Here is a 72089-nt window from a genome sequence, read left to right as displayed (position 1 = left end):
AGATTTTTATTTATATCTGCCCGATTCGTTTTTAAGTGTGTTCTCCCCCTCCTCTCCAACATGAGTTTTCCTTTAACCACAGACTCACTCTCCCATGTTAGTTTACACTCCCTTATGTTAGTTAATGTTATCTTATGTTCAGTCATGTAATGATATACCATGCCATGCTCTGATACGTAAGCTAACTTACGCTATGTTATTCGGGTTGCTTGTAAATTGTTGTTTGAGCATATTATGCAGTTATATCAAAGCTTAGTATAATATGCTAAATTCATGGTATTCCTGTGTTAGAATAAGTAATCATAATGATATGTTACATTTTATTTAATCGTATATGGTACATTATATCACATAATTTCAGACAATGCTGTACTTGCTATCTTTTTTTTTTTTTTTTTTTTTTGAAACCGTTTATTACAATCTCAAATAGTTACAGGTATGGGCCTACAACCGTCTGGCCGGCCGCTAGAGTGGCAGAAGCATATGACATATATACAGAAAAATCTCTTGGCGGTGCAAAAAGGTAAATCAGGAGATATCAATAGTGCAGGCCACATAACTCCAAACCCACAATACGGTTTCCTTTTGTCAAAACACAACAACACAAAAAAAAACAAAAAAAACCACACCCGCAAGGCAACCCGCAATCCCAAGTGACAGCACGCGCTCCTTAAGTGGGGGACCCCAACCAATCGCCAAACTCTGAAGAGGGGAATGAGAACAGATCAGGGACTGGGGAACCACGTGCCCGTGGCTGGGGGAGGGGGTCGGCTAGGGGGACGGAGCTGGTGAGGCAGCCGGCAGCAGTGGCGGCTCGCAAATACCCCCGCGATAGACGTTCCAGGGGCCCCAGATTTTCACCCACGCCCCAGGCTTACCCCTCGCAACATACACCACCTTTTCACGAAACATACACCAATCCATGTGTTCTTTCCAGGCCGACACCGCCGGGGGCCTCTGGGATCCCCACAATTGAGCAATGTCACGCTTAGCTATCATGTATCCCAGAGTCACCCACCGCGTCTGCGGAACCGAGTAGTCAGTTGGCTCCCACACATTCAGCAAACATCTCCTCGCTTCAGGCAACAGCGCGACACGCGTAACCACTCGCAGGACCTCGCGCACACCACGCCAGAATCGCTCCACCTTTGGGCATTCCCACAGAATATGCAAGAAAGTTGCCAAAGCACCACAGCCACGCTTACACAGTCCATCCTCAGCAAAGCCCATACGTAGAAGCCTTGGCCCCGTCACGTAAACCCGGTGGAGGATCTTAAGCTGGACGAAGCGAAGGCGAGCCGGGATGCCACCTCCTTCGGAGAGGCCACCGCGGAAATCCAGTCCTCGTCGTCCAATTCCAGCCCATCGGCAACCCAGGCCTCGCGGAGGCCAGTCAGCAGGCCCGATCGGTCGTTGATCAGTTTTTTATATATAAGGGAGATCGTGCTGTCTGGGACATGGCCATCCAGCACTCTGTCCTCCAGGGGGGAAGACTCCGGAATGGACGCGACATCCGGGAAGACGGAGCCCAGCGCGTGGCGGACTTGTAAGTACCGAAAGTACTCACTGCCTTGCAACTGAAACTCCGTCTGCAGCGTCTCGAAAGTTTTGAATCCCCCCCTCGTCCAGAGATCTCCCACTGTGCTGATGCCGATCGTGTCCCACTTCTCGAAGCCCTTCGAGGTCCACAGGGAGCCCAGCCTCGCAGACGCATATAGCGGTGACGCCCGGGTCAAACGGTCCTTCCACCCCATAGCTGCGTTAGCCGCGTGCCATACACGCACCATGACACGCGTCGGTCCCGTCAGGCGAGGGTCCGGCGCGCCAGAGTAGAGCGCTCGATTGTAGTCGCCACCGGGCAGGAGCATCTTGTCCATTTCAAATGCCGGGTTCAGGGCGGGCCCGTAAAGGCCATGATTAATCGCAGCTAGCTGGGAGGCCCAGTAATACCGTTTAATATCCGGGAGGGCGACCCCCCCATCGTACCACGGGAGCGTCAATTTAGCCAAGGCAATACGTGGCCTCCCGTCCCAGAACAGGCGACGCTGCAAACTCTCCACCTCACGGAAGTAGCGCGCCGGGACCAAGTCCATAGTGTTCTGGAGAGCGTACAGAAAGCGCGGCAACGACATCATCTTAAACAAGGCCGCTCGGCCGAGCGGCGAAAGCGGCAGACGCCGCCAACGCACCACGTCCTCCTTCAAGCGCTGGAGGGGGGGCAGCAAATTCCGCTCGTAGCGGGCCTCCGGGTCCAGAGTAATATATATACCCAGGTACCGAAACCCCTGGGAGGCAATCTGGATCGGACAGTCCCGTGGTAGGACCGGAGCCTCCCCGTCAAGCACATATACACAGGATTTCGCCCAGTTGATGACGAGGCCTGAGTTGCAACCGAATGAGCGCAAAACATCAACTAGGACGATCAGTGATTTACGCGGGGAGGCGAGATATAGAAGGATATCATCAGCGTAGAGGGACACACGGTCCTCATGCTCGGGGGTCCAGCGGAGACCACGGATGGAAGGGTGCCACCGCAGCCACTCCGCCAGGGGCTCCAGGGCCAGTGCAAACAGGAGAGGCGACAGGGGGCAACCCTGTCGCGTGCCCCGTCCCAGTGCGAATGGGGCCGAAACTCGTCCATTCACCACCACCTGCGCCAATGGGCCGGAATACAACAACTTGACCCAGCTGATGAAGCCCGGTCCGAAGCCAAACTTCGCCAGCATCGCCCAAATGTATGGCCACTCGAGCGTATCAAACGCCATGGTGGCGTCCAAGGACGCCAAGATGGCCGGTTCCCGCACGAACGGGACACGCGCGAGCACCCCGTGCAAGCGTCGCAGATTAAGGGCCGTGTTGCGATGGGGTATGAAGCCGGACTGGTCTTGGTGGACCAAATCGCCCACCACGCCGACCAGCCGGTTGGCCAGCACCTTGGCGAGGATTTTGGGCTCCGCGTTCAAGAGCGAGATAGGCCTATAGGATGTGACCCGCTCACGGGGTCTCCCCTCCTTGTGGATCACCACGATCGTGGCCAGACGCTGGTCCGGCGGAAGGGAACCCCGCGAGCGGGCCGCCAGGAACATCGCGCGCAGGTGGGGCGCCAGTACATCCGGTCGCAGCTTATACAGCTCGATAGGGATGCCATTGGGGCCCATGGCCTTGCCAGATGCGACCGAGCGGATAGCAAGGGCAATTTCGTCCGAAGTGGGAGGAGCGTCCAGCGAATCCCTGTCCTCCACCGAAAGGGAGGGCAGCGCGATGTCCCGAAGCAGGGCATGGGAATCCTCCTCCGAGCAGGGAGAAACCGGGGAATACACCTCGCGGAAATAATCCGCGAAGCAGGAGACAATGGCGTCCGGCTCGGTGACACACACACCATCCATCCTCTCGATCAACGGAACCACACGACTCGCTCTCTCCTTTTTGTCCAACCACGCAATCAATTTACCAGCCTTATCACCCACATCATACAGTCGCCCCTGTTGCTCTCTACTGAGGCCCCTGGCCGCCTCCGTGACGAGGGCCCTATAGGCCGCCTGCTTGAGGTGTAGAACATGCAATGTGGCATCCGTCACCCCGCTCCCCAGGTCACCCTCTAGTTCAGTAATTTCGGCCTCCACCCGGGTTACCTCCTCCCGCTCGCGCCTCCGGGCATGGGAGATAAAGGAGAGGGCCTCCCCTCTGAGAACTACCTTAAAAGCCTCCCACAGGGAGATAGCCGAAGGGACAGACCCCACATTCTCCTCAAAGTACCGCTGCAAGGATTTGATCAATTCGGCTCGAATAGTAGGGTCGCGCAGGTACCAGGCATTGATTGGGGCTACCCTGCCCTCCCCCCTCGGGAAGACATCAAAGTGCAACAATAGTGGGGAGTGATCTGAAATACCCCGCGCCAAATGGCGCACCTCTCCCACTCTCCCAGCATAGGCCGCAGGGACCAGGACATAATCAAGCCGCGAGAGGCTACCATGGGCACCCGAGTGGAAGGTGTATTGCAGCTGCGCGGGATGCTTTAGTCGCCAGCAATCCACCAATCCTAGTGTATCTAAAAGGCCGGACAGCCACGCCTGTGCCCGGGGGAGGTCCCTGGGGGGATGACGATCCATAGACCCAGAAGCCACCGCATTGAAGTCCCCCCCAACTACCAGAAGCCCACCCGGGAGGTCAAGGAGGAGGCGCCCCAGGTCCGCAAACGTGGTAGATTGCAACCCCGGCGGAACGTACACTGATACAAAAACGACCACTCTGCCCTCCATTCTACCCACCAAGACAGTGTAACGTCCCCTCTCATCATGGCGCACCTCATCAATCTCCAATGGGAGCGAGTTCTTAATCATGATGCCCACCCCCCGCGAGCCCGAAGTGAAGCCCGAATGGGCCACCAAGCGATAGCCTCGCCGATTCATGGCATGAAAGGAGTTACCTATAAGGTGTGTCTCCTGCAGGAAGACCACATCTGGTGAAATTCGTTTCAGATACTGCAGGACCACACCACGCTTAATCCTATCCCCCAGTCCGTTAACGTTCCATGATAACACAGTCAAATCCCTACCCCCCATCATACATGAAAGCCATCAGTCGTCCCCCAAAGAGCATCTCAAAAACAACAATACAGTGAAGGGTTCGCCTTGCGGTGCAAACAAACAACACTCCACCCCCACCCACCCATCCCAACAGAACTCCCCCCTCCCTGCACCCCTGCATGAGCCCAGACAGCCCCCCCAAAGTGCAGTGTGCCTGTCGCCCCATAGACAAAAAAACTAACTAGTCCCCCAGAGGAGGAGGGAAAACCCCCAATGGACCCCGTACGACCTTCATAGGAGGGGAACATACACGATCAGTGAATGGTAGCCGGAATGTTGTCCAGAGCAAGGCCTACTATTCACCCCTCAGTTCTGATCCGGCAAGCCCTCCCCGCCAACCGCACCCCCCCCACCCCCCCGGCCCCGATCCCCAGGCAGAGTATCCAACCAGTCCCCAGCCGCCTCGGGACGGTCAAAAAAGTGCGTGCGACCATCCACCTCCACCCTCAGCTTAGCTGGAAAAAGCATTGAGTACTTAAGGTACAGGTCCCGTAAGCGACGTTTAACTCCGAGAAAACTCAGTCTCTGCTTTTGGACCGTCGGAGTGAAGTCAGGGTAGAAATTCACGTCCATATTATCGAGCTTAACCGGTCCCTGTAGCCTGGAAGTCTGCAGGATAGCGTCTCTGTCCCGAAAGTTAAAAATCCGGGCAATGAGAGGCCGCGGCGGGGCTCCGGCCTTAGGTCTTCCTCCGGGGACCCTGTGAGCACGTTCCACCGCAAAAAGTTTACTCAGCCCCCGGGGCTGGAGACGGGTGAGGATCAGGTCTTCCACAAACAAATCTGCCGCCTCCTCCTCCCGTCCCTCCGGCACCCCGACAATGCGAACGTTGTTCCTCCGGGCCCGACCCTCGGAGTCCTCCAATCGACGGTCCATCAGGGCGCTCGCCTGGCCAAGCCGGTGCACCTCCTTTTGAAGGGCCGCCACGTCTGTAGTGAGACTCGAGGTAGTGTGGGCCAGGGAATCGACCCGGTCATTTGTTTTAGACAAGTCGGCTCTCACCAGGCCCACATCCACCAGGGCCGAGTCTATCTTCTGCGCCAGAGTATCAAAGCGCTGGTCCACCGAGGCCTTCATCTCGGCAATGGCGCCCATGACGTCCCGGAGGGTCAGATCCGTGGGCTGAGCAGACGCCTCAGCCGGGCCCGCGGGGGATGTGCGCGGTGACTCTGGAGATCCCTTCTGTAGGGTGTAGCGGTCCATGCTGTTAGACTGATGTGCCGGGCCACGGCGGGTCGATTTCACCTTTGCCCGGTCGCCATCTTGCTTTGTGGACATGTCGCACTCCCAAAGTCGTGCCAATCTCCTCGAAAGGGCCGATAAACCAGTTCACGGGCTCCGGGGGGGGGGGTGACCACTGGACCGCAGGACAACTCCCAGCCGGCGGGTCAGCCGGGCACCGGGACAAGGCCACACCACTGCACCCTGCTCCGCAACCCTACCTCGCTTGAGGGCAAGGAGGGCGCAAAAGCGAAAGTGAAAGCGCGGGGTACGCGAGTCGCCCAGCCCTGCCCGCCGCTGTTGTTCGCTTTGTCCCCGGATCGCCCCACAACTCCAATCCGGGGGGCCGGCGCGAAGAAGGCCGCAATCTTCGATCGGTGCTCCCACCGGTGTCCGGGGTCCGATTCGAAAACGGAAAACGGGTGCCGCCTCAGCTCGGGTACACAGACACAGTCCCCTCATCAAAGACAGGATATAATCAGGATTAATTCAGGAGGTCGCGGAGGTCCTCGGGAGCTTCGCACCTACGCGGCCATCTTGGTTGCGCGCTAGGCTCCTCTGTACTTGCTATCTTAAGGTTAGATGAGACTCATGTCAGTTTCAGTTTGAACACTTTATTCGGAGGAATTTCCATCCAAAAAAAGTAACATACATATAACAAATAAACATTTCATCCAGTTAAAAACATATTCAGGAATGTTAATAAAAGAGAGATTACAAATAGCAGCAGATTGTTAGAATGGTAAAGTGCCACGTGCCCTCACAGCATATTTACACAAGCATTTGCAATGCAATAAGTCTCGCATTTGCGAGAGTTTGAGCTATTGGCATTGTAAATGACAAAGCTTTATATTTATGTGTTTTGAACGCCTGCAATGAGTGCATAAACACACATTTTGTACTTTTAGTAGTATTTGCTTGGGAGAAGCAAGGCTGTTAGTAACTGTGCCTGTTTTACTGTCAGCCGTGCATTTCGCAAGCAAGGACTATAAGTACAAAGTACATATTTACACACGCTTGCTGGCTTTTAAAATGCATAAATAAAAGGCCTTGGCATTTACAATGCCAATAGGTCAAACTCTCACAAATGCGAGACCTATTGTATTGAAAATGCTTGCTCTGCTTTGGAGTGACTGGTATTGCGTCTAAACTTTCTGTTTTCATTTACTTCTTACCTACTTTGGCAATTTGTCTTTGATGGCAGTGTTGTGTGAAATGCATAGCATTATTATGATTTCAGAAACCCCCATAACGAACATCAATTAGTTCACAACAAGATAAAGAGGCACCTAACCTATGATTTCAACAGCATCCATTAATTCCTGGTCAATTATAATTCTTGTCAGAATCTGTGCATGATTGTACTTTGATTCAGTCATAGTTTTAGGTAAGAGGAAGGGTATCATAGGGCAATATTTCAATGGGCACCAAGTATTACTCATGTTGGTGAGGCAGAACATGAAAAGGTGTACAATGGGACAGACATATGGAGTTGCAATTAGGTGTGGCCAATAAATTCCAGTCCGTCCGCCCGCAGAGCTCACGGGTTTTGCCCACGCAGCATTAGCATAACGTGAAGTTGTTTCAAAACTCCACCAACCATCATGTAGCAGAGTTTTTTCTCACACGTGGCTCTCCACCATTAAGTTGTCGAGTGCGAGTGAGAATTGGTGCCCCTTAAATCGATTTTCTGGGTCTCTAGGATGGCACCTAATGAGATTTTCTCAACACGGGCAGTCGGGGCAGTTGCATTTGTGGTGAGAAATCTGCCACACAAGTAGAAGATCTACTTGAGTGGCAGCATAGAAGCAGCGTCCTCTTGCATGCCATGTGGTGCAGTTTGCACTGAATTTGCAGCGTGGGACAAGCTTCTGGTGCTAAAAATCAGCAAGACTTGCCGATTTTAACCCTCACAGAATTCTGTGGAATCTCGCAGAGTTTTTATGAATCTCTGAGTATTTCCGCGGAGTAAAACTCTGTGAGTTCCACCCACCCCTAGTTGCAATATTTAAGCCCATCATTAAAGCCCACAAAGAGCTTGTATATAGGGAATACACACTAATGCCTCAATAGAACATCACAATTACCCAGCAACCACGTTCTTTTTCAATGAATTTGAAGAATTATTTGGGGGAAGAAATGTGCTATGAGTTACAACTGTTTTTGTTCTGGTTCAAGTGGACCTCCATGTCTTTAAATAGCACAAGTGATTTGTGAAATTGTATATTCCACAATGCGATATTGTGTGTGTCTAAACATGTTTGGGGTTGAAAGTGTGTAAGGAATGGATGGGAGTTAAGCTCTGGTACAAAGGTGGGTTATGTCAACTAAATTTAAAGTCAGTTTAACTTTTTTATGGTTTTGTGCAAACAGTATTAGACCCCAGTCATATCTTTCTACCCTTGTATTTTAGCTTTCCAGTAAATGTCAGTGTTTTGTTTTCATTAAATGAATGACTCTTTCTGTTTTTTTTGTTTGGGTTCTCCACTTTGGCCAATGTTAAGGGGTATTTACTAGCCTCACTCTGAGGGATTTTCCCTAGGGAGGTATCCCCTACCTTATTCAAGGGTGGGGGTTATATTCCTCAACTCTACACATTGTCTTAGGGCTGTAGTTGTGGGTAAACCACACAACGTTCCCCAAAGGCTTATGGGAGGCAGCTTTTACAATGCATTCAAATATGTAATTCAATGTAAAATTGTAATAACTTCAATTTAGATTATTGTACATTTTTTAAAAACACTGCTAAAAACACTGTTGAAATCATAATCCTTAAATGTGTATGGGCGCTAGGAAAGCACTATTGATAAATGAGTAAGAAGATTTTTTGTGGTCGCAAATGGTCCGATTTACAGGATCAAACCATTTGCGATTGCAAAAATGCTTTTTCGAATCTACAAACACCAAAGTGAAAATTGGTAACAAGTTACTGATTCACAATTCAGGTTTGTTACCCAATTACATTTAAGTATTTGGAAGGGTTGTATTTAGGGCGTTTCTTCCAAAAACTGAATCTGAGTGGTGTGGACTCATGTTTTACAACTGGTATCGGGTACAGAAGTGTAGAGGTAGTGCTTTTGCAAATGGGAAGGGGGTCCCATGGGGAGCCAATCCCCTTTGCGAGTTAAAAAAAAATGTTTAAGAGAAAGCAGTGGTCCACAAGACTACTGCCTTTTCTTAAAAAAATGAAAAAACAATGAAACTTTTCTTTTAAATGGTGTCCAGTTTCTTTTAAGAAAAACGTGTTGCACTTAAAATAATATATATATATATTGTTTTAGTAAAAAGCATTATGGGTCGTATATTGCGAACTACGTCATTAATTTTCATGAGGTAGGCAATTTGCGACTAGGATTCATTCATTTGAAAATACAACATTCATACATAAAAGCTAGGGATTACCCAAACTAGATGTTCCTACATCTGGCCCCAAGTTCATTTTTGGTTGGGCATACATGTAGTAACATTTCTCAATTCAGCATTGAAACTCTGATTGAGAAATGAGTATGCAGTTTTGTGAACCAAGACTGTTCAATGTTGCCTAAGTGAATGCAGGATCTGTGATTCAGAAACCTATGTATGTGTTTGAGAATTGCATCGCATTTTCGATGAACCAAATACACAATATTGATTAATGCTTTAGGACATGCATTAGTATTTGAGATATTAGGGTGTTAGAAGTACCATTGGAGTTGAAATCCACGATCTCTGAAATGTTTAGAGCAGAGTGACTGACTGGGCAAAAGGCCCATAACAGAGAGGAATGTCTAATTACATTGGAGTAAGCATCACTCGCCTCTGATCCTGCAAGCTCACCCACTAGGATAGCATCTGCAACCCCGACAAGGACGCTATGCTGGAAAAACCCTCAGCGTGGACCAAGACCTTGAAGGCATGTGCTCCCACCCCACATATGCACCACTGCAAGAGAACAGAAATGGTGCTAGAGAGCTATCAATTAAGCTCAGAGTCTACAGCCCTGCCACTTAAGCTGCCTAATGTGCAGAGAGACACCAATTACAGTTACACAAGGATTGATTCCACCATGATGGAGGACATGGGAATGCCCTAGCACTCACTTATTGATGCCACAAAGCTGCTTGATGGGAAACAGCAGTGTCCATGAACACAGACACCAAAATCAATGCAGTTTGAGGTGTGATGGGGACGTGGAATACAGCCACTTGGGACCTACATTGGATGCTTTTAGAGACCTGTAGTGACATCCAGAGAACCTGCACTGCAATGGGGAGATGCAAAGCATACTGGGGCCCCCAACTATGAACAATCACTGCAATCATGGGTAATGGATCAGCTCTGTGAAAATGGGAACCACAATGGGTAGTATGAGCAGGGAACCTGAAGCCGCCTGTGACAGTGCTTTTATCCGGCAGCACCCTTCTAGTCTGTGCATCCCCCATTGAACTTAGATCCTGTTGCCTTATATGAGACGCTGGCAATTGGAAATGGAAAGTCCCGTAGTCTAATATCACCTTTGTGCCTCTAAGAGTAGAGAAGCAGACATGCACAGATAATAATTGCCTCACATTGGCTCACTGGAAAGAGAGTCTAGCAGTACAAGACTTACACTATAAGAAATTGGGTTATTGCTTGAGTGAGTGGAAATCTTACTCACGCAACAACCACAATCCTTGTCAGGGAGAGCCACCAAAGCCACTAAATTAACCCGTGGTTAACTTCCAGGTTACTGGTCACAGTATTTATGCAGAACATAAACAGTAATAAAATGGAAACAAAAAAAAGAAAAATCCAACACCATTTTAGAAAAATAGAATAAATTGTAATAAATAGGATGACACCAAAACAAATTAAATCAAATCAGTAAAACCGGAGTTATGAATTATTAAAATTTTAAGTGAAAAGTAGCACCTAAAAGATCAAAGTTTCAACCGTCGGTATCTGGCCATGCAAGATTATTGCAAAGTAAAAAAGTTAAGGCTGAACACAATGGAGAGTGGTTCGGATACACAAGTTGGATTGGGTCCAGTACTGGCTTACCTTATGACTTGGAAGAAATTTTAAGCAAACATTCCTGAGAAGGTAAAGTTAAGCAGGGTCAGGTAGCCAGCGGTGTCAGAGGAGGAGGCTTCATCATCGGGGGCCGCTGGATGGAGCTGTGGGTAAGATTTGTACCTTCAGACTCCATGAGGATGCATACCTTCAATGAGAGGTCCCACTGAACAGGATTTGGTGCTGTGGAGAACATAGATGGAGCTACAGTGGAGTCAGATCCACCAGCAATGCACCATGGGTTGATCGGCGAGCAGGTAGATCACGTTCTTCGGTCAGTTCTCAGGACACTTTTTGTGCTAGAAGTTGGGTTTCTGGTTGGCAGAGGCAAGATTCCTTGAGCTGGACCAAAGGGTCCAGCTAAAAATCCTTCTTTGCAGGTACAGATGCTGCTTCCACAGACACGATTTTAGAAAAGAAAAAAAAATGCCAGTCAGGAAGAATTGAAATGAGTTCGAATTGGTCTAGATATGGAGTAGGAGTGTACACTAAGTCACTGTATGGCACTGCACAAACACAAGTCATATCTTCACCGCAGATCCCCAAAGTTAGTAATCGGGTTTCTGTTTGGCAGAGATAAGCACCCTGTCCAAGCAGGAACCACAATCCTAGTCAGGATAAGTCAGCTACGCATCATAAATTAACCTGTGCTCACCCTCTGGTAACTTGGTGCAGAGCAGGCAGGCATAACTTAAGAGTCCATGCGTAAAATATTTGTACAACACTTCAAACAGTAACACAGTGAAGACACCACAAAAACTCCAAATCATTTGAGAAAAATAGTTTATGAGTTCATAAATAAAACAAGATGAAAACTAACAGAATACAATGAGTAGAAGTTGAGATATGACTTTTAATAAATGTAAAAATAGCACCTAGAAGCAATAAGCGCCTATGGGGTTTATCTGGTTGCACTGGACCAGCGCAAAGTAAAGAGCTTAGGCTGATGGTGATTGAGTGGTGGCAGTGGAGCAGTGACAATGCAGCAGCTCCAATGATGTTGTTCTTTAGGTGCCTATTTGCCTCCCGCAACAGTGTTGATGCATCAGTTCTGCTTTCCATCGAAATGAAATTCTTCAGTTTGACTGCAGCAAGCACCTGGGCCAACTTTTAATGGACCAGGCAAAGTAGCAGGTGGTGAGACTTTGAAATCCCTGAGTCTCAGAAACAGGAGGCATGCCGACAAGCCCTTTGAGATCACTCTGGGTTCAAACAGAGTCCAGTTCTTCCTCAGCCGGGGCAGAGTGTAGCAGGCAGCAGGGCAGCACAGCGGAAAAGCAGTTCTTCCAGAGAAGCAGAGTGACAATCTTTGTAGCAGCACAGCTGTCCTTCTTCCTGACAGGGTTTCTTTACAGGTCCAGAAGTGTCTGATTTGGAGGAGTCAGAGACCCAGTACTTGTACCCAGTTGTATCTTTGAAGTGGAGGTGACTTCAAAGACGGACTTTGAAGTGCACAGAGATTCTGCCTTCCCAGTCCTGGCTCCAGACTCACTACAAGGGGTTATGCAACCCTCTGTGTGAGGTCAGGACTCGGCCCATTTAGGTGTGCCAGCTCTTCCCTCCCATCTTGCCCAGGATGGCCCATCAGAATGCAGATGGCTGCTCAGTCACACCTATCCTTCTTTTGTGTATGGCTGTCTAGAGGTAATGCACAAAGTCCAACTGTCACCCACCCCAGACGTGTATTGGAAACAGGCTGCAGGCACACGGGGTTTTAAGAGAAGAAAAATGCCATCATTCTAAAAGTTATTTTGTGCTACAATGGTCACTAGGGAGGTAGGGATAGGAAGTAACAAATGAATACATACCCAATCAGTGCTGTATTGGTTAACTTATCCAGCCGGACAGAGGTAAACTGGTAAAAACTGGTCTTAAGATGGCAAATGAGGAGAAATGCATTTTTTTCTCCTCGCTTTTGCTTTTTCCATGTGTACTGCCTCGTGCAGCATACATGGAAAAAGCAAAATATCATTGTTTGTTTATGTGCAGGAAGGTGTTCCTTCCTGTACATAAACAAACTTTTTTTAAAATGCCATTTGGTCACTTTCATGTGTTCTGCCTGAAGCAGCACGCATGAAAGTGACAGAATGGCATTTCTAGGATTGATTATGTGCAGGAAGGGACACCTTCCTACACATAAACAATCCTCCCCTGCACGCAGACACCCTTGAACTCTGGTGCAAGGGTGCCTGCATTTAGCAACTTAGCGCATCGCAGGGGGAAACTCAAGGCTGCACTACATTTTTGTAAATATGGTGCAGCCTTGTGTTTTAGAAGTGGAGGAGAGAGGCATTAAGCCAGGAAGGCTAACGCCTCTCTCCTCCACTTCCTTGTACATATCCCCCTTTGTGTGTGCTGCAGGCAAGCCCCTTTGAAGTGCAAGTCGGAAGGGGAATAGCTCTGCCCCACCCACCCTACCACAATGGCCCATCCTGCCAACACCTAAGCCCTTCATCTGGGAGGAATACACACAGCCTAACAGCAGAGGGATGTATGACGTTACAACGCATGCTTTTACAACGCATGCTATTACAACGAAAGTTTTACAACGCGAGTGCATTGACAACGCAGGACAATACAACGCAAGTCTTTACATCGACTTGCACTAGATGGCGTGCTAACATTAAAAAAGTGTAATTTACTATTCCAACTCCAGTCCACGTAGCAGTAGGGAAGGTGTTGGGATAGTAAACTACACTATTTTTAATGTTAGCAAGCCATCTAGTGCAAGTCGATGTAAAGACTTGCCTTGTAATGTCCTGCGTTGTCAATGCACTCGCGTTGTAAAACTTTCGTTGTAACAGCATGCGTTGTTAAAGTTGCGTTGTAAAGGTTGTTCCCCACAGCAGAGTTATGTGACTCAGGACATTGGCAGGATGCACCAAATGGTTAGGACAAGAAAATTCTTACCTTCTATACATGGCTTTTTCAGAATTTTGATTTAAAATCCAACTTTACCATTAAAGAGGATTTGATATTGCAACTCGTTTCAGATCAAACGTGACATTTTTACCTGTTCCCAATCAAATGTTAGCACCTATTAAATGTAATAAGGCAACTCACTGTTTTCCTATGGGTCTGGTAGGCATTACAGTAATGAAAGAACACATTTAGGAGTTTTTTACTACCAGGACATTTAAAACTTAAAAACACATGTCCTACTTTTTAAATACAATTCACAGTACTCTCCGGATTGTTTATTAAGGCCTACTTTAGAAGTGACTTTAAAAAGGAAGGTTTAGGCCTGGCAAAATGTGTATTCAGCCAGGTCGAATATGCAGCGCAGTGGTTTACCCCAGGCTGCAAAAGCAGGTTGAGACTGGTGCTTCAGGCCCACTAACAGTATTTAATTTATAGGCCCAGAGTACACATAGTTCCATATGTGATGCACTTATAAGTAAATTAAATGTGCCAATCAGGTGAGAGAGCACAAGCACTTTAGCACTGATCAGGAGTGCTAAAGGGCACAGATTCTAGTGCTGGGAAGACTTCTGGTAGACATGCGCTCAATAAATGCTATTTTCATTTCATTTCATTCTGAGTGCCAACAAAAAACACATTTCAGAAAACAGGAGTAAAGGCAGAAAATGTTAGCGGGAAGACCGAATCAAGAATGTCAGGTCTAATAACCGCCCTGCCTAAAAATGAACTTCGGCTTTTGGAAATAACCAACTGGTAGAGCCACAGGCCAGGAAGTAAGCCCACCCACCAAACTGTGTAAAGATATTTAATCGATACAATATTACCAGGATTAAGGCTGGTGCGCCCCCTGAACTTTAAAGAAACTGTCCAAGCTGGTATTACTCTGAGACACTCATGTGACTTGAGTGAAAAATTCTACACATGCCACACAGAAATGATGGTGCCATTTAAAACCACTGGTTGCATAGGGCTTGCTGCCTGGACAACTGACCAGAAGACTTCTGTTTGTTGAGTCCCTAATAGACATTATACGGACAGCCAAAACTTCAAAACAGGAGGAATGTCAAAAGTGACAGTGGAATCTCTCATGAGAGCACTGTCTCCCGTAGGTCCGCTGTTAGACCTGGATTTTCCAGCGCGTTTATCCCCAGACTTTTTGCCTTTTGGCCTCCTATTTTTGACTCTGTTTTGGTTGTTTTTTAACTCTGGGCACTTTACCACTGCTGATCCGTGCTAAAGTGCATATGCTCTCCATGTAAATTGTTGTCATGGATAAGTGTTTCCATAATTGGCTTATTTGATTTAGTACTAAGTCCCTAGTACACTGCACTGTGTGTGCCCATGGCCTGTAAATCAAATGCTGCTAGTAGGCTTGCAACACTGTTTGTGCTACCCACAAAAGCAGCCTTGCAAAAGGGTCTCAGGCCTGCCATTGCAGTGTCTGTGTGCAGTCTAGTACTGCCATGTTGACCTGACAAGTGCGACCATTTGCCAGTCCCTAACCTTCCCTTTTCTTACATGTGAGTCACCCCTAAGGTATGCCCAAGGTACCCCTGTGGGCAGGGTGCAGTGCATGGGAAGGGTAGGACATGTCCTGATGTGTGAGGCATGTCCTGATAGTGAAATACTGCCAAGTTTGTTTTTTACCATTGAAAGGCTATCTGTCTCCTATGATAGAATCGGGAGTTTACTTATAACATCTTATAAGTATAACTGCCATTGGGAACAAGATAGGAAAATGGAGTTTAGGATGCCTGAACTCAGAATCTAAAGATGCATCTTTTAGTAAGGATTATTTTTACATTTTGGGTTTGAAAATACCACTTCTAGAAAGTATGTATTTTCTTGCTTAGTCATCCAGTGTGCCTCTGTCAGGGTTGTGTATTGACAGGGGCTGTGAATGTGCATTCTGTTCTGACAGCCACTTGGGGGGTGGGTGAGGTGTGTCCTGCCTTTACAGGGTGAGTCAGGGCTGGGCTGAATAGACCCGGGCTGCATTTAGAGAAGGGAGAGGAGATTTCTTTCACACCTGAATGGGTCTGGTCTGTCTCCACCTCCTGCCAGGAAGCTGGGCCAGAGAGGACAGAACTGGTTTTAGCTGAGCATAGTCACTCTCTGCTTTTGTACTATAAAAAGTGGGGCACAGACCCCTGAACTTTATGTCACTTTTGGAATTCAAGAAGAACCTCTGCCTAGGAGAAGAGCTGGGATCTGAAGGAGAAGTACTGCCCCTTTGCTGTGTGCTGTCTGGGGTCATCCTGCAGTAGCTGTTTCTGCCAAGGAGAGGAACTGTGTGTATCCTCCTTGATAAAGTGGCTTGAGGTCGAGCTTGCCCCCTGTTCAAGAAGTCTCAGGAACAGCAAAGACGTCACCATCTTCACCATCTGTGTCCTGAAGGCACCGCAGAAGGCACCACCCTACTTTGCACTGCATCCTTGGTCTCACTGATGCTGCTGGGCGTCAGTGAGACCAAGGAGCCATTACTTTCACCACGTACTGTGGGCACTGCACTCCGCACAAATCACTTTATTCTGCCCAGACATCACCGACACCGGCCCAAACATTGACTAGCTCTGTCACCTGCACCGTGACCTGCAAGCACCCCATTGATCACCGCCTCACTCCGCATCTTAAGCCTTGGCCTCACCAAAGCTGTTGGGCGACTGTCATCAAGCCGCTGCCTGAATGCGCCGTGAGGGCAGTGCAAGCTGCACCGCTTTCCTTTCACCTCGCAACTGCGATGGTTGCCCGACCAGCTTGTATCAACATTTCGGCTGCAACGAGAAAGGTAGTGTCTACAAGTCTGTTGACGCTTTAGCTGGCCCGTACGAATGCAGTCAGCTGGGACTGTTAGCCTGTGTCATTTTCAGCATTGTGGTAGCCCCGGACAGAGCTACTGACTCGGAAGAACTGTGTTTTTTCAGCTTTTCTTGCAAATTGAAGGTTATCTTGCAAAGTAACCACTTTTGCAGTATTGTACATTGGATTTTTATCGTATATAGTCTTGTTAGTTTAGATAAAATGTTGCTTATTTTTCTAAACTGGTGTGGTGTCTATTTGAAGTGTTTTCACTGTGTTGCTTTATGCATGCACAAATGCTTTACACAATGCCTCTGAGATAAGCCTGGCTGCTAGTCCCAAGCTACCAAGGGGGTGAGCAGGGGTAATTTTAGAAGTGTATTCCCCTTACCCTAACTAGGAAGAAGGATCCTTACTTGGAGAAAGGTGAAAGCCATTGCCAAATAGAGACCCCCATTTCTAACATCTGCCAATGTCTCAGCTGGAATCCAAGGTAACTGGTATATTTGCAGAAATGTACTCTGTGTGCACCAACCTCTTTTGGTTCAATAACTGGCTGAAATCCACTAAGAAAATACTGAACATGCTGGAAGAAAGTTTAGGTGCAAATCCAGACTGTGGTGAAGTATAGGGGTAACTTGAGTAATCCGAAGTAGCATAATCAGGAGCAATTGCCTCAAATTTCAGGAGGATACCTCATCTCATGCAAGAAGATTCTGCATTTGGCCTTATTTTTACAAAAATGCTGCCTCATGTGCAAAAGGAACTCAAGGATAGACTTTGTACTGAGAAATTGTGATAAATGAAATAGAACATGAATACAAGCAGCTGCTCACATTTGCTAATTGGAGTAGAATTTCCCCCCAACCTACTCCAGGCATTTAGTGCTAGTTTTGTAGGACAAAATGCCACCTCACATCCAAATCAGATGCAAGGATGTACTTTGCGCTAAGAAAATTGCACTAAATGCAGAATTATTCTTTTTGCATGATTGCTCATGATTACACTCAGTAAATATGCTTTGAGGGTAGGATTCTTTCCTCCAAATTACTCCTAATTATGCATGGGGGCATCATCATGTTATTATCAATAGTTCCTTGTCAAAGAGTAACTCAGAATTACTAAAATTAGTCCAGTTACTCTGGCAAAAGGGAAATGACTAAACAGTAGGTAAATGTTGTGACAGTCACACTCCTGGTAATTATAACGGCAGGTAATGTAGATAGTTTATTGGGTGCCGATGGGTATCGCCTTCTGATCGGTGGGCATGGAATGATAAACTGAAATGAAGTGTTTTCCAGCAATGGATGAAATGTCCCCTTCAGCACACTCTCTGTGTAATTCTTTAAACTTTCAGCATTGCAAACAATGTTTCAGCCAATGATGAGAGAATTCAAAAGTAGATAATTAGGTATAATTGTATTTGATTCATTCTTTTGAATGGTACTGTTGAGCAGTCACACTACAAAGTCAGTATTGTTTTCCCATTAGTTCATGAAGAACACCCAATGCATTTCGGGACTCGCCCTTTATCATGGGATAATTCCTGAATGTAATGTATTACTATTATCTATTATTCTGAGGAACACAGAATTTCACTCAACAAAAATAAGAACATGTAAGAAAAAATATAAGAGAAAATATGTGCTTTTACTAAACAAATTTGTTGCAAATAAATGGCTTATGACAAGTTTTGGTGAAAGGAATAGACAACAGATTCTCACAAAAGCTATAGTGCCAGTCGTGGGTAGAGCAGTGGTACCGAATGGCTCACTGATGCAGAATTCAATCACAATGGTGGTACATCTAGAATCGTGCTCTATCTAAAATAGCTCATGTGTTATAAGCGTAACATTGGAAAGTTCACATGCCACTTCATGCCCTTTAAGAAATGGTGGCTCCGGACAGCAGTGCACAAAAAATGTCCCGTACGTTAGATGAATTTCCGGTGATGCCCATGGTTTAAAACCAATGGAATCGCATTAATTTGATTTGCGGTCTGAGAGACACACAAAATAATGAAGTCTGAACAAACGATTGTGATCACAAGTGATCAGATGTGAGATGACTCCCAGGCCAAGTGTCCTAGAAAAATCAGAAAAAGAAAATATCAAGGGAGTCCTAGATGACCTTATCGCATGTGTCCTTGGAATATAATTCTCTGCTGGAATTCTGAAAATCTATTTGTGTATGCCCCCGTCACTCCCAGCTAGATAGCAGATCCTGACTATAATTGAATGCTTCTTACATCATCAGCAAACCAGAAAGATACTACATGAAGCCAAACTAAAGAAAAAACCCTTTGAGTTTGATGAGCATTCAATCAGCATTTCTGCTGACTACTCAAATGAGAAAGGAATTCCTAACCCTTCAACCATGTTGTCACTGAGGCAAAATAATATTTGGTGCAATGGATTCAGCCTCTATGATTATTAACCAAAGACAACAAGATAGGGTAAACCAGATGACCTGGAAAATGTCAACACTCTGTAGACACATCAGAAATGGGTGTAACTTTGTCAGAACAGTCTACCTCTCCATAAAGTGTAGACAATCGCCAGGGTATCATTATACCACCAGGAGGGATGGATAGAAGGATTCATGACAGACACAGCCTGAATCAAGTTATTGAGAAACTGAGCTCTGCAAGAGACAAATTGAGATACCCACTGAAATTCGCAATGGAAAAACAAGCAGGAGAGGACTTAGGGCCTCATTAGGATGTCAGTGGAACCACCAGCAACAGGCCATCGATGGAGGTTTCACCAACATCCAGGGCTTCATTCTGACTGCCACATTAATTTGCAGATGGTTGGACTGTCGAGGTCGGGAGGAAGACCGACGCATCCGACAGGATGAAGAATCCTGTCGGGGCAGTGTTCAGAATTCAGTCCCTGCATTGGATGCACCGTCATAGGGATTAGGATGTCCCTTTCTGATTGCCTTTTCACTGCGGTCCGCAATGAAAAGGCAGATGGAAATAGACTTTGAGGATCCCAAGCAGGGCCCCGTCCCCTGTGGGCCATTGCTAAGTAGCCTGGGAGGCCCATGTGGTACATACCCACACATCCAAACACCATGAGTCAGGCATGGATGTGAACAAAGGGGTTTATTGTACTGCTTCTTGTGCAGAGGACCTTTTCCTGGGCTGCAGTGCAAGCTGCAGTACAAAAAGCACTTTGCGACCGCCATGCTGGAAGTCATATTGAAATTGGGCATGTGGGGCCACCGACTCATTGTCGGACGGTCTCCTGCCAACTACAATGGCAGCAGCAGTCTGACCAAATGCCATCGTAATGAGGGCCTTAATGTTCAACCGTCCCTGATTTCTTTACACACACAAAGCCACGCAACCAAGTCTGCCGGCATATATTCATTTATTTTGCAGACACCATATACTGAGTTGTTTTCTTTTACCTGTGTCACGGGAGGAGGCAATGTCATGAGGTATATAGCAATATAATAGGTTTTGTGTGTCTGTTATCTTTTTTTAAGCCTCTGCTGTACCCATTACACCATATCAATACCACCTTAGGGCAGACACACGCTCTACCAATGCCTCAGCGATATCCACCTTGCAATGCTGAAGTATATCTCGCAACTACAGGTAGTTGATATTGAAGTGGGATCTAAGGAGTTTATTACCCTTCCACAAATAATTCTATCCCTAGCTACCTGTTACCCTTTTCCTTCCTTGTCCCAATCTCTCTCTTCTCTTCTTCCCTAGTACAAGACTTGATCAAACATCTAATAGCTTTTGCATCTTATTATGACATTTTACTGCCCCTCCAATGGCATGCCCGCCCCTTTATAGACTGGATGACCCCAATCGTCCAATTTGTTGCACAACAGGCTTGAGAGTGACCTAAAAATGACACAGCCCTGTGCTATTGACCTCTATTCTTTGACATAATAGAAGAAATTATTATCATCTGGCAACAAATATCATTCATCCATTCCGAAATGGCCCCATTTGCTACCTCTATGAAACCACTGAATATCACCTTGTAAATTAATTATCTTGCTACATTAAATGCAAAATGGTCCTCCATTCCTTACACACAAAGTTCACTGATGTGTCTCTCCTGCAGGAGAGACACAGCACCATTGCAGCCATTAGGAATAGTTTGGGTAATTGTAATTGTATTTATATAGTGTTTATTACTCCTGACAAAACATTGAAGAGCTTTTCAGTGACTAGCATGCTACTATTGACACACCAGGAAGACATAACCAAAATGTTAGCTTCTTATTACGAAATCTTATATGCCTAAGGCCACTCAATAACACCATAACTAGAAGAGAAATGTATACAGAATCTGCATTTGCCATAAGACAAAGATACAAAGATACAGTCTGGCTAGAGGGCGAATTTACTCCTGAGGAAATAGCACAGGCCCTATTAGAACTTCCATCAATTATTAATCCTTCTAATCGAAGCTGACTTCAAAGAGGCTGCAATGACAGGCTCATTAGAATGCATGTCAACAGGGCTACTCTCTCCCATAATTCCAATAGCTGGATGGGATGTTGCTGTTGCTCGAGAGGCAGCTTTCTCAGCATCACAACCTGTTGCGACAGCCTGCATAGAGAAAGCTCGCCAGGAGGCATTCTAGCACCTGAAAATCAAGCTAAGGGACTCAAATTCTCGCTTGTGCTGGCCAAGGTAATGCTGGCGAACCACACATGAGAAACAAACTCCACCACGCAGCAGTTGGCAGAGTTTTGCCAGTGCGCGGTTTGGGCATATCTTAGCGAACTCCACTGGCAGAGTGGAATTTTCAACCACCCCTAGATAACACTACTCATGTCCTTGATTTAAAATGACTTCCTCCAGAGGATGAATCTCAACCTCTTGAAATAGGTCAGAATCCAGATCATGAAAGTTTAAGTAGTGCCTTGGAAAAATTATGTCCTGGGAACGCTGCAAGTAATGATCAATAAACATACAAGGAGACACTTTGACTCAGACATTAAACAATGCATTTGGGGAGACACAAAATCCAGATAAACCCACATCTTTATGGACTCATGCAACATCTGGTGGGATACACTTACCACACATCACAATAATAATATTCCCAATTTTCTCCCACAAGCAATTCAGAAGCCCTTGTGGGTTGAATTGGAATGCTGGGCCTTATGGTGCTTTGCTCACTCATCTTGGGAAAATACCACCCTTGAGAATCCAGTAATAAACTGTATGATGTTCAACTAGGAGCTAAGCAATACATTGCTTAAAGTTGATTCAGATGCATACATTTCCACCTTAATATGGAGAAATGCTGGCCTTTACATCAGCGATAAGACCCTGTCATGGCATGTCTGGACTGAAAGGATATTCTAACCTTAGATCAAATACCCTTCAATGGACAATTTAAGTATTTCCAAACTTCATGACAGGATGCGGACTTGTTAGAAAAGCATCACTAGCACTATAGACAGTTACACAGTTGCATGCAGAGGAGTCCAGGACCATCACCTCTCGAATTATGTGTACTCCATCTGTCAATATCTCAATATATCAGGCCAGTCCATATGACTTGTCTCAGGCATATACAGAGCTCTAACCTGTTGGCTATAAGTGAATCTGGTAGACGTCTGTTTTGAACTGATATGACATTGTTGCCAGGGAATTCAGACTGAAATTCTTACATTTCAAAATACTACACCTCTTATACTGGCCCACACAGAGGCTACACAAGGCATAGCTATTATAAGTGATACCCTCAAATATGTAGAAGACAGTGATGTGACCTACTCTATACTGTGTGCCTTTGAAGCAGTTTGAAACTTTATGGATAGACTTTATGGACAGAATTATTAAAGCAGATACCATTAACTTACTATCATCGGTGCCCTTAGCACCGCTACATGATGTTGAGGATTTAATAGAACTGCCACTCTACCAACAAAAGGCTGGCGACCTCCCTAGCAGCTGGTAAGACATGCATTCTCCAATACTGGTGTCAGTCAGAAGACCCCGTGGTAGATTAATGGATTACACAATTGATAAAGATTGCTCACTATGAACACATTGTATATCACATTAACACATTTGTATACAGATTTGGGGTTACCTCATCCACAGAGCAGAAGAATTACACAGAGTCCCTGAAGCATTATCTGACAAGAGCGAAAATGATACATCACAAACTGATATTGAGCTATAACTGAACCCTATAAATAGTAATATGTGTGACCAACTGAACTGGCCTCTAAACTCCACCCATAAATACCAACCACAATCTGTTTTTAATAATAACCAAATCCTGCATACAGGGAGACAGATGTGATATCAGAAATTGCTTAAATCTACTCTTCCCACATAACTGGTGTTAGACCCTGCATCCCTGGCGTGGTTTTCCCCTTACCTTTTGCCTTGAGACCTCCTGTTTTTGCTGACTTTGTTTTTGCTGACATTAGGACTTTGTGCCCTTTACCACTGCTAACTAGTGCAGAAGTGCTTGGGCCATTTCCCTAAAACATGGTAACACTGGCTTACAGCCAATTGGCATACTTAATTTACTTGCAAGTCCCTAGTAAAGTGGCACTACCTGTGCCAGGACCTGTAAATTAAATACTACTTGTGGGTCTGCAGCACTGATTGTGCCACCCACTCAGGTAGCCCTTTTAGCATGTCTCAGGCCTTCAATTGTGTGTAGTTGTAAACTGCCATGTAAACCTGGCATATTACACCTTTTACCAGGCCCTAACCTTCCCTATTAATACGTATAAGTCATCCCTACGGTGACCACTAGACAGCCCAGAGGGCAGGGTTCAATGTACTCTAAAAGTAGTACATGTACTTTTGAGTTTTACCTGTCCTGGTAGTGAAAAAACTCTCATTTGTGTCACTCCTGCAAGGCCTACCTCTCTCATAGGAATTTCCTTATTATATTTTATACGTGTAATTCCCAAATGGGAACAGGCACCCTTTATGTTTGGTGTCTCTGGAATCCCAATTTAAAATCCTAACTTATGGTGAACTTGGATTTCAAATTGCTATTTTGAAAATGACACTTTAGAAAATTGGCATTTTATTGCCTAAACCATTTGATGCCTTTAACTGGTCTCTGGATCACATGACAGGGTGTGGGTTACAGCTGGGCTTTGTTTATTTCTCCTAGACAGTCACAATGGAGAGTTTAGGTGTGACTGGATGGGCCATCGCTGGCAGGATAGGAGCAAGGAGCTGGGCTCAACCCCACTTACATTTAAATTGTTTGTCCTGTCTCCACACAAAGGGCTGCATACCCCCTGTAGTTAGACTGGAGCAAGGGCCAGGAAGGCAGGACGTCTGTGTACTTCAAAGGCTCTGTGTATAAATGAACAATCTCAGACACCAATTCTTCAGTATATTTCATGTGCATACTTTGCCAGGAAGAAGGACTGCTGTGCTGAATGATACAACGACTGCCACTCTGCTAGACTGCTGCTCTGAAGGAACTGCTGCCCTGCTGTGCTGACCTGTTACCCTCTTGCCTGGGTGACAAGGATTGGACCTGAATCTCTTGAACACAGGAACCCAGAGAGACTCCAAGGGTTAGTTGGCTGGCCTTCTGACCTGAAGCCTCGGGACAAAACAGGATTCCAACAGCCATGCACCTGCACTTGGACTCTGCCATCTCAGAGTCTACTATGCCAAGTGGTTCCATCCTAGACCCGGACCCTTGGAAGCATGCTTACGGTGTTCTGCCAGCTTCTATGGATCTAGCGGGACCGACCCATCTCCTCTGCTGTGTAGTGCAAACCTGAGCAGAACTGATGCATCTCTGCTGCTTTGTGGATTGGACCAGTTGCAAAGGCCTGGATCACATTACAGCTCTTTGGAACTGCTGCATCGCCCCTTTCTACTGATTGGATTTTTGTAGTTCTGGCATCCAGGCATGATAGCTAAAACTATCACATGAGGGCATTGCTGGGATGAGAGACATGCATTAAGATGGCTCAGTGACTTAACTGTTACTTCTGACATCTACGGGTCATGAGTTTGAATCCTTGCTAGTTGCAGGCTTTAGAACTTTTGTTATTATTTTCAATATTAAAGGCCTGCAGCACATTGGCAAGAGGGAAAAGCAGACTTGTGAAAAACTAGGAGAGTAAAAGCAGCACAGATGGTCCCTGAAACAATACAGGTGCAGGGACTAAACTATATAATTCCCCAGTATTGAAGTTGTGAAAGCTGTCTCTTTTGCCTCCCTCCCAAGGTTTTTTTAACATTCACTGTGAGTAGGAGCCAGGCCACAATGGGATAGGAGGAGCCACAAGAAGTATTGATTCTAAGTGGTCAAGAGCATGGATAGTATTTTTTAGGTGAAATAGAAAAGTTGAAACCTATTTGGTTCATAGCTTTCCTAACTTGTTGCAAAATGTTGCTATTGTGTGCCTTTGTGTTGGAGGTCCAACGTGCAGATGATGGTCTCTTCTTCAGATGTCACTGGAGGGCGTCAACATGTGCATGACGTTACTTCCCACTATTTTGGTGACTTAGGGGTCGAGTCCGATCCTGTATTTTTTTTTACCGTACGAATTGTATCCGTAATTTTTACTGTACGAATCATACAAGTCACGCCCGACCTGTGAAGTACGATTCGTACGGGAAAAATACATACGGATCGGCCCGATCCGTACGAATCGTATAGGGAAAAGTTGTACGAGACGGACCCGGACACTTTCCGTACGAAGCCTAAAAATACAGTCCGACCGTACAAGTACGATCTGGACCGGCTTTCCGATATACGATTTGTACGGAAAACGTCCCGTACACGGGGAATGACTTGTGCATATGCAATGTCGGTGTACGCACCGTACATACGCAATGTTGTTGTACGCACCAATGTTGTAGTACGCACCGTACATACGCAATGTCGTTGAATGCACCGTACATACGCAATGTCGGTGTACGCACCGTACATACTCAATGGTGGTGTACGCACCGTACATACGCAATGTCGGTGTACGCACCGTACATATGCAATGGCGGTGTACGCACCGTACATACGCAATGGCGGTGTACGCACCGTACATAGCAATGTCTGTATACGCACCATACATACGCAATGGCGGTGTACGCACCGTACATACACAACGCATGGGGGTGTGTGTCTGTACGACTCGTACCCCTGTACCGTACTGAACCACGGACACTGTAAAACAGCACAAGGAGGGTGTATTCAACTCGCACAACACCACAAAACACGTCTACAGTGCACAAAAAATGGAAATGACTGACCTGGACACATCCAAACAGGCAAACAGAGGGGCAAATTCACAACCACCCCTTATAACACACCCACCAAAAATTCAAACTGAGGCACACGCACAAATGGACCAATAAAAAGGACCCACACACACAAACCATAAGCCTTTGAAACAGACTCACTGCAGCTAGAAAGTACACACAAACAACGGCACCCATCCACCTTAACATATTCACCTTCACACAACCTCCTTCACACATATCCCCTCTTCAGATTCAGACCCACACCGTCACATTCAGGCCCACACACCCACAACCATCCACACCCTCACCCCACACCATGCCCACAGACAAGAATCCAAAGTTCACAAGGGAGAAGCTGGAGATCCTTGTCAATGAAGTCATCAGAGTCGAGCCACATCTGTTTGGAACATTGGTCAGACAGACCAGCATAGCCAAAAAATCACGCCTGTGGCAGAGGATCGTCGATAGGGTGAATGCTGTTGCACCCATCAGAAGGACCAGGACTGAGTGCCAAGCCAGGTGGTACGATCTGCGGAGGGCGGTCAAGCGCAAAATGAATGATGACTACGCCCACAGCAACATCACTGGAGGTGGTGGGCCCCGCAGACCAGTACATTTCCATCCCTGGGAGGAGAAGGTGATGGCCCTGCTTCCGCCGGCGGGAGTACATGGACTGCACGGAGTTCCAGAGCCTGGTGAGTACACAAACAACTTAGGTAACATGGGGTAATGGCATCCACACCCCAACTACACCAAATGCACGCAACTACCCCCAAGCCCTCACCGGCCAGAACCACAGTAAAAAATAACGCTAATGCCACTAACATGTGTATGCCCCATTGAGAAAGCAAGGCTATGCTATGTCCCATGCTACACAAAGCACCAACCCAAGAATGGATGTCCGGTATGCTGGGAGGGTGGGTGGCACAAAACACATTGTTGAACTCCAAATCAGACACAATTGCCCTCATCCCATATGGCCCAGGTACATACCCATGCACCATGCGCAATGCACAGGGATTGGGAAAGTACCGACAAGATACCTCACACTCGGCCCGGGTGTAGGCAGCACAAGGCCCTCCTGTGACCAGTGCAAATACAAACACCAAGCCAACAAGGTCAGATATCTAGGACAGAAACTCACACTCACTGTCATGGCAGCATGCTCCATGGGGGGACAGCTACATCAACTGGGAGCCCCAGGGCAAAACCACACTACACACACAAGCAGGCCCTGTCACACACACCCCTCACACAAGCAGACACCTCCGGGACAGGCAATGGATTTACCCACTGTCACAATGGACATGTAACACAACAAGACCAATACATAGCCGAAGAAGCATCCAAGCCAAAATTCGACATGTCAAAGACTCAGGAGATCATATCAATCTGTCGCCCGCAACATACCCATCCACAAGTAAACATTGAGGAGAATGCTAGGCACATACAACTACCTAGAGGAACAGTGCCAACTTTAATGTGTATGAAACATGCATGTTGCATGAAACAGCTTTAACATTGTCTGTCTCTCACACAGAGGGCAACGTGATGAATCTACCCCCAACAATGGGGGTGAAGATTTACAGTCCCTGGCTCGGGAGGAACCTGATCCCACTGGCAGCGACACCTCTCAACACTCCGCAGATGACCCCGACTGACCTGGACCCTCTGGTGTCCAAGTCCCGATGTGCCCACAATGGCAGGCCAGGCTCGTATGGGCAGGGGTGGTGGGAGTGGACGCAGGCGGAGGCGTGAACCTGACCAGTCAGCTGAAGGGACCGGTATGTCACACATACACAACATCATGGATGCATACTGGCGTGACATCAGGGAGTTCAGCCAGGTAGTGGTGACCCTCACAGAGATCAAGAACCAGCAGGCCGAGCAACACGCCAGTCAACAAGAACACCAAGGACGGATGGAGGCAAGACTGGTTGAGCTCCTGGCGGTGCAAAGGGACATAAGCCATACACTCCATCGGATTGCCGACAACATGGGCAACCCTCCCTGTGCCACCAGGCGAAGACCACCATCAGCCACAGGGAGGGAGGAGGAGGAGGATTTGTCGGGCGAAGCGTCCCAAGCATCATCAAGGCCTGCATCTGAGGGTCCCCCGAGGAAGGTGGGTCGTCCACGGAAAAGACCGTGAGAGGCAGCGGACCATCCACATCTCCCAGGTCACCTGGCCTGGCACCTGGCCTTCATGTGTGACAGCATCACCTCATTGACTGACATCATCTGCCACATGGACCTGCTGGTCACAGTCTGACCAATGATGCCAAACACTGTGGTCTGGACTCTGCTGACTTCAAATGCCAAGGATCCCATCTCCCCCTTTGAACTTTGGATTCTATGGTCCCTGCATTGCACCTTTTTCTGTGCACAAATCACGCCCCAGAGCTATAATTAAATAAATAAATACTTGAAAGTTTATGTTGCAGTCACTTAGCATGAGTCTACAACATACGTGTGGTTGAGACAGTGAGCCATTGTAGCTATCTCAGGTGGACGGTGATGTGGCTGGGGCGGGGGATGTTGAAGATGAGGTGTGCGGATGTGCCCTGGATGTGGACAAGTCCTCCTGCAGTTTTGCTGTTGTTCTCCGTAGAGGCCGGTGCTGTATTTGAGCCGGCTGGTGTCATGGACCTGGGCGACGGTCTGCCTTGCCTTGGAGTGGATCTATCTGTGGATCATTTGCAGCATGCGGAGGGTGTTGCAGCATGAGGTACAGATGGTGGTGAGTTGCATGGTAATTGTGAGCGATGGGTCCATGATGAACACCAGATTGCGTGCGTGGCCACTGGGTGCTGGTGCCGTGCACAGACCAGTGGGACACAAGGAGTTGACCCGGCCGTAAGGGAACAATCCTCAGATGATGACCTCAGTCCTGTCCAAGTCAAGCCTCAGGTGGCTGATGTACAGCCATTCATCAACGGATCTCATGCCTTCTTGAATTTTGGATCTGGCAATGGCTGGGTGTCAATGGCATATGAGATGATGATTAGGTCGTGTGCGCATGTCATGGTGGAGAGGGGGGTCATGGAGACATTGAAGATCGTCATGCTGAGAGGAGAGCCCTGGGGCATGGGCCAGATGACCCCAGTGTACTGCATGCTGCAGGGTGGAGGCCGACTATCTGGGCCTTGCTGGTGAGCTACTTGTTGATTTAATCCTGGGCCCTCCTCTGGATACCAGGGTTGGAGAAGTGTGAGCTGACAGTGTGGTAGCACATGTGTAGAATGCCATTGAGAGGTAAAGGGGGGTGGGCTCACCTTTCAACTAGTGCGTGCATGTATGTTTGAAACGCACCTTTCAACTAGTGCGTACATGTACGTTTGAGAAGCACCTTTCAACTAGTGCGTACATGTACGTGTGAAACGCACTGTACACACGCAATCATTGCGTGTGTACACTTCGTTTCACCATTGTACTGGTGCCGTAGGGGTACGTGTGAAACGCACCGTACCTGTGTGTTGATTTCAAAATTACATAGGGGACACATAAGGGACAAGTCTTAGGCCCTAAATGCATTCTGGTTGTCATGGAGACAGAGTTTTCAGTTGATGTATGTTGGTGTATGTTTAAAGGGACTGGAGTAAACGTACGATGTAATTAGTCTGACCAATCACTATGTACTCCTCAAAATGACAGATATAAGGCAGCCAGAACCCATGAGAGGGCACTTGCCTGCACAACTTTCCAGTCGACCACAATGCTGCTGTCTCTGCTTCCTCTGGACCATGTCACGTACTGTGGAGAGGGCCCAGTCATTCAGCCAGGAGGAGAATGAGGCCTTGCTGGACTGCCTCCTTGTTAAAAAGTACATACATGAGCAAACACAGTGAGTAACATTATAACACTCCTCCCACAGTAGACCAAGCTGTATGGGAGACCAGGGGAGCAGGTGAGTGCAGAGTCCACTACCTTTGCCTATGCACCTGTTGAGTGACTGTCAATATTTTGTCCAGGTGGGACAGACATGCAATGATGTTTAGAGTGGGTCCTGGGGGAGGACATGCTGATGTCTCTCATGCAGTGCATGATGTAGTTCCTGTGTGCACTCCTCACTTGCATTGTGCTTACTGTGACTTTCACTGCATAGTGCATGACACATTCAGCCTGGCAAATCCTTGGTGGCTTTTTTTCCTATTGTCCTGAGGTGATTCAGTGGTTCCCCCGGTGTGACAGGTGACTGTACCCACAGATGTGTATGAGTTGAGTGGACCTGTGGTGAGAGTGTCCAAATGATGTGTACGGCCTCATAAACATTGATGTGTGTGAATGTTCCTTTACATGTGGGTGAGTGTCTATGTGAAGTGTTGCACCACAGCTGCATGGAGGAGGTAACAGATCAACCCATCTGATGTGACAAGTAAGCCGGCTGTGTGTCTGACTTGCAGAGCTAGCATGACACCTGTGACACCCCACTGGCAAGTGGCACAAGTGCAGAGTGAGGGTTGTATCCGCTGTTGTCAATGACAGGTGAGTGATCTGTGCTTGGGTGTGTCTGTCTATTCTGCTGAGGGTGCGTCAGTGGAGTGGGACATGTGACTGTTTGGCACGTGCTGGCCATCAGCCTGCTGTTGCATGTGCTGCACAGTGTGTGGCATGATCAGTAAGTGTGTCGCACCCCTCATGCCACATGTTGACTTTCAATGCCACGTAGTGCATTGGGGATAGCACACAGGCCAATTTCTTATTGTGAATGAAGCAATTCCTGTCAGCATCCTATGCCCTGTTCAACATTTCAAAGATGTTCAAATGTGTGTCTCTGGCACATGGAGCAGGTGTATTGATGTTGTGTCACTTTGTCATCCTGACAGGTAACTGCCTACGAGAAGGGGGTGATCTGGAACGACATCGTCAGGGCCGTGAGATCTGAGGGGGAGCGTCGTCGTCAGCTGCCACAGGTCCGCAAGAGGTGGCAGGATGTCCAGCTGGGGCTCGACCTTCCACGCCCCCATGGCGGACGCCGACACCTGACCCCCCACATGAGACATGTCCTGGCGGTGGTCTTCCCTGACCTCGATAGGCAGTTACAGGAGAGACTGCAGCAAGGAGGGGGTAGGTACATGGCTGTATGTTGTGTTATGTCTCACCAGCATCATGTGGGAGGGTGGTCTGTGACTTGAGTTGGTACCTTGCCTGTGCCATGACCTGTTCACTATGTTGGGGGTCCATATTTGTTGGCAATGATGATGATTCTCAACATAGGAGTGTGAGGTTTCAAATGAACACCCTTGCACCATGCATAACCAATGTTGTGGCCTCAGACATGATGTGCATGAGTGGGAGATATGCATAGTGCCATGACGGTTGATCATGGTACAGTCAGCTCATTCCAGGAACACGGAGCAGTGTGCCCACTACAGACCCTGAGACACCCTGCCCTCCTAATCATGTGTGTCATCCAACACTGTGCACATTCTCTGTGGGTTCAGCAGGGGTCTGCCTCTGTGGCATTGTTCTCAGGCATAGTTTGTATATTTAAAATGTGTGCTACATGTGTCCACTGGACAGGCATACACCATTTTGCTTGTGCATACTCACACTGGGCAGTGCCTGTGTGGCTATTCACAACAATCTGTTGATGGTTGTTTATCACAAATATGTGTTGCCAGCCCCACGAGGTGATGGTGTGTAAATGTTGCAATTTTTGCTGCACAGTTTTTGTAACCCTGAATAAGAGGTGTCACTTCTTGATCTGTATCAATCACATTCACTCAGATATGGGGGGGGTGTGCAGGAGAGGCCTACATGGCCAACCCTGATTTTTCCTTGCCAGGTCTGACCTGTGTATGAAAATTGGCTGTGCATAGATTCACTGTGCAGTGCCCCTGTGATGCTGGCCAGTGCTTAATGTTCGTGCTTTGCAGCCTGTGTCAGTTTTTTAAAAACAGGAATCCTGCTCATATATTTTTGGCACCTGTGTGTGGTTCAGATGCAACACAGTTTGGACTTTGGGTGCTGACATCTGTGTGTACATTTTGGCTTACCTTTAGGGTGTCCCCACAGTACAGCTAGGCTTTTTTACAACCCAATTGCAGGCCAATTAGCTTATGCATTGTCCTGGGTGTGGACATGTGTGCCACTCCAGATGACAGGCAGTAGGTCATATGTGTAGCCAACTGCATAATCAGGTGACGGATGGCCATGTGACAACTGACATAATTCAAGTTGTTACTCTAAAAAAATTGTACCTTGGCACTCACAGCACTTGTCAACAGTTCTTCATGTTTTAAATGTGGTCATTTTTTGATTTCTGTTAAGAACACTGATGTGCCTGCATGAAAAAAGTCTCCCAAGGAAGTGCACACCAAACGACATTTCCACTTTCATGGAACACGCTGGCACCTTTTCAAAGAAGCCACTGTTAAAATTAAATGGTGTTGCAGATTCTCCATATACATGTTCCCACAGTGGTCTTTATTGTGTGAGACTCCTTTGTTGTTGGTGGTACAAACTAACCAGTCTCAAGACATCAAGACCTCCGTGGGCCCATGTATATGTACTTTCTGAAACACCATTTATTTTTAACAGTGGCTTCTTAGAAAAGGTGCCAGCTTCTTCAATGACAGTACAAATGTCCTTTTGTGTGCACTGCCTTGTGCAACATATTTCATGCAGGCACATGAGTGTTCTTTTCACGAAATGGCGAATTGCCACATTCAAAACATGTCAATTGTGTAAAGTATTGTGAGTCCCAAGGTAACAAAATTTTTTCGTTTAGTGTTCCAAAGTACTTACAGGTCTCTGAGTGTAGTGACACCTTGAGTATTGAGGTGTGTTAGTTTACCTTGGGTGCACCACTACTGTTTCTTTCAGGGTAAACAAGAGGTGGCATGACTTCATTGTATTGCTGTGCTCACCGGTTCACAGACACTAGCTTCTCAGTTTATTTCTCATTCAAGTTGTGGCCTGGTGTGTTCTTTTTTTCCTGGTGTCTAAGTGGCATAGTGGGTCTACCAACTGGGCAGTACAGGGCTTACATATGTGTGGAGTAATCTAGATGTTACTCATGATGCATTGCCTGATATGCACTGTGACCAATTGTTTTGTGCTCATGTGTCAGATGTATACAGGTGACTGATGCATTGCGGTTTCTTCTCCTTGCCCACAGCATCATCATCCGCAACCGAGGGAGACACCTGCATGGACCTGGCAGAGGGACCCAGCGACAGTGCCACCAGTGCTGTGGAGTCAGTAGGAGCCAGTGGCACGGAGGGCGAGGGGAGTCAGTCGGAGGACCTGTCTGGAGGCGAGAGCAGCTACGACGCCGAAGGGTCCGAGGCTGACATCCTTGAGGAGGCGGAGGCTGCAACACCAACTGGCAGCATCCCCACATCTGTCCCCACCTCCTCCGTTACCATCTCTGCCCTCCCAGTTGCTCCCGTTCCTTCTGTCCGTGCAGAGTCCCACCATATCTCCTTCGGCCCAGGCACCGCACCCCCTGCCCCTGTCACCCCTGCTGCCCTCAGTGAAGAGTCTGTGGACATACTGCCGTAGTTGCAGGTTGGGCAGGCATCGGCACTGTATGTCCTCCATGAACACACTAAACTGCTCACACAGATGGTGTTGTTCGTGGAGGGCATGTCAGCAACGATGTCTGACCAACGCAGGATTCTGCGGTCCATGCACTCTTCGCTGATGGCAGCAGTTACTCTCCTGCAGCGCTCCATCCCTCCCTACCCTGGACCCATCCACACTGCCCTCTCCCATGCCTGCCCAACGCACACCCAGACACTCACAGGCACGCACCCCACCAGACACAGGCAGCACACCCCCAAGTAAGGCAAAGCACACACCTCCTGGCATGCACACGCAGGGGGATGTAGGCACACCCGCAGGGTCTGGGGGCAGACGACATACACGCAGCCACAGTCGCAGTCCGCAGTCCTCACAACCCTGTTCCTCCAAAACCACTCCCCTTAGCTCCCCTGCCAAACTCTCACCCAAGGACATCTTTATGGGTGAGCTGGACATCGCACCCACTGAGCCACCAACCCACAAGCGGGCGAGGAAGTCCCCAGGCAGGCGAGTTGAGTCCCCCACCATGTCCACCCCCTCACCCAAGAGCGCTGCACCCCATCCCTCGGCCACCACACCCTCCGTTGGCCCTGGGGGATCTTCAGGTGCAGGGGTTAAGATGGATGCCCTGGCAGCAGTGTGCAGCGCTGTGCTCACCTCCACCTTTGGCGCTGCCCCATCCCCTGTGGTGGAGACGTCCACCCCTGCACCCACCACACCTACCCATCCCCCTCCTTTCCCTGCGGTGGCTAGTACTGCCACTGATGATGCCCCCACGGTCGACAAACCTTGATGTTACTTTGTGCAGGCAAGGTAGGGGTGGAAGCGGTCCCCTACGTCCCCCCTTGGACTTGTGCAATTGACTGGCCATTGGCCTTTGTATATAGTCTCTTTTTGCTTTTATTTTTGGTGCTGAATAAAGCCTTTTCTTTTACTTTCAACACTATTGCATTTCAGGTACTTGATGTTGGTGATGAGGCTCCTGGAGTTGGTGTTCTGGTAATGTGTTAGGGTTCTGAGAAATGTTTTTGTATGATGGTCATGAGGTGGACCATGGTATCTGTGAGCCATCACAATGTATCTTCAAAGAATCATTGGTAGTGTGTGTTCATTTTGTTTGGAGACATTGTCCCAAGGAGTGTTGCTTCCTCTGTGACACCTGACATCTTCCCTGCAAACAGTTGCACAATTGTTGTGCTGACCTGTGTCCACATTTCCTTTGTTGGTGACGGATCCCTTCAACATGCATGCTAAACCAATGTCTCCTGCTGAATCGTCTGTGGCATCCTTGCTAGTCACTGTAATTGTGCTTTGGGTATGTAGGAATGCCTTCAGGGACAAATTGCCCCTTTTCAGCACTATGCATGTGTGTAATCACGTCCTACCACAGAAATGGTACTTGTTATGCAGGGTATTTGGGCACCTGACTCACAATTGTGGGCATTGTATCTAGTGGAATTCCACCCTATTCCTTCCATGAGAGACAACATCTTGGTGGCTGGACCAGCACCTGAACATTCCTATCACTCCTGGGATGTGCGTGACAGTGTGTGTTCCCTTTGGCTATCTTAGTTTTGTATGCAGTTACATGACTATACAGTCTGTTGGCATGAAATCAGGGTGTGTATTGTGCTGCATCTGCCATGGGTGGGTATGCATGTGTTATATCTCCTCACAACCACATGTGGTGTGTCATGCAGTGTGTGAACGACATCCATCCTCCTGGGAGTGGGACACTGCTGTCAGTGATGTGTTGTTACTGCACTATCATCATAGTCCAAAGTTAGGGATGCGTCCATACCACCATGTAGGTGTGGTCATCTGATAATGATGTACACCCCCCATATGTCTGTCCACTGCTGGGAGTCATATGCACCCACCCCTCATATCTCTTTCCACTGCTGGGAGTCCTCTGCACACACCCCCATATCTCTGTCCACTGCGGGGATTCCTCTGCACCCACCCCCATATCTCTGTCCACTGCTGGGAGTCATATGCACACACCCCTCATATTGCAGGCCACTGCTGGTAGTCTAATGCACCCACCCCTCATATGTCTGGACACTGCTGGGAGTCCTCTGCACCCACCCCTTATATATCTGTCCACTGCTGGGAGTCCTCTGCACCCACCCCCATATATCTGTCCACTGCTGGGAGTCATATGCACCCACCCCCATATCTCTGTCCACTGCTGAGAGTCATATGCACAAACCCCTCATATTGCAGGCCACTGCTGGTAGTCTAATGCACCCACCCCTCATATGTCTGGACACTGCTGGGAGTCCTCTGCACCCATCCCCATGTGTCTGGACACTGCTGGTAGTCATATGCACCCACCCCTCATATGTCTGGACACTGCTGGGAGTCCTCTGCACCCACCCACACACCCCCTTGGAGCAGTACACTGCTGGTCTGGACCTACACACACACCAATATGAAGGTAACATGCAGGGCCAGTCCGTAAGCCCGCATTCCTGGCGTGTGTACGCCTCGTATCCCAAATGTACTGCTGCCGTAACGGGGTACGTGTGCAACCCACCGTACCCACTCATTCATTGCGTGTGTACGGTTCGTATCACTGTTCTACTGTGCCGTAGGGGTACGTGTGGTACGCACCGTACCCACGCATTCATTGCGTGTGTACGGTCCGTATCACTGTTGTAATGTGCCATAGGGGTACGTGTGACACGCACCGTACCCACGCAAGCATTGCGTGTGTACGGTGCGTATCACTGTTCTATTGTGCCTTTGGGGTACATGTGGTATGTACCGTACCCACACATTCATTGCGTGTGTACGGTCCGTATCACAGTTCTATTGTGCCATAGGGGTATGTGTGGTAAGCACCGTACCCACTCATTCATTGCGTGTGTACGGTCCGTATCACTGTTCTAATGTGCCATAGGGGTACGTGTGACACGCACCGTACCCACGCATTCATTGCGTGTGTACGGTGCGTATCACTGTTCTACTGTGTCGTAGGGGTACGTGTGGTACGCACCGTACCCACGCATTCATTGTGTGTATACGGTCTGTATCACTGTTCTACAGTGCCGTAGGGGTACGTGTGGTACGCACCGTACCCACAAATTCATTGCATGTGTATGGTGCGTATCACAGTTCTAATGTGCCTTAGGGGTACGTGTGGTATGCACCGTACCCACGCATTAATTGCGTGTGTATGGTGCTTATCACAGTTCTACTGTGCCATAGGGGTACGTGTGGTGTGCACCGTACCCACGCATTCATTGCGTGTGTACAGTCCGTATCACTGTTCCCCTGTGCCGTAGGGGTACGTGTGGTACGCACCGTATCCACGCATTCAATGTGTGTGTACGGTCCGTATCACAGTTCTACTGTGCCGTAGGGGTACGTGTGGTGCGCACCGTACCCCCGCATTCATTGCGTGTGTACAGTCCGTATCACTGTTCTCCCGTGCCGTAGGCGTACGTGTGGTACGCACCGTACCCATGCATTCATTGTGTGTGTATGGTCCGTATCACTGTTCTACTGTGCCATAGGGGTATGCGTGGTACGTACCGTACCCACGCATTCATTGCGTGTGTACGGTGCGTATCACTGTTCTTATGGTACCGTAGGGGTACGTATCGCACCATATACGTCCACTTCCGTTGTTGCGGTACGCAAGGGTTGCTGGACACGCCCCCCCAAGTGACCAGAACCTGGTGGTAATGTATGGTCTCCATATTATAGGTTTTTCTTTGGGTATGGGGTATGTTTCCTGCCCCTCACCCCCACCCTGGCACTTGGGTGTTGTTCTCACCTTCTGCGGCGTATGCATCGGGTCTGGTGCACCAGGTCGTAGGCCAAGAGGACCTGGATGACACGTTCGATGGGGTTCATGGCGTGTACGTCACGTACCGGGGCTCCGTTGTGTAGCGGTTCGCATAGGACTCTGCTTCTCCGGCTGGGTTTGGCTCCTGTAAAAAAAGAGCTGTACGGAGTGACGTAGGGACGATTCGCACTTGCTGGGCCGGAAACCGCTGCTAAAATACATCCGGATGTTGCGTACAAGCTGTTCCGGATCAGAATCGTAGTTTTTTTTGACCCGTACGGGCTTTTGTACGAAACGTACGGAAATAAGCTTTCTGTACGAATCGTACTTCCTTGTTTGTACGGAAAGTTTACCGGCTACGAGTCGTACGGGGAAAATGCTCCGTACAACGATTCGTACAGCCTTTTTACAGTATTGGAATCGGCCCCAAAATGTCCATGGAGACAAGAGATTAAAACAATCAGTAATTAGTGCAATTAAAAATAAGTCAATCTGAACTTTAATGGTGGAGACCAAACATATATAAGAACATGATCTACTACTGTGTTCATATGAGGGGATATTAAATTAAAGATGAAAAGATGAACCAAATAAACAATTCTATGGCTTTGGTGAACTGATACCTTTTAGTCTTCTAGAGATACTGGAATACAGGCAGATATATTTTTCATGCACCCGAAAAAGAAGACGTAAATCTAGGATCCACCCTAGTATGCATGAAATCACTACACTGGAATCTCAATTAAAAAAAAAAAACAGAATTCAATCCATTGAATCTTCAAAAGAAAATAGGTCATTTTTAATCACATATTTCTACTAAGTCACATTTAAAGCTGCAAAGTTAACACCAGATTTTTTTCTGCTGCTAAAGGGCAGTGCTAACTCCTGTAGTGAAGTGGTATTACTGGATTTGGAATTTGATCATCCCTCTTTACCCTAAAGAGCAAATTGGAGTTATATGTGGGAAATATTACATATTTTACATATTTCTATGCACTGCAGTCATGTCTAAATGAGAGCCTGTGGATAGGGATATCTTAAATTGTCGTCTTATAAAAACTCTACAGATGAACCCACCATGCCCAACATTGCTTCCATCTCCTTTTAGAGAATACACAATGTGATAGCTTATTTTTTCACACAGTGCACTCCAGGCTAGCAGCTTAAGGTGGGATGTCAGTGATCTAGATGAAGTTAATTGTCCTGAGATATTATCAAAAAAATGGGAGAACATACTTTGTGTCTTCAATCACTTTTCCAGCTTCTTTAAAATGTTAGTATTCATTTATAAGATATTTTTTAAGTTTGGACTTAAGCACTGTAAGTATCAAGAGTAGAATAAATGGAAAAAGGTAGTACAGGTGTTGAGGAACTGCTGTTTTTAATATTGAAGGGCACATAGCAGCACTTCTCAGTAGGAGTTTTGGGAGTTGCAAGCACTTCTCAGATGAAACAGGGTATCTTGAATAATGCCTACCTCTACCTTTATATTTATATTTCAAGTAGTGTATGAGTACTGCCTATCAAAAGAACATGGGACAGGAGGGAGGCAATGAATTCATTTTGCAAAGTTCATTGGGGGCAATGCACTTGCAAGAATCTAAACTTGAGATGCATGGATAGGTTGGAGGAAGAACTCATACGGAGATGGTGGACATATTTTTGTAACAGGAAAGTCTTTAGTTTATTCCAAAATTGAATGCAACCAGTGACATTTATTAATGGAGTTCATGGAGGCAAGGTAAGAGAAGCCCGATTGTCTGTCCTTTCCTAATGCGCTTTCTAGCATTCTAGCCAGCAGGAGTTAAGGGTATAATTAGATCGGTGGCCTCCCAAGATGGCAATCTGGTGTGCATGGTAGCCCAGTCGGTAGGTGTTGAAGGATTTTAGATGACAGAATACATTTTACATTCAGTGCATGCTGGAGTCAGTACAGATTGTAATTGTATCTCCCACTGTCAGCCTCTTAGCAAAGAGTCTTGGTTGTCTTAGTAAGGAATGACTGATGACAAGAGCTAAGATGGAGAATTTGCATGAAGCAGATTGGTTCAGCTAACATTTTCTAACACTTTAAATTTGGGTAAACATATAGAGAAATATAAAGCTGCGGCATGTGCCAGAAGGACAAGTGTCTTAGTGGATTTTTTTGCTTATCTTTCGTGACTGTAATCCCTCTTTGTTTACATTCCACAGGAATAAAGAACCATGTAAATTATGTGGTTTCTAGAGGCCCACAGGTACAAACACTTCTATAAGCATGGAGAACTTTTCTTCGCTACCTGGTAATGCAACCACAACCAGCATCGTTATATCTGGAAACATTATGATACAGATCCTGTTAATTGTCGCTCTCTTGCTGTTTTTAGGAGTTTTCTTCTTCTTCATTGGTCTGATACTGCACGCCTTCTTCACTACAGCTCGCATGAGGGAACAAACCCGCTATATCCTCTTCATATATACTGTGCTCAGTGACACCCTGAACCTTGTCACTAGTGTGCTTCTGACATTGTTAGCCTCAGCTTCATACAGAATGCCAGTAAGTGGCTGTTATGTGATTGTCACCATCTCCGCGTCAACTTTCACCAGCAGTAAGAGTGGCCTGGCAGCGATGGCCTTAGAGCGCTATGTGGCCATTTGCTTACCCTTAAGGCACACATTGATCTGCCGTGTGGAGAGGTACTGGGTGGCTATTGTGGTCCTTTCTGTCATTGGATTCATACCATCCTTAATCGACATAATGATTCTCAGTTCATCAGAGCAACGCAACTTTTTCTTTCAAAGAGTTATATGTAGTCGAGGGCAGTTAATAGTGACACCTCAACAAGCAACGCGATCGTTTACCACTAATGCTACTACCTTTTCTGTGGTTGCTTTGATAATTTTATACACTTACACAAAAATTATGCTGGAGGCCAAGAAAATCAGTGTGGAAAGAGGTTCTTCATCTAAGGCCAGCAAGACTGTTTTGCTCCATGCTGTTCAGCTACTGCTAAGTTTGATCTCTTACACTAATTCGATTTCAGAAAATCTCTTGAGTAACAATGTTTTGTATATCAGATTATTGAATTATGTTCTATTTATTTTATTCCCAACTTTTTTGAGCCCTTTGATTTATGGTTTCCGTGATGAAAACTTCTTAGCTCACTCAAAAAATGTAATCAGATGTACAGCTCGTTCTGGAGGCTGCTAAAGCTGAAGTTAGATGTTGTCACTTCCTTCATCACTTTATTTTGTAATAATTGAAGTAAATATATATTATTTGCATATAGTTTGCTTTTAAAACCACCCAAGCAAAAAAATATAAACATATATATATATATATATATTCACTGAAAAAACTATGTTTTTTTCAGTGAATATCTAAGGTTTTTTTTAAATTCTATTTCCTAACTATAACGTCGCTGCACCCTTCGGTTTTTCAGTGAATTTCTAAGGTTTTTTAAATGCTAATTGTTAACTATAATTTCACTGTAACCATTGTTTTTTTTCAGTTTCTAAGGTTTTTGTAAATTCTATTTCTTAATTGTAACGTTCATTGTTAGGTCGAGTCTAGAGCCAGCGTGCAAGCACTGCTCTGGTGAAGATATGCTGTAGTTTAGTACATGAGGAAAGCCCCACCCACTCCCCAGCCCATATTTTTCATTGGCTTGTGTCTTTGCCCTTCATAAATGCTGCCTTCGGATTGGTTTATAAGCATGTTAGTCCCTCCTTATTACGTCCATGTCATCATTTGTATCCTCCCATGGCTTTTGGCCCCTTTACTTCGGTACGTATTATTTAGACTGTGAGCACTATTTTCTTGTTAAGTTTCTCCTACTGCCTTCTCCACTCCCCCCTCCCTACCATTGTCCATGCCTTCTCACCTCCTCTTCCCAACCGCACTCCTGTTGTCCATGCCTTCTCACCTCCTTCTCCCCCTCCCCCGCCCGTTCTCCCATTGTCCGTGCCTTCTCGCCCCCTTCTCCCCTGCCCACACTCACGGTGTCCATGTCTTCTCGCCCCCTTCTCCTCCTTCCCCCACCCGCACTCCCATTGTTCGGGCCTCCTCCCTCCCGTTGTCCGTGATGCAATGCAATAGGTCTTGCGTAAATACAAGTCCTATTGCAATGCAAATGCTTATTTTGCATGGGATAGCTGTGCAAAAGCATCAGCAAAACAGTGCTAATTTTCCACCGATACATGCGCTAAAATGTGCAGATGCTCAGCATGTGCAAGTTATTCTGCATTTTATATGTATTAATTTCGTTGTAATTTCCAATTGTTGGTTGCGGTAAGGATATTACAGGAAGTGTGGAATCATCGCATATTGGAGACTATCTCTGAAAGAGCACAGCTTTACAAGTACGAGTCATGGGCAGAGCAGGATGAAGCATCAAGGTGTTTTATACCATGTGTTGAGGCGTGGGTGCCATTGTAAAGTCCTCAATTAACTAACTTTGAGCGTAGTTTATGTTTACACGTCTTTGAGTAAGGAGCTAGTGGCCCACTTGGTATGGATGCCCTTGTGGATCAGTTGCTGTATCATGCTCTGTGATTGATGCAAGAAAACGGGTGGCTGGTCCCTTACCGTGGCTGCAGGAGTGCGCCTAGAGGATTTTTAACAGTATAGTGAGTTAGTGTCGCTGCCTATTCACTCACTCATGCCTCCGCGCAGCCTCAAATACATTACCAGTCAGAAGATGTGGTGTATTATAAAACACAATAAAGAAACATAAATGAAAAAACCTAGATTCTGAAAGTCACATGATCAGTGTAAGGCCGGGCCAGTGAGCATGAACGCTGCTACAACATAAACGGTCAGTGACAGGACCTGAGTCTTGGGTGCCTTTTAATTTTGTGCAATAATTCTAAACTATACAACCGGCATTAGAATATATGGGTCGCTTTTCTTCGCCCAAACATGCATGCGTAGCACACACACTTGTTTTTAAATGTGATTGGTAAATGCATTACAACGTGTGTGTGTGTGTGTGTGTGTGTGTTTTGACATAAAGCATATTCTTTTATCCTCTTGGTTATTCGCAGCATTGGTATCTCTTCAATGCAGATGTTTTTCCTCTCTTGGAGCAGTAGCATTGCTGGATCCGTTTCCTGACCGTGTTACTGTGTCCAGTAAGATTTAACTGTGGTTTAGTGTATTTTTAGGTGGAATTTAATCAAATAGAAATTTCCGGCCTCTGACTTTTGCTGGCCCCATCCTTACGAGTGACAGTAAGTTAGGTTGTTCGTAGCAGTGATGTCACAGTGACTATATCTGCATTTCATCGCTCTCCCCTTCTGCATTATGGTTGCTGCATGACACTGCTTCAAACTTTCCTTCCTCTTGAAAACAGCTCAAGGAGGGTGTATGCATGGGGCATGGGAGAGGTCTACCACATACACTTGTTAATTATATCATTAGAACTACTCAGTGGAAAATAATCAGTTTTGACACTTTTTCGTGCTGAGTAAAGTGCCTCACTCATATGTAGTGCTTTGGCACCTTTCTGAATTTAGGCTGCGTAGATGCTGCAATGTCACGCTAATGGCCGACTGTGAGTACAAGTACTAATAAACAATAACCATTCAGTAGCTGATCTACTTACAATTTCTTACAATTCTGTTCACAATCTCCATGAATTTATTGTTTTCTGTCTGAGTCAGAAATGCTACCAGATTTTGGAAGTGGTATGACAATATGGCTACCTTTGGGTACCTTTCCTTGACTGATTCCATATAGTGCTAAAATGTGTGATCTGTTTTTTTTTTTTAAATAGTCAGTAGCCTTTCCTCCTAACTGCTTATGACAGTCTTCTTTGAAGACATGTTAGCATTTTGCTTAGGTGAGCTGACCTTTTAATTCTCCTTTCATAGGTACACTTGGCACCTGCGTGGGGAGGGTGTGTGCTGTATTGTTCCTGCTTCTTGATTAGATCACATTGACCTGCTAAGATGCAGTTGTGATTACCCAATTTGTAACAACCACTATAAACATTACGAGTTTGCTTTTGAGGCTTTATTTAAAAAGTAAAATGATTCAAATATTTGTTCCAAAAGGATATTTTGACAATAGTGGCAAAGCGTACAAGACATTGCCGTAGTGTTAAAAAATCTTAACTTGACTATCAGTTTATTATTATTAATTTTCGTTCAAATATTCACAATTTTGAGACACTGACTCAAGAGTGAGTAAATCCCCTGTGAATTTGTGACACTCGGGGAGCGCTCTGAAAATAAAGTAATAGTATTCCAGACAGGAGGATGGTTGGGGTAGGTGCGCTAGAAGCCACACCTGAGCTAAACTCCCAAGAAGGTGTGAATGCTCATCCCCATGTCTATGGAGCAACTTTCTCCTTAGCTTTAGGCAGTATCCAGGAGCGATCTTAATCTAACAGTACAGAGAGCAGGGTTACATAGACCTTGAACGCCCGGATACACACTGTGGGTAGTATCCCTCAGATCACATTCACGCACACTTCACTTTTTAGTTGGTCCTGAGGAAGCGCCACGGATCCGGTTGGATCGCAGGGGCGCGAAACATGTCGACCACATTGACCAAATTGTAGTTACCTTTTGGGACATTAAGCCCACCAAGGTAACACCTAATCTACGGGTTTTTAGCCTGTCAAGGGTGCCAACCCCCCTTTCATTAAAAATATCCTTTGTGCAACCCTGAGACATTTTTAAATATCACATTACACACACCACTGCACCACCGTTGTTTTTAGGACCCATACCATACACCCGCATGCACCAAACGGCGTTTTCTCTCAAAAGATCTCCGCCAAAGTGACCCTTCGGGGGACCCGTAGGGCATTGCAGCGCCGGCCCGACGAGGAGCAAAACGCCCGATGATGAAGCAAGACACCTCTCGGGGTGTGTGAGGGCAACAAGAGAAAAGCTCTGCTTCTCCTCTTGACACTTGGTTCTCGTCTAGCCTAGGACCCTCTTTACATATCTTTTTCTGTTTCCTCTCCTTTGTACTCCTATGGAACAGTGTCTCCTTATTTGATTGACATAAAACATATATATAGACATATTGTACAGTATATTTAACAGTAGATTTTTATTCGTTTACTTTTCAAACTCATATTTTTGTAGTGAGTTTACAAAATAATTGCCTTCAAACACTATTTTCCGTTTCCGTGAAGACTGCAGAATTTGTGTTGACGTCGAAAATCACGATCCCTGCAGACGCATCCCAAAAACGGAAAACAAAGCACCACCAACACATCCAAAAATATTATGTCAAAAAATTCATCCTGAACATTGCCCTACACATATTACTATATACATACTTTTTTAAAAAGCATGTCTACTCTCATATTTTTATACTAAGTTTCTTTTTAAACCATCTTCCTGACCTATTTTCAGTTTTTGCGGTTATTCAGGACATCTCAATGACATCATTAACCGTGATGATCAAGCCTTTTCCATAAAGTGAAAACACATATATGCACACATATTGCAGTATTTTGCACAGTAGGAGTTTATTACTGTACACTTCGAACACATGTTTTTCTACAGCCATCTCTAAAATCAATTTTCCTTTTTCGCTGGCAGGCTGGAAATTGCCATGACGTCGGTATTCGTGATCCCAGCGGTGACGTTGCGGAAGCAGAAAGTAAAAGCAGGAATTCAATCGCCACCACCACATAAAAAAATGATAACTAAATAAGTAATTCTAACCATCACAGTAGATAACTTGCTATATAAATAACTCTAAAAAATATTTATCAGTAGCACAATATTTCTATAACAATACATATTAATGATTTATTGATATCTATTTTTATATTTTCTCCATTATTCATGACGAAACCAATATTTGCGATGTTACATAGACAGTCCCGGCGTCAATGCGAATATCGCACACAATTAAAAAAAAATATTTTGGACACAATACTTGCTTCATCAACACCCCAATTTCTCAACCATGGGGTCAGAGTGTCCCCACCCTGACCCCTTATGAGGGCTTTCACGTAGATTTCCGGCCCCGGAAACCATTTCTAAAAGATAAAATGGAGGTTGTAACTTTCTGTTCAGGTTGCGTCCAGCTAATCAGAGCATTCCTGTTGGGGAGTGCATTTGCGAATCCTCACGAAACCACTGCGAAATATCTGCGGCAGGAGATATCACTATAATTTTAAACTTAAATTTCCCTACAACCACTTAAATGTATTTACAACACATAGGAAAACGGAACTTCCTTAATCCGACATCTACCTCCCTGCCAAATTTGGTGTAAGTCCGTTCAGCGGTTTGGGCTGTAGGTGTGACTAAAGACTTCTAATGGGAATTAATATTACAAATGCAACATCCTTAACACCCCAAATTCTCGGCCCCTAATTCATGGCTCACCCCCAGAAACTGTCCTTGTTGGTATGCATCTGGGACACTCCTGTGACATGAGTGCAAAATTCTATACATGCCATGCTGAAATAATGGCGCATGGGCTTGTTGCCTGCACAACTGACCACATGACTTCTGTTTATTGATTCCCTAGCACCAACTAGAAGAAAAGCACAAACTCCAAGACAGCAGGAATGTCAGAAGTGACAATTGAATCTCTCATGAGAGAACTTTCTTCCACAGGTCCACCAATGTCTAAGCTGGAATCCAAGGTAACTGAAATATTTGCAGAAAAGTACTCTGTGTTCACCAACCTTTCTTGGTTTAATAACTGGCTGGAATCTGCTAAGAAAAGACTGAATGCCTAAGTGCAAATCCAAACTGTGGTGAAGACTAGGGATAGGTGTAACTCATGTATTTCTATGCAGCATAATCACAATCAACTGTCTAAAATTTCTGCAAGATTCCTCAGGATTATGCAACATAATACATTCTGCATTTGGAGCTATTTTTGCAAAAATGCCACCTCACATTCAAAATGGACTCAAGGATGGATTTTGCACCTAGAAAAAGTGCCAAATGCAATTGAACCTGAATTTTCCCCTAGCTTACTCTGGGCATGTAGTGCTAGTTTTGTACCTCAAAAATACCTCCTTGTGTCTAAATTAGATGTGAGGATATATTTTGCGCTAAGAAAATAACACTAAATGCAGAATTACTCTTCTTGCATGATTTCGAATAATCTCTCAGAATGTTAAGGTAATTGCTTGTGATTGCACTCGCTAAATATGCTCTCAGCCTAGGATTTCTTTCCTCCAAATTACTCATAATTACACATGCAGGCATAATCATGTTATTATCAATAATTCCACATCAAAGAGTAACTCGGAATTACTGAAATTAGCCCAATTACTGAGGCATAATTAAAATTAGTCCCAGGCCTAGCGAGGACATTTTGCACTTGAAAAGAAAGGTCACCAATGTGGAGGATTGCTCCAGAACGGACAACATTCAGTTATCCTGTGTCACAGAAAAGTCTAAAAAAAAAATATCATGGGATTCCTAGATTACCTTATCCCATGTATCCTGGGAATATATTTCTCCTCTGGAATTCCCAAAATCCCTTTGTGTCTGACCTCATCATTTCCAGCTGGATAGCGGATGCTGCCTATAATTGAATGTTACATCATCAGCATACCAGAAAGATACTACATGTGACCAAACTGAAGAAAAGATCCTTTGAGCTTTTAAATCAGCATTGCTGCTGACAACTCACCTGAGACCAATGGCAAGAGAAAGAAATTGCAATCTCTTCAACCATGTTGTTGCTGAAGAAAAATCAAATTTGGACTAATGGATCCTGCCTTTATAATTATTATACAGACAACAGGATAGGGTAAACTGGATGACCAGGAAAATTTAAACACACTTCAGACACGTCACACATGGGTGTGACTTTGTCAGCAAAGTCTACCTCTCCATAAAGCGTAGACCATCACCAGGGTATCATTGTACCAGGAAACGGGATAGCCAGAAGGATTCATGACAGAAACAGACTGAATTGAATTGTGAGACCCTGAGCTAGGCGAGAGACAAATCGAGATACCAGCTGAAATTTGCAATAGAAAAACAACCAGGAGATGACTTAATGGTCAATAGTCTCTAATTTCTCCCCACACACAAAGCCACGCACGTACTGGGTTATGAGTACATACATGCAACTTAAAACTCCTACTTTGTTTTCTGCTGTATGGAGAAAGGTTTACATGACCCTTGAAATTTCCATTTAATGCGGTTCTGGTTCTCCCCTAGGTGTTCAAGTTATGTTACTTTTGTAAATTCAGCATTATCCCATCTCCCTATAACCAGATACATGATTAGAGACAGCATTCAAGGAAATCCAATGAAGTGGGTCCCTAACAGTCTGAAATACTTGTGAACAGGGAGCTGGAAAATATGGTAGTGGATAAGATAACATTAGGGGTGGGCAGAACTTAGCCCCTTTTTTCGAAAATGTAGCAGGCTGGTACCGCTACATTGACAATATTTTTTTCATTTGGGAAGGGGAGATGGATAAGCTGGAAGAGTTTGTAAGCTGGTTAAACATGGGGGATCAAAATTTGAGATTCACCTCCCAACACAGTAAGACCAAAGTAGATTTTCTTGATATTTTGATCAAAGAAAGGGATGGGCTTTTAGCGGTGGAGCTCTACACAAAGCCTATGAATAAAAATACATTGCTACGCTATTTAAGCTTTCATTCTCAATCCCAAAGAGATAACATTCCCTTTAGTCAGTTTCTCTGTCCGTGTTCTAGAATTTACGATTTTTATAAACATTCAGAGGTACTAAAAGGAAAATTAAAAAACAGAGGTTACACAAAGAGGATGATTGCGCATTCATTTAAGCGAGCCAGATTCTATGATAGGGATTCGATGATCAACAAAACTGGAAAGAAGAAGGAAACAAATAGGATTGTATTTGTTAGTCAGTTCTCAAATGTCAGCAATAAGATAAAAATGTGATTAAGATTAATAGAAATTGTCAAATCCTCAATGACGAAGAAGACACTAAGTTAGAGAAACCCCTCTTTGCATTTAAAAGAAACAGTTATAGAGAGGCACCATGTAATATGCAAATAACATTGGACAACACTGTGGCCAAAGGGAATTCCAGATGTGGGTTGTGTAATGTATGCGCACAATGTATACAGACTAAGGAAATAAACTGCAATGGGAAAATACTCTCATCAAAAACGCGGAATAATTTTCGCACCAAGAATATTGTTTACCTCTTGTGCTGCCCTTGTGGGTTGGGCTATGTAGGAGAGACTAGTAGAGAGCTTCGTATAAGAATACTTCAGCATAAGTCAGCTATAAGGACTACAAAAATCAATGCCCCTCCAGTGGCGCATTTTGAGGAATTTAGCCATAAAGAACAGGATATCCAATGGTTTATTTTGGAAAAAATTACCATTGACAGAAGAGGAGGTAATATTAACCTAAAGCGCAAGGCAAGAGAACAATGGCATATTTCCAAACTAAACACTGTCCGCAATGGTCTAATCTCTAGAGAAGAATGAGACCGCTTACTCAGTGTCAATTAACTATTGGTCCCTAAACTCTACTAGTGGGGCTCCATTTCTAGATCTGCACACCTTGTGTTTCCAATTTTAATGGGAACAAGACATTTTAGTGGGGGATGATTTGTCTTTTTTACTTTAGAAAGTATTTTCCATAAAGGGCTCTCCCCATAAAGAATTTATGATAGAATTAGGAGACTTGAGAGATTTATGAATATAAAGGCAGTCATGAGCTTTTTAATAGAACCACACTGAAAATACCTAGTATGGCAATATAACGCTAGATCCATTTGTGGTTGCCTCCCCAATTTGTATGCCACCTATAGACCCATTTTAGACTCGTAAGAGTAAATAGATCGGTTCGAGAATTAGAGAAATGATCCACGTTAGTTGGTGTCACTGCTCTGTTGGTCAAGTTCCTTTAGGAGACTGAGTTTAGTATATTTTTAGCGTTGACCATCAATGTTTTTAAATTATTCATAATGAATTCTGATTAAGCACTTAAATGGCAATTTAGTTCTCCAATTGATTTGAAAGGAGTGAGGCTCCATTCCAAGATGGCACCCGAGGGGTAGGCAGGGATTATTCAGTGTTTGAATCACATGTTCGGCGTCCATCGTTATAAAAAAGCGCCATTGAATTCATGTCGGGTTTGACTGAACACAGAGGATTTTGCCCTGTAGAGTTCTAGATTCCTAAGGTAAGGAGGTGTTAATGAGGACAGGAACTCTTCAAAATATTAAGATCTCTCTGGGCATGGTCCTAAATAATGAGGTGTTTCGGGGAGGTGTAGCATAAAGTGAATACCCTTAGAAGCTGTTTTTTATGACATACCCGAGCCCAGCATGGTAAGCCCAGATCTATGCAAGAAAATGACTGTGCCTAGATCGATGCAAGGGTGCGACTATGCACGGAGGATACTAATATCTCCAGAGCCCTAGAAAGAGGCGTGATACTTTTTCTGGGGAAATCTATACAACTGTATATCTAGTATGAAAAAATTCCTTCGCGTTTTAATGAGAACGAATCACCACGATATTGAATGCCACTATTATCACAAGGATAAGATTGGATTTCTGTGCCTTTTTAGTTGATTAAGTCGCGTTTAGAGTGACCAAGTAAGAAAAGGATAATGAGAACACTTAAATTGACATGATTTTTTACATTTATGTTCTACAGATAACAAGTGACCTGAGGGTGAGGTGGGAGCGACCCACCCTATAAGAGAAATCTTCTTCTCTTTGCTTGAACTTGTTCCCTGGCTGTATATTTGTTTGAGGGAATCATCATTTACACTACTTCAAGGTATAGAACATATTGATGAATGCGATATGGATTAAATTACCTTCCCTTATGAAATATAACTGAGATATACTCCTTCTATTAGATACAGATATCAGATCTTTTTATCAACCTATTATCGTAACTAACATCCAGTGGACATCTAAAAAAGGTAATTTCTATCATTTTTGATAGCCTATGTGCTTTGGGTTCCGCCACTAATACGTGTTTTTAACCTTTAGCCCCTCTGACTCATTTGCAGGTCCTTCTGTGATCATAATTAACATACTTTACTGACTCCAACCCCACTTGGGGGGTTTCATTATCTACAGCGAGACCTGCCTGAAGCTGTTTTTGACATTTACTGAAGTACTTCATTTATTAGGTGGTGGAAGAATGAAATTCCCCACACTTACGAATAACTTATCTTGTGGGGACTTGTTGATGAGTGTTCTATTTTAGACCCCCTCAATTATCTACCAATGATACCTTTATAAAGGAAGGTCAGGACTTGGTGGGAGAAAATATTCCCCACACTTATAATTAACTTACTATGTAGGCCTTTGCTGAGGATGGGTCCATTCTATGAACTATTCATTACATTTTTATAAAAAAAGGTCAGGAGTTGATTAATATGGATGTAATCTTCTGATCATTCATTTCACTTTCTGACAACCCACTGTGGTTGATAAAAATTGATAAAAATATTATTGTTTGCAATGTTAGGTAAAGAGTGGTTGTGATTATCAATTGATTGTGGACTGTATCACCAGGATATAAATAATTTAGCTTGTGTCTGAGCCAGTATCGATGTATAATTTTGATGTTCTTGTTTTTATATATTATATTGCATAGTGAACAAACTGTTGCTGGGAGATATCTCTTTCCTGAAGAAGGTGGCTTATATATTATAAAGCCCACCAAAACGCGTTGATGCTCTATTATTCCTTAGTACGCTAGCTCTCTGGGACACTTGTGAGTCAAGAGCCATTGAAGTTTTGACAGAAAACAAATGATCCGACACAGACTAGTGCTGATTTAATGACATGATATTCTGTCTGATTTGTTCTCCCACTGTGTTGTTGTTTTTTAAAGAAGTTGTATTGATTTATGTATACAGTATTCGAAGTGACGTTATATGCTTACTGTGTAGGATTCAACAATTTGGTATTTTTAAATTCTAAATGTACATATCAAAATAATTTTTAATGCACAATGTGATGTTTTTTAGAAGGTACATATAGTATATACTGGCTTAATAAATGTGTCCCCTTTTTTAATAGTGGAAATATTCTTGCTTATGTTTTATGTGTTTTCTATTTGACCTTTATGTTTTGGTGATATGGTTTGTATGGAAATCGAGTAATTGATTGAACCAAAGAGGATTTTATATGACCTTGGACTTACTAATGCCCTACCTCTTTGGTGTCTAAAGGGCCCCTCTCTTGCTTTTTGAGAACTTGTGGAGTTACATAAAAACTCAGTGAGATTCCATGGAGTTCGGCGAGCGGGCAGAATTCGGCATGTCATGCTGCTCATGCTGACTTTTAGCACCCGAAGCCTTTTCTGGGCTGCACAATTCACACAAATGACACCACAGGTGTGCCAGAGGGCACTGCTTCTTTCTGCCACTTGAGTAGATATGCTACTCAAGTGGCAGCATTCTTAACACGAACTGTCACAACCTGCTGCAACTGCCTGTGTTGAGAAATCTCGCCAGGAGGCATTCTAGCTCCTGACAATCTTGCTAGGGGAGTCAAATTCTCACTCACCCTAGCCAACTTAATGTTGGTTAGGCAAGCACGAATAAAAACCCCAGCATGCGGCAGTTGGCAGAGCTTTTCTAGAGCAGGGAATGGGCAAAACTTTGTGAACTCCACTGGCAGAGCGGAATTTTTCAGCTACCCCTATGTAACACTACTCAAGGCCTTGATGAAAAATGACTTCCTCCAGTAGATGAATATCAACCTCTTGAAATGGGTCAGAATCCAGATCATGAAAGTTAAAGTAGTGCCTCGATAAAATTATGTCCTGGGAACGGAGCAGATAATGATCCGTAAGCATGCAAGGAAAAACTTTGACTCAGACAGTAAACAATACAGTTGATGAGAAGCAAAACACAGATAAAACCGTATATTTCTGGGCTCATGCAACACCTGATGGGATACACTTACCACAGATCACAACAATAATACTCCCAATTTTCTCCTAAAAGCAAATCAGAAGCCCATATGGGTTGAGTTGGAACGCTGGATCCTACGTTGCTCTGAGTCTACATTGCTCACTTATCTTGGGAAAATACCATTCTTGAGAATCCTGTAATAAACTACACGATATTCACCTGGGAGCTAAGCAATAAATTACTTAAAGATGATCCACATGTATACATTCCCGCCTTAATATGGAGAAATTCTAGCCTTCGGATCAGCGGTAGACCCCTGTCATGGCATGACTGGACCAGAAAGAAATTCTAACATTAGATCAAATACTTTTCCATGGACAATATAAGGCTTTACAAACTTTATGTCTGGATGCTGATGTGTTGCAAAAGCATCACTAGCACTACAGACAGTTACACAGTTGCCTGCGGAGGACTACAGGACCATCACCTCTCGAATTATGCATCCCCCCATCCGTCCATATCTCAAAATATGGGACCAGTCCATGGAGGCTGTACATGAATCTGGTAGAAGCCAAACAAGACTTTAGGGCCAAAATATCCTACACAAAGATTACTGTGAAGAAGTCTGCTTTGAGCTGATGTCTGCTCATGACATTGTTGCCATGGAAGCCAAACTGAAATTCTTAAATTTCAAAATACTACACCTCTGATATTGGTCCACACAGAGGATACAAAAGCCAGTGCTATTCTAAGTGATATCTGCAAATATGTAGAAGACATGTATGTGGCCTACTCCATGTTGGGTGCCATTGAAACAGTTTAAAACTTGAAAGGTAGACTTTATCTGCAGAATAATGGAAGCAGGTGCCATTAACATACTATCTTCGGTTCCCTTAACACCGCTACATGATGGTGAAGATCTAATGGGACTGACACCCCACTTACAAAATGCTGGTGACTTCCTTAGCTGCAGGTAAGATACACTTTCTCCAACATTGGTGTCAATCAGAAGACCCTGCAGTAGATGAATGTATTACACAATTGGTAAATATTGCGCACTATGAACACATTGTATATGATAGTAACATATGCTTAAACAGAGTTGGGGATACCGGCTCCACAGAGCAGAAGAATAAAACAGAGATCCTATAGCATTATCTGAACAAGAGCAAAAATGATAAGTCACAAACTGATATTGATGGATAACTGAAACCTACAGTGATAGTAATATGTGTGACTGACTGAATTGGCACTCTAAACTTCCCCCATAAGTACCCACTACAAGCTTCTTTTTCAATAACTAACCAAATCATACATACAGTGAGACATATATGACACCAAGTGCAACAGAAGGAGCAAGAATTTGATTTGATCTACTCCCTCCACATCACTGGTATCAGACCAGGCATCCCTTGCGTGGTTTTCCCCTAACTTTTTGCCTTGAGATCTTGCTGCAGATCAGAGCTTATAAATTCTCCCTACTTCCACGGACAGAGTAATTTCACAGTCATACGCACATACACTCATCATACGCTGGGGCCTATCACACCAACATTCATTCTATTACTCTATCCACACTGAATATATGAGAGAACTTCTTGATCAATCTGCATCTAATCTGAGGTCAATGCAACCAAATTGATTTGTCTCGAGTCATGATTTAAAACAGTTTAAACACATTTGAGATCTCAATAAAATGACAAAGAAATAACCACCCGACACTGAAATTCAAACAAGAAATTACTTTATCTAAATTAGTTCAAATGAAAAGTCATTCAATTGCAAAATCATTATTCTCATATTTACCTATTCTAGCTAAATGTCGTATTTTAGGTCAGGACAGGTCTCTCAGTAAAGAATCAAAGTCTCTCGAGTCGCCGTCCTCTCAATCAGCATCGATCCTCTTGAGCATAAGTTCAGGAAGAAGTGGCCTTAGACCCTCTCTAGTCTAACAATATTTATACCAAAATTTGCATACTAAAAGTTACAAACAAACTCTAAACGTCCGTTGAGCAGAGTGAGCAGGAAAGGATGTTGGCTTGCAACATTTAGAAAAATCTCCGCTCTCGAATATCTCAAAAATAAAAACACGGAAATAGGAAGCACAAACTAAATTCGCAACATCCATGGATGCTCTTCTCCGGAATTATAGTGAAGCCACCGCAAGTTTATCAAAAATGTTCTCCTCCAAGGATATCTGGCGACGAGCCCAGAGCTGCTGTCCTTTCATAACTTTTAGCTCAGACAGAGGCCGAGGTCATTCAACCATATTCAGCGAGGCCTCTCTTCATATTTCATCTACTCAAATGCAGGCTGTAGATGTCGGCCATTTCTCAACAGGCCAAAATGGATAACTTAATTAAAAAGAAACACAAAACAACGTTACTACATCGCATTGATTATACAGTGTTAATTCCCACTAATACCCTTATGTGTATGTATTTATCTAGCCATTTGCGACATAAAGAAGCATTAAAGCATATTATTTTAAAGCGCAAACACATAACAAATAGCACTTTAGCCACACTTATTTAATTAATTTGCTCACCAACTTAGTTCACTTATTAATTAAGCTATGCAATTGCATTCCCACGTGTAATTCTTTCATTAGTAAGGTTGATTAATTAAAAACACTCAACAAAATTAATACTTAATAATTAATCGTTAGTAATTTTAATTATGACATATAGAAATATAAACTGAAGTTTGAGTTTAAATAGAAAACCCTGCTCCAGCAATCCCCCCTTTGGTGATATATCATCACCACAAAAATCCAACCCAAAAATGTAGTCCCCTTTTCTTAGGAGAAATTCAAATGTCTTTTTGCATTTACATTAAACCCCAGTTTCTCTTTCATCATCTCTTTTCGTTTCTAAATACATGCTCTCCCTAAATTCTTCTAATTCTATTTCTTGTGGCTCTCTTTTTGCCCTCTTTTGTCTCTTTTCAATATTCTCTTTTATTATTTTCTTTTTACTCCTCCTGTATCTACAACATAAACACCCTAATCTAAGAATCAATAAAGCAACAATCACACATGTCAATGGAAATAATATCCTACCAAAAATGGTACTACCTATCTTAGCAATAAAATTCTTAACAGCAATCATCTTATTAGTCATTTTAGTCCAGATACTTTCAGCTTCCAGTGGTACTAATTCCTCATGCAAATCAGTAATATTTTTGATATAGACCCTTAGATCTTTGCTTTCATCAGGAATGTAAGTGCAATAATGTTGAACTTTCAGCATTCCACAGACTCCACCCTCCTTTGCCAATAGAATATCAAGGGCAAGTCGATTTTGCATAGACATGGTGCGTAGGGCAACCATCTCTGTATTCACCAATAGAAACCCTCCAGCGGTGCTTGTCGATAAGCGATCCACCACTGTTGACAGCTTCTGAATTCCATATGCATTTAATGAAATTCCCACTGCTGGTATCAAAGCTCCAAAAATATCTCCTACAATTTCTGACCAAGTTTCTCTCCTAAAGCGTGTTAGTAAATTAATTTGTTCTGCATCTTCTATTCTATCCATATGAAAAATCTTTGGAAAGACCAGGCCAACATAACATGTGCCATACCAATGGTCAGGCAACCTGTAATGAGCCTTATTCCCACAAATATAATACACTCCCGGGAAAACTGGATCTTCTCCTCCCTTGAATCCCCATCCTGTTGCAATAAAGTATGTATCATGACACTCACTAGTCCCAACAAAATAATTATCATATTGAGATTTCCTTCTGGTAATGCATAGTTTACCCTTCTGTGGTGCATCTAAAGCTAAAGTTGGACTGGCCCCATTCTTCAACTCCTTTCCCATCTCAATGTCCCACACTGTCTCACTCATTTTATATCCTCCTGCCTTTTCACGCATGCTCATTCTCCTTTTCTCTACCACGTCTAGGAAAGCCCTTTCTTCTTCTTTCAAACTACAAGTTAAATTGTATCTAAAAATGTAATCTAGTGTTAATTCTTCTGTTTCAATAAAAATCTCACCAAAAATGTTAGCTTCTTTAGCAGGATTCAGTTTTTTATTCATGGGCAATTGCCCAAAAATGTTATCCTTATTAGACATCTCATAATCTATTTTCCCTAACAAATAAAAAATACTACTTAACACACTACATGAAATTCCACACGTAGCTGGAAGATGATGATAAGTAACTCCCTCTGAAACGGATGCAGGCAATTGCATACAGACGTAGCAATCCCTTACCTCCATTGTCTTTACGTATTCATACAACAATTTCGAAAAAACATTGCTAGAAAAATCATTAATTGACCTATCCTTATGTATGTATATATTACTAATTCTAGTTGGTACTACTTTTTGTGAACTCTTCTCTATGTTAGTAATATTCTCAGTATGTATTCCAAAAGTGTCTATTGTAACTCTAAAAGTAACTAATAAAGCAAGTACACTCCATAGTAGCATTATTAATCCTGTACAGCAGCAGCACATTCTACACCATCTTTTCAAGAAGGTACATCTACTTTGATTATTTTCTGTGTTAGCCATTTTATTACTTCGGCAGTGTCTTTTGACTTAGCCCCTACTACTCCACTACTGAATCTCTAGAACACTAGATTATTTCAATCTGTTAATTTTTAGATTTCTTCTTCTTCACTCTCCTCCAAGAGACTCCTTTAGTTCACTCAATTTGGATTTTCATCACTTTTTACTTCTTCTTCAGCAACATCAAATTGTATCAGATCCTGAATATCCTGAACATCTGTCTCTTCTCCAATGTCAGTCAAGATAACTTTCAGGATTCCAACAGTTTTCTCCTCCTCAACCACTCTCCGTAAGGTCCCCCCTGGATTTCCTTGACTTTCTGCCTCTTCTTCTTCTTCAGGCAATGCCACATACGTCCATTCCGGTGACCTGTACTTCTGGTTGGGTTTTCTGATTCTCTTGATCTCCTCTGGTTCTTTTGGTTCTTTTTGTTCTTCTCCTTTTGCTTGATTCTGACTTGACACCTCGTTCACCTGTTCAGCTTTCGATGAATTCACTCTTGTCAATCGATATCTCAGCCTCTTTATCTTGTTAGGCCAAAGATCTCCCTTTACACTTCTTTTCTGTTTCACTTCTCTGTTGTTTCTCTCTCCGATCCAAGTTCTCTTTCTCAGAACTCGACCCTCTGGTATCTCATTCTCACTCTCATCCATTTGCCTCTTGTTCATTAACAATTTTCTCTTTTTCCACAGTCTTCTTCTCCTCCGATTGAGATTTCCCTGCTACTGTCCCTCCTCGGGTCTCCGACACGCAATCTTCTTGCTGTCTACTTGTCCCTTCACCTAGCTTATCAGGAATGTTCCCTACACCTCCTCGGGGGTCTTCCGCAATCTGTCCCTCTCTATCTTCTTCTGACCCTACTTCTTCAGAAATTATCTCAGGTGGATTCCTCTCAATCTCTTCATTTGACTCAAGTGTAGTCTCTGTGGAACTGCTCTTTTCTTTTCTTTCTTTCTCTTTATTTTCTCCACTGCTCGTCGGAACTTCAGGCACTTTTCCAGAATCTGAACTCTCTTCTGAGGTTCGCAATGTTCCTCTTGAAGCCTCTCTTGGTAAGAAAAAAGAATCACCTGACTCTCTTTCTGACTCTCTTTCCCCCCTTTCAGGATTCTTTTTTCTTCTCACCGTTTCAGTGTCTGCATCATCACTGGAATCTGACTCTTCAAAGTACTCCTTTCCTGTCCCATCCTTTGGATTTGGAACTCTCAGAGTATGACTCGCATGAATCCAGTTCTTCACTCCAGCACACTTCACAGCAGTTGTCGTAGTCAGAATGACTTGTCTTGGCCTTCCCCACCTTGGAACCAAGCAATTTCTTCTTCTGTGCACTTTTATTCTCACCCAGTCCCCTGGGCTCAGATCATGGGCTTGCTTCTTTTCAAGTGTAGTGGCGTCTTCTCCAACCTGGTGAAACACAGAATGAACTGCGTCAGCCAGGCCTTTACAGTAATCCAAAATCATGTCATCAGTTATTGTCATCAACTTGTTGACAGGCACGAATGCATGTCTCATTGCACGTCCCATTAATATTTCATGCGGACTCAACCCTGTAGTTCTGTCTGGAGTAGATCTAATAGTCATTAGCACTAGAGGCAAGACATCAGGCCATTTCATTCCAGTAGCTAAGCACATCTTGCCAATTCTGTTTTTTATTGTGCCGTTCATCTGCTCAACAACGCCAGAAGCCTCTGGCCTGTATGCACAATGTAGCTTCTGCTGTATGCTCAATGCTTCACAAATTAAACTCATGAGCTCACTGTAGAAGTGTACTCCTCTATCTTACTCAATTGTCACTGGGAACCCGTACCTAGGAATCAACTCTCTTAACAGCAACTTAGCCACTGTTATTCCATCATTTCTCCTAGTCGGATATGCTTCCACCCACCTTGAGAACAAACAGACTACCACTAAAACATACCTCAATCTATTGACTTGGGGCATTTCAATGAAATCTATTTGCATTCTGGTAAAAGGACCTCCTTCTCTGCCTATTGTTCCTAGACTCACCACTGTTTTCTTTCCAGTATTGAACTGCTGACAAATCAAACACCTTTGACAGATGCTCTCTGCAATCAGCCTGAACTTTGCATTGTACCAGGTCTGTTTAAAGGACCTAATCATAGCATCCCTCCCCAGGTGTCCCTGGCCATGACACATTCTTGCCATTGTTGACAACATAGAATTTGGCATGACTGGTCTTCCATCCCTATAGATCCAAACATGATCTTTTTCTCTTGGTGCAAAACCTGCTTTGATCCAATCTCTCATTTCCTCATCTCCTGCTTCATCCTGCAACTGCCTCACCTCATCCCATGTTTCCAGTACATTAGTAAACATCACAGTACAAAAAGACATCTCCTTCTCCTTTCCCCTGTTAATCGAATGATTGTTCTTTGCACAATACTGTGCTATGTCATTTGCAAATCGATTACCAAGAGTAACAAAATCATTTCCCTGTCCATGAGCAGCACATTTTACAACCGCTAGTTCTTTAGGAAGCTGTATCGCCTCAAGCAATTTCCCAATCACTTCAGCATTCTTTATAGGAGTTCCACTCGAGGTCAGGAAATCTCTTTGTAGCCAAAGCTGGCCGAAGTCATGAACCACTCCAAATCCGTACTGACTATCAGTCATTACAGTCACTCTCACATTTTTCCCAATCTTGCAAGCCTTTGTCAATGCCACCAATTCCGCTACTTGAGCAGACTTAACTCCTTTCAAAGGTGAAGCTTCCATAACTTCTGAGACTTTACACACTGCATATGCTGCACTCAGCACACCTTCTTCTGTTCTCAGACATGATCCATCCACAAACAGCACATGATCACTCTCAGGTAGTGGCAGATCTCTTATGTCTGGTCTCGGTTTTGTACAGTAATCAAGCACATCCAAGCAATCATGATCGACATCATCTCTCACACTCACATTTTCAGCATCTGGCAACAGTGTTGCTGGATTCACATTCACAAATCTCTCAAGAGTCACATTTGATGCTCCCAGAATGATTTTCTCATATTTAGTCAGCCGACTATGTGACATATATTGAGTTCTGCTTCTAGTCAAAAGAATTGCCACATCATGAGGTACAAACACCCTTACAGGATATCCCATTATTATACCCTCACTCTGTTCCAAGCTTCTGCATGTGGCAGCTACTGCTTTCAGGCAACCTGGTAAACCCACAGCTACTGGGTCAAGTGTTGATGAGAAGTACGCAACTGGCCTCCTCAGACGTCCATGTTTCTGGATTAACACTGAAAGTGCACATCCATTCCTCTCACTACAGTACAGTTCAAACTCCTTCTCATAATCTGGCATTCCTAGAGCAGGAGCTTCACACAATCTGCTCTTTAATTCTTCAAATGCTACCATTTGTTCTGCATTCAATTCCAAAGGGTCTTTTACTTCACTTTTGGTCAATTTAATCAGTGGCTTTGCTATCAGGGAAAAATTACTTATCCACTGACGACAATAACCCACCATTCCCAGAAACATTCTGTCAATGGTCACTTTTCTTAGACCTTTTTCAATATTGTGTCCAAGATAATGTACTTCTTTATTGCAAAACTGCAACTTGGCTGGAGATACCTTTAATCCTCCATCTGCAGATGATTCAATAAAGCTATGGTATCTACTTCACATGCTTCACGTGTCTTCAATGCCACAAGTAGGTCTTCGATATCCTGTACTAGTACTGAGCTTTCAGGCATAGTCAGACTCGCCAAAGACTTTTTCAGCAACTGATTGAATATCGAAGGACTCTCTGTATACCCCTGTGGGATTCGGCACCATGCCAAAATACGCTGTCCAAACCGAAATGCAAAAATTGGCTGGCTGTCATGATGCAATGGAATTGAAAAGAAAGCATGACACAAATCAATTACTGTATACCATTCAGCATCATGAGGAATCTGATACAAAATCACTGATGGATTTGGCACAATGGGACAGCATGATACCACAATTTTGTTAACTTTTCTCAAATCTTGCACTATTCTGAACTTCCCATTAGGTTTCTTCAGCCCAATTATTGGTGAATTACATGGGCTACTCAGTAACTCTCTCAAAACACCTTGCTGAATCATTTTGTCAATTATAGGTGTTATTCCTTCAATTATCTCTGGTGTCAATCTGTATTGTGGGATATTAGGATAATTAATTCCCTCTTTCACTGTAATCTTTACTGGATCTACATTATTCATCAATACCACATCTTCTCCAGTAAAATCCCAAACTGCTGCTTTTACTGTGTTTCTCAACTCTTGTGGCAAGTCCTCTGGATTAAATACAGCATATGTTCCAACAATCTCACTTTCTCTATTATCTAGAGTCATCCTGTATAAGACATCCTCATCCGGTGTCTCAAAGGCTATTCCATCAGGAGTACAAAAAATTGTGCAATTCATTTTACACAATAAGTCCCTACCTAACAAGTTCACTGTACTAGTGTCGCACACCACAAATCGGTGCATGTCTGAAAATTTCCCTATCCTTACCCTTACTGGTTCAGTAAGACAAGTCTTAATCTGTGTATTAGACACACCAACCACTTGGATTGCTTCGTCCGAGAGAGGAAGATTTCTTATATCTGCTGACCTGACAGTTGATCTTGTCGCTCCTGTGTCTACTAAAAAAGTAAAACTTTCCCAATATATTTTCCCATCTACAAATGGTCCTGCCTGGTCTATTTCTAGAGTTGCTCCAAGTATGCACTCTTCCTCCTCTCTTCGGCATCGTCAGTAGTCCCCTTCAGACTCACTCCCCTCATTCTTTAACCAGTACTGTTGTACTGGGTTTGTACGTCTCGGTTTGTTTACCTGTTCATCATTGTAGAATCCTGAGTCTTTATCGTATTTCTGGGACCCTCTGTTCTGCGGCAAGGGCGGTTTTGGCTCTTGATTCTGCTGCTTGACAACCTTCTGCTGTTGCTGATGATGATTACACCCCTCGTTCTGCACCTGCTGATTCAAGGATTGATTTTCATTACTCACTAATGGTGGATTCGTACACTCGGATCTCCAATGCCCTAATTTTCCGCAGTTGTGGCACGGAAATTTTTTCTTCGCCGCTTCTATATTCCCCTTTCCTTTTCCTGTACCATATCTAGGCCTATTTCCTGGATTATTTGCTTGTTCAACCAGCTGTGCTTCTTGTCTTTCTGCAACCTTCACCTGTGCCCACATTGCTTTCTCCTTCAACTTTCTTTGTTTCGCCTCAATTTCATCACTGAAATACTTCGCATGTCTCAAGATTTCATCAATCTTCTTACTCTGCCAATCAACTGTGTGCTCACGAATCATTTCACTGATTTCAGGTCTCAAGCCATATACAAATCTGTATACAAAATGACTCAAATCCTTATCACCCAGATGTTCATCTCCACTGAACTGTTTAAAAGCCAGTATTAACCTTTCATAAAAAGCATGAACTGATTCTTTTGCTTCCTGATGTGTTCGATCTATCTTAACCCAGTCTGTCTCCTTAGGGGGTACCTTATTCTTCAGGAACACTATAACCTGCTCGTATTTCTTCATTACCTCCGGGTCTGGAGCTCCTGTTTTCTGATCTCTTGGGTATTCCTTAGCAGGCCAATCTACAACTACTTTACACTCTGCCCACAAGTCTGCTGGAACAATTATATCAAACAGACTATTCAGGTCAATCCACAGCACTTTTGACAATTTCACAAACCTATCTACCTGCCTATACCACTCAACAGGCTTTTCTCTCAGTCGAGGGAAATCATTCGTAAATGACAAAATATCTTGTCTAATCCATGGGACATGTACATATCCTCCTCCAGGAATCTCTCTCATAGGATAAGCATCCACTGTTTTTTCCTTTTCTCTCATGGGAAATGCTGAATAAGTCCTGTCCACTGAATCTTCTCTTTTCTTGTACCATCTATCCTTCCACTTTTCCACATCACCCCATTTTCGCAATAAGGAAATCATTTCCTTAATCTGCCCTGTTCTGCCAACATCATTTAGATTCTCAATGTCCTTGTCAGAAAAATCCACTCTGTAAGGCTTCTGCAAAGCTTTCAGCTTGTCCATGTCAACTCCCATTTCACTCGCTATTCCTTTTAACCTGTCATGTGTACTCTTAGCCCTCCATGTGATACTCTTGCACATGAATAACAACTCTCCATCATGAGGTGTTTTTAACATTTCTGTAGGAATTGTTCCCGCTATAAGCTCCTCCAGTTCTATGCGCAACCTAGCTACATCAATTGCCTGAGAATCTTTATCTTTCTTTTGAAGAACCTTCAACCAATCATTCAAATCCTCAGCCGGTATTTCTGTAGACCTTTTCCCTGTACTCACTTGTTCTGCCATCCTCTGTGGTTCCAAAATTGATCCTCCCATCATAACATTTCTCTCCACACAACCAGTATTCAATCCTGAATTAGGCTGTACATTTGACTCTCCACCACATATGGTATGTCTCAACTGATTTTCTCCCGAAGAACCAACTAATCCATTTCCTACATATGGAACTGTCAAACCATTTTCACCCATTCTTTGTTTTTCAAAAATAGGCATAACCGGACCTATGGTTACAGGCACTGTAACAGCTTCCAGATTCTTGGTTAATTCTCTAATTTTCTCTGTCAACTCAGATGTGGTTCTTGCTAATTCTCTTGTTTTTTCATCCCCGATTGCATTCTCTCTTTCTCTCTCTCTCTTTTTCCCCCTCCGCGAAAGAGCTACCACTTTTCAGATATCAGGAGTCACAACTTCTGTTTTAATAATTCTCAAAGTATCTCTTATTGGAGTAGCAACTGGTGTTCTCACTTCTGGTTCTTGTCTATATGGAGGTGGTCTCTTATAGATCATGTCATCCAAGACTTCATCCTCATAATCATTAGCCCCATACCTTCTCAATTCTGCATCATGTACCTTTTCCGTACCTTTCCTCCCTTCCGTTTCCTCAACAGTTCTCATAGGATATAGTCCCTCTGACATACTAGCATCTCGTCATCTCCTCATTCGATCATGATGAGTTTCACGATCATATTTTCTCCCAAAAATATACCTATAGTTACCTCCACTCCTCTGCTTTTCTCGCTCATGCACCTCATCTTCCCATTCCACCAATGCCTCGAACTGTGTCGGCCTTGGTCTAGGCTCTAGACACATCATTTTTTCCCGTAAATTTCTCAAGACGGCCAGATTAAATGAACCATGTTCCGGGAATGCTAGAACATCATCTTCTTCAGTATACTTAGCCCAATTGTCTAACCAAATACAGGTATGATACCCATATTTCGCAACCATGAAGGATGCAGGGGTCCTTGTCGGAGGTAGTAACTCACCCTCTCTAGTTATTATGTCCTTATCCTTGTCAAACCACTTTTTAATTTTACTGAACAAGGATTTCTTTTTCTTCTCCTCTGTTTGGTAATACAGTTTCGCGTTTACCACAACCCTCTAGTCCTCTCTACAACTGTACTATCTTTTGTCCAATAACAGCGCGACTCACACTAACGCACCAATCCCGGAGCGTCTACGTCACCCTGTACGTCTTCAAATCCCTGCGCGGCTCACACCAACGCACCAATCACAGTGCTTTCGCTGTCCTAACCCACTGTCCAATCACAGCACGGTCTTTCTGACGTCAGTAGTCGCTGCAGTCGCTTCTACTCCTGTCTCCTATCACTCGTCTACCCCTCCTTTACTAAGCCTTCTTGATAGACTTTATTTCAGATTCTACAAATCTATTAGTTACAACATAAAAACATCTCCATTGTCTGCTCCGCTAACCACAGAATAGTAAAGACCATTCTCACAAGAATCCCGCTTCTCTCTAGAACAGCGCTTACCTCTGCTCTATCACGGAATTATTACTTTCGTTGACACAGTAGCACATCCCTCTACTCTGCCCTTCTAACATGCATCCATCATCTGTTTCCTCCCGGAATGCTCCTAAGAGTTTCACAATCAACTAAATGCTCATACATTCACGCACGTTCACACTAGAAAATATAGCACATTTACACAGAATCCTGCCTTTCCCGAGAACAGCGAACAATCTGTCCCACTACAGAATTATAGCACACGTTAACCAAGCAGCGCTTACCTCTGCTCAGTCCTTCAAACAAGCTCAGAGAATACCTATTACTTCTCCAGCGGTAAGCTTTAACGGCGAACCTTACTGATCCCTGGGACTTAAGACCAGAGTTTCACAGATAACCTTTGCTACCATACGCACTTCTCTTATACCGAAAATATGTCTCTAATAGTAACACACGACGATGTCATTGAATCGAACCCAGACAATGCGACGCGCAACTTCAATTGTCACACGCTTTTCTCTGCATTCGTACAGGGCCAACAATCCCGTCTTTCCCGAGAGCAGCACTCACTTCCCTCTGCCCTACTACGGAACCGTCATCGACTCCCTACGTCCCAGAAGCCGTACGCACTACATATAACTCAATACGACGACTTCAACATTTAGTGTTAGTACATGTATCAACATCAATCAATAAATCCAAAAGCCTATGTACAAGCAATTTATCAGATCAAGACAATAATCAAAACCATCATACTGCTACGAGGAAACTGCTGCAGATCAGAGCTTATAAATTCTCCCTACTTCCACGGACAGAGTAATTTCACAGTCATACGCACATACACTCATCATACGCTGGGGCCCATCACACCAACATTCATTCTATTACTCTATCCACACTGAATATATGAGAGAAATTCTTGATCAATCTGCATCTAATCTGAGGTCAATGCAACCAAATTGATTTGTCTCGAGTCATGATTTAAAACAGTTTAAACACATTTGAGATCTCAATAAAATGACAAAGAAATAACCACCCGACACTGAAATTCAAACAAGAAATTACTTTATCTAAATTAGTTCAAATGAAAAGTCATTCAATTGCAAAATCATTATTCTCATATTTACCTATTCTAGCTAAATGTCGTATTTTAGGTCAGGACAGGTCTCTCAGTAAAGAATCAAAGTCTCTCGAGTCGCCGTCCTCTCAATCAGCATCGATCCTCTTGAGCATAAGTTCAGGAAGAAGTGGCCTTAGACCCTCTCTAGTCTAACAATATTTATACCAAAATTTGCATACTAAAAGTTACAAACAAACTCTAAACATCCGTTGAGCAGAGCGAGCAGGAAAGGATGTTGGCTCGCAACATTTAGAAAAATCTCCGCTCTCGAATATCTCAAAAATAAAAACACGGAAATAGGAAGCACAAACTAAATTCGCAATATCCATGGATGCTCTTCTCCGGAATTATAGTGAAGCCACCGCAAGTTTATCAAAAATGTTCATTTGTGACAAATGTTCTCCTCCAAGGATATCTGGCGACGAGCCCAGAGCTGCTGTCCTTTCATAACTTTTAGCTCAGACAGAGGCCGAGGTCATTCAACCATATTCAGCGAGGCCTCTCTTCATATTTCATCTACTCAAATGCAGGCTGTAGATGTCGGCCATTTCTCAACAGGCCAAAATGGATAACTTAATTAAAAAGAAACACAAAACAACGTTACTACATCGCATTGATTATACAGTGTTAATTCCCACTAATACCCTTATGTGTATGTATTTATCTAGCCATTTGCGACATAAAGAAGCATTAAAGCATATTTTTTTAAAGCGCAAACACATAACAAATAGCACTTTAGCCACACTTATTTAATTAATTTGCTCACCAACTTAGTTCACTTATTAATTAAGCCATGCAATTGCATTCCCACGTGTAATTCTTTAATTAGTAAGGTTGATTAATTAAAAACACTCGACAAAATTAATACTTAATAATTAATCGTTAGTAATTTTAATTATGACATATAGAAATATAAACTGAAGTTTGAGTTTAAATAGAAAACCCTGCTCCAGAAATCTCTTTTATCTGACGTCGTTTTTGCTTACCGTAGGAGTTTACCAACGCTAACCAGCGAGTAAGTACTTGTGCTCTTTCCCTAAAACCTGGTAGCACTTGCTTATACCCAATTGCCATACTTAATGTACTTGTAAGTCCCTAGTAAAATGGAACTACATATGCCGAGGGCCTTTAAATTAAATACTACTATTGGGCCTGCAGCACAGACTCCATGACAACTGAGAAAGCATAAAAACTGCAATACCAAACAAGTAGTCTATATGATCAGTTGCCTGTGTAATTTGAGATACGTAGGAATGACTACTAGGAAAGCAAGCACAAGAATCAGCGAACACAGGAGCACCATATACTGTAGACGCAGTTACATGAAAACGGCTGAATATTTTTATCCCCAAAACACAGAGTAAATGTTTTAAAATGGATCATTTTGGAGAAAGTGACAGCAGAGACAAGGAATCTAGAAAGACTCCTATATGAAAAAGAACAAAGGTGGATTTATTAATTATCCATCCATATCAGAGGGGAATATTTTATAAATATATTACAATTATCCTATGACTATCTTGATTACAAAAAAATGACTGGGGCACTTCATTTCCTGTGCTCCTAAGTCATATGGAGAGAATGTTTGGGCAAGAAACAAGGAATTCCCACCCCCTTTTGGTGCAAATAAATAAAACTAGGTTTTCAAAGAAACCACTTTTTGATGATCTGAGCCCGAAAAAGAACACCGCATTTGATGTTATTGGAAAGGAAACTACATTTCCCATCGCTCCTATTGACGGTCACATGGCGCGTCATAATGCACACCCAAGAACGTGGCCAGAGACATTACAAAGTCTTGAGAGTGGACATTCTATAAAAAGGCATATTCGGTCATTAATAAATGAAACCATCAAGTACGACAATGCCGATAGAAATACATTTGCACGGTACCGAGAATCAAAAGACTTCAAAGCAATCACATGATAGCAACACAATCACGTGACATGTTGACACTATTTAGTTTGCCTGGCTACGTGAGTTCAGTAACATTCAGGGAATAAGGGAGAGATGCAGCTCCATTGATTAAGCAAGTACGACCTCCCATCGCTCCCCGGGGCCATAATACCAGCCAAGACCAACATACCACATTTCAAATGAGATAATATTGCACATTTTTCTTCCATTGTGTGACTACAGGAACTGTCTTCCCTGCAAACCCTATAATGCCTTATGAATAATATTAGTCATGGAGGTAGACTAGAATCTCTTCATGTGTATATGTAGCATACTATTTTTTTAAGTTTAACTCTAATTTCACTCATATGAGTTTTGTGCTATGTGTGTTTTTAAATATTTTGAGATATTCATGACTGAACGTCTCTCACACTGCACAATGAGGGATAAATCAATAACTTGTGGCATACTTTACTGCACTTCAAGGGAAACGGTGCCAGAAATAACCAGACATCCGATAGGAAATGTCTATTGACCATATTTCGTGATGCTTATTCTCTTTTCAGCCATGGCCATACCGGGAAAAGGTCCTAGTAGTATTGTCTGTATTTTGCATGCATGCTACTTTGAATAATATGAACGCATTAAAATATGTTGAAAATCAACCATACAACGCTGGGTAAGAACAAATGTGGGCTCTCAAGCAAGCTTATTAACCCTTCACAGGCAATAGCGTTGCTGAAACATGTCAACCTACTGATGTTATGAATCATAAAACGCTTATAATATCCCACAGTTTTGTCCTAGACTTCACTCATTAAAATACCGCTAGAGGATCTATGGTCATTTTTATCAGACTCACATAATTCCCTGCACTCACTTCACAAGAGCTCAGCTTGCAAACGCATAGAGCCTGTCCACTCACATTTGGTGATCTGGGTGTAGGTCCAGTAATGAAGCAAGCCACAGGTGGTGCCTGCGGGGGAGGACTCTGCACACATATATAAATAGAAATGTGGCATGGGCACTGATTTACCAGGGTTCCATCCGCACACTCACTTATGATATTGTGAACATTCATGCATACCACTGTACAGTAGGATGAAGATAGGAGAATTGGGTGTAGCCTCTTTTAAGTTAGTTCTAAAAAAGAAGGACCTGAGACACCGACACTTCAGTATATTTCTGGGCATGTGCATACTCTGCCTGGAAGTAGGACTGCTCTGTTGATACAACTGCCACTCTGCTGGACTTCTGCTGTAAAGCTACTGCTGCCCTGCTGTGCTGACCTGTAGCTCTCTTACCTGGGTGACAAGGACTGGACCTGCATCTCTTGAACCCAAAACCCGGAGTGACTCCACTGGCTAGTTGGCTGGCCTCCTGATCGGAAGCCTCAGGGACATATTAGGCTTCCAACAGCCTTGCACCTGCACTTGGACACTGCCATCCGTGAGTCTAGCCTAGTCCTGGACCCTTGGAAGCGGACTTAAGGTGCTCTGCCAGCCTCTGTGGACCTAGTGGGACTGACCCATCTCCTCTGCTGTGCAGCACAAACCTGAATAGAACTGATTCATCTCTGCTACTGCGTGGATTGGACCTGTCGCAAAGGCTTGCATTGCATCGCAGCTCTTTGGGACTGCTGCATTGCTCCATTCTACTGATTGGATTTTTGTTGTTCGTCTATTTATTTATTAAAATGTGTTCTAAATTTCTAAATTGGTTTAGGATTTTTCTTGTGTTGTATCGTCACTTAATTACTGTTTGTGCGCTGTATAAATGCTTTACTACCAGAGGGCTAAGCAAAGGTTAATTTAGTGACGTTTGTGGTTTACATTGACAAGGATTGTGGTTGTTGCTTGAGTGAGGCTTCCACTACTCTCAACAAATAACCCCATTTTTTACAAGGACCCTGCATGTTTAGATACTATAGTCTTTCATTGTTCATGAAGGTAGCAAGGGCTTGTCTTGCTCCAGGATGCTATTATGGAAATTATTCTAGTAAATTCTTCCACCATACCTTGTTGTAACCTTGAATGCCAGCTCACAGGCATTCATCTTTGGTGATGTGAATGAACAAACTTTGACATATTTATTCAATGATATGAAGATATGATGAACTCTCTTTTCTCTTACAAGTCAACGCAGTGGTAGGAACCTGCTTTGGCATCTTACGTATGTTCAGAAAGTTCCTGCACTTTCTGTCTTTGGCGGCTAGACAACAGGTGGTCCAAGCTCTAATTACATCAAGACTGGACTATGGCAATGCACTGTATCTAGGTCTGCCTGATTATTTGATTAAAAGGCAACAGATGGTTCAGAATGCAGCTGCTTGTACGATACTTAGCCTGTTGGGAAGAGGATCATCTTTAAGATCCTACTGCGTACCCACAAATTGTTGCATGGGACAGGCCCAGGGTACCTAAGAGCGAGAATTGGGTTCTACACTCCTCTCAGAAGTCTACAGTCACATGTCTCTGTTTGGTCAAAATCCCTCGGATCGGCAAATCTAGGACAGGGGGCAAATTATTTCCTTTCTTGGGTCTGTCTTTATGGAATAACCTCGCCCTGGAATTAAGATGCATCAGAGCTACCCCCTTGTTCCAAAAGAAGTTAAAAACGTGGCTCTTCCCGAACAACTGATTCTGTTCCCTGCACCCCTCAGTCGTTCCACTGGCTGTACTGAGTGCCAAGACACTCTTTGGAGTAACAGTTGCACTATAGAAATTCCCTTTACATTACATTACATTTTTCTCTCAGAATTAATTGATACAACCTAGAAAGCCAGCAAGCATGGATGAGTTGTGCCCTCACTTCTTGTTCAGTGTGCGTGTGCTTGGCAATTCTCATTGACGTGCGTAAACTGCATCAGAGGACTCACCTTGTTCCTGCTGGATTTGGTTCTGTAGAAGTTCTTAATGCTTGTATAGCTTTCTGGTATGGTTCCAAATGCTTGATTAAATCTGTGCTTAAATTATCACTCCTCTACATATTTGACAGCTTTAAGAAATCTCCCCACTTGCACAGGAAACATTTTACTGTTAGCATCCATTACCTTTGTAACCTTCTGGAAATTGTCCAGGCATGATCGCTATAACTATCACATGAGGGCATTGCTGGGATGAGAGACATGCATTAAGATGGCTCAGTGATTTAACAGTTACTTCTGACATCTACGGGTCATGAGTTTGAATCCTTGCTAGGTTCAGGCTTTTGAACTTTTGTTATTGTTCTCAATATTAAAGGCCAGCAGCACATTGGCAAGTGGGGAAAGCAGACTTGTGAAAAACCAGGAGAGTAAAAGCAGCGCAGATGGTCCCTGAAACAGTACAGGTACAGGGACTAAACAATATAATTCCCCAGTATTGAAGTCGTGAAAGCTGTCTTTTTTGCCTCCCTCCCGAGTTTTTTTTACATTCACTGTGAGTAGGAGCCAGGCCACAATGGGATAGGAGGAGCCACAAGACGTATTGATTCTAAGCGGTGAAGAGAATGGGTAGTATTTTTTTAGGTGAAATAGAAAGATTAAAACCTATTTGGTTGATAGCTTCCCTTCTTGATGCAAAATGTTGCTGTTGGGTGCCTTTGTGTTTTAGGTCCAACGTTCAGATGATGGTCTCTTCTTGCGATGTCACTGGAGGGCGCCAACAAGTGCATGATGTTACTTCTCACTATTTTGGTGACTTGATGTCCGTTGAGACAAGAGATTTAATCAATCAATAATTAGTGCAATTAAAAGTAAGTCAATCTGAACCTTAATGGTGGAGACTAAACATATATAAGAACATGCTCTGCTACTGTGTACATATGAGCCAATATTACATTAAATTAATGACGAAAAGATCAACCAAATAAACAATTCTATGGTTTTTTTTTAGAACTGATTACTTTCAGTCTTTATAGAGATACTGACATGCAGGTAGATATATTTGTCATGCGCCTGAGAAAGAAGACGTACATCTTAGGATCCACCCTAGTATGCATCAAATCACTAAACCTGAATCTCAATAAAAGAAAATAACACAATTCAGTGCAGTCAATCTTTAAAAGAAAATGTGTCATTTTTATTCACATATTTATACTAAGTCACATTTAAAGCTGTAAAGTTAATACCTGCTTTTTTGCTGCCAAATGGCAGTGCTAACCCCTGTAGTGAAGTGGTATTACTGGATTTGGAATCTGATCATACCTCTTTACCCTAAAGAGCAAACTAGTGTTGTATGTTGGAAATATTACATGTTTTACGTACTTCTCTGCACTGCAATCGTCTGTAAATGAAGGCCTGTGGAAAGGGATAACTTACATTGTCGTCTTATAAAAACTCTGCAGATGGACCCACCATGTCCAACATTGCTTCCATCGCCTTTGAGAGAACACACAATGTGATGACAATACTTTGAATTAAAGCTTGTAAAATATAAGGTTGTAGCACATCTGCAATAGCTTATTGTTTCACACAGTGCACTCCAAGCTAGCAGTTAAAGGTGGGTTGTTGGAGATTTAGATAAAATTGGTTATCCTGGAATATTATCAAAAAAATGGGAGGCCATACTTTGCGTCTTCCATCGCTTTTCCAGCCTCTATAAAATGTTAGTATTTATTTATAAGAGATTTTGTTAAGTGTGGACTTAAGGGTTGTACGTATCAAGAGCAAAATACATAGAACAAGGTAATACAGGTGTTGAGGAAATGCTGTTTTTTAATATTGAAGGGCACATAGCAGCACTATTCAGCAGGGGTGTAATGCTTTAATTATGGGGGTGATGGGAGAGTTCCAAGCACTTCTCAGAGCAAATAGGGACTCTTGAATAGTGCATACCTCTACCTT

The 72089-nt window shown here is 44.0% G+C and overlaps 1 protein-coding gene across 1 annotated transcript; it reads left to right on the top strand.

Annotated features, from left to right (window-relative positions):
• The first annotated feature begins 39368 nt into the window (after positions 1-39368).
• LOC146806024 (odorant receptor 131-2-like) lies at positions 39369-45810 on the top strand. The gene is made up of 2 exons (XM_085623841.1): positions 39369-40104; positions 45686-45810. The coding sequence occupies exons 1-2, from the start codon at positions 39369-39371 to the stop codon at positions 45808-45810; spliced, it is 861 nt and encodes a 286-aa protein (XP_085479967.1).
• Positions 45811-72089: the final 26279 nt, after the last annotated feature.

Source organism: Triturus cristatus, chromosome 8 (genome assembly GCF_964204655.1).
Source record: "Triturus cristatus chromosome 8, aTriCri1.1, whole genome shotgun sequence".
NCBI classification, from domain to species: domain Eukaryota; kingdom Metazoa; phylum Chordata; class Amphibia; order Caudata; family Salamandridae; genus Triturus; species Triturus cristatus.
This window is presented reverse-complemented; position numbering and strand designations above follow the sequence as displayed.

Excerpts from the sequence above, each read along its gene's own strand:
- LOC146806024 (XM_085623841.1), top strand. The coding sequence starts at position 39,369 with ATGGAGAACTTTTCTTCGCTACCTGGTAATGCAACCACAACCAGCATC. Across the intron at positions 40,105-45,685 it reads TGCTGTTCAGCTACTGCTAA|GTCCACCAATGTCTAAGCTG; the intron begins GTTTGATCTCTT and ends TTTCTTCCACAG.